This window comes from Lytechinus variegatus, chromosome 3 (assembly GCF_018143015.1).
Source record: "Lytechinus variegatus isolate NC3 chromosome 3, Lvar_3.0, whole genome shotgun sequence".
NCBI lineage: Eukaryota > Metazoa > Echinodermata > Echinoidea > Temnopleuroida > Toxopneustidae > Lytechinus > Lytechinus variegatus.
The window spans coordinates 59625608-59697696 of NC_054742.1; the positions used below are offsets into that span (position 1 = coordinate 59625608).

General features: G+C 34.9%; 3 protein-coding genes across 8 annotated transcripts; all 3 read left to right on the forward strand.

Moving 5' to 3' along the window:
• Positions 1 to 10146: 10146 nt before the first annotated feature.
• On the forward strand, positions 10147 to 18311 carry LOC121411524. 4 transcript variants are annotated; one of them, XM_041604291.1, is made up of 15 exons: positions 10147 to 10241; positions 10556 to 10705; positions 11033 to 11111; positions 11527 to 11696; positions 12224 to 12380; positions 12708 to 12828; positions 13220 to 13372; positions 13675 to 14016; positions 14244 to 14294; positions 14708 to 14779; positions 15186 to 15236; positions 15452 to 15526; positions 15864 to 16907; positions 17124 to 17222; positions 17598 to 18311. In XM_041604291.1, the coding sequence occupies exons 1-15, from the start codon at positions 10172 to 10174 to the stop codon at positions 17685 to 17687; spliced, it is 2724 nt and encodes a 907-aa protein (XP_041460225.1). In that variant the 5' UTR covers positions 10147 to 10171; the 3' UTR covers positions 17688 to 18311. The 4 variants fall into 4 exon arrangements, with proteins under 4 accessions (XP_041460225.1, XP_041460228.1, XP_041460226.1 ...); XM_041604294.1 differs by lacking the exon at positions 15452 to 15526; XM_041604292.1 differs by lacking the exon at positions 14708 to 14779.
• A 4104-nt stretch (positions 18312 to 22415) lies between these two features.
• Positions 22416 to 44923, forward strand: LOC121411525 (GDP-fucose protein O-fucosyltransferase 2-like). 2 transcript variants are annotated; one of them, XM_041604297.1, is made up of 8 exons: positions 22416 to 22619; positions 28970 to 29220; positions 31482 to 31737; positions 32193 to 32259; positions 36720 to 36845; positions 37220 to 37400; positions 39546 to 39675; positions 42730 to 44923. In XM_041604297.1, the coding sequence occupies exons 1-8, from the start codon at positions 22453 to 22455 to the stop codon at positions 42884 to 42886; spliced, it is 1335 nt and encodes a 444-aa protein (XP_041460231.1). In that variant the 5' UTR covers positions 22416 to 22452; the 3' UTR covers positions 42887 to 44923. The 2 variants fall into 2 exon arrangements, with proteins under 2 accessions (XP_041460231.1, XP_041460230.1); XM_041604296.1 differs by lacking the exon at positions 32193 to 32259 and adding an exon at positions 34032 to 34098.
• Positions 44924 to 51928: 7005 nt separating this feature from the next.
• Positions 51929 to 60406, forward strand: LOC121412245. 2 transcript variants are annotated; one of them, XM_041605150.1, is made up of 3 exons: positions 51931 to 52178; positions 53908 to 54017; positions 59855 to 60406. In XM_041605150.1, exons 2-3 carry the CDS (start codon positions 53994 to 53996, stop codon positions 60059 to 60061), a joined length of 231 nt encoding a protein of 76 aa, XP_041461084.1. In that variant the 5' UTR covers positions 51931 to 52178; positions 53908 to 53993; the 3' UTR covers positions 60062 to 60406. The 2 variants fall into 2 exon arrangements, with proteins under 2 accessions (XP_041461083.1, XP_041461084.1); XM_041605149.1 differs by lacking the exon at positions 53908 to 54017 and having other exon boundaries at positions 51929 to 52178.
• Positions 60407 to 72089: the final 11683 nt, after the last annotated feature.

Below are 72089 nucleotides of genomic sequence, written 5' to 3' on the forward strand. Positions count from 1 at the left end.
TTAAAAGTTTCCCAGCGTTTCCTTCAATGTATTTAAGCTGATGTACCAAGATTATGTTTTGTCTGCACAGTTTTCAATTTTCGTTTAGTTTTGTAAATGAAGAGTAGCAGTACATGTATCTCCTCCGTTATTGAACATTTTTCAATCATTATTTAAGAGCTTTTGCATGTTTGAGTTCAATTGCTTTTCCAGAAATGACATTTTGCATAAACGGAACAGGATATTCAAAACAACTATGAGAGACATGAATTTAACATTGAAAACTTATGATAATCTATTGATTTCTTGTAGGAACAGCCCAGTCGTGGCAATGACTACAGCTTCTTGCCAAAAGATCACACCATCCCTCGAATCCACTGTGTCATCTTCTCCGAAAACTTCCAAAGGATCCGGATCTGATGTCCAACTGACCCATCTTCCTCTGGAGATCCTGCCAGCGGCATGCAAACCCAATCAAGAGCCTTTGAAGACCAAGGTTCCTTGGGACTCTGGATCTGATGAGAAGGTGCAAGAAACCAGAGTTGCTGAGAATCTGAAACAGATCGTTATCAAACCAGTAGATGACTTTAACATGGATAAAGACATTGATGAATCCCGATTTTACACAGAGACCAAAAGCCAGGTCAACGGCGTCGATTCTAAAGCGAGGATCAAAAATGTTTCTACCAGTTCAAATGCCTACCTTGCAGATAATGAACCCCTGAGGAAACCAAATCCGATACTGCTTTGTCTGACATCCAAAGCCAGAATAACGGCGGCATCCAAACGTAAGGTCATCAATGTTAAACCACTGAATGAGCCTTGTCTGAAGATCACTTCTACAGGGAATCCAGGGCCAATGTGGTTACTGCTGCTCGAATCCAGAAAGTCCTTGATGCTACAAACGAGCTCGGGCAAGAAATCACATCTTTTTCTGATGACATCATGGTCGCTGCACGAAAGCCATCTTCTTTGGCAACAGAGGACGTACTCGGGTCAAGAATACTGGACCTCTGTAGATCCATTGATGAGGGAGTTCCCGGTTCCTCGTCCAAAGATCCAGAACTGGACCACCGAGCCCCTAAAGCAGCCAAATTATCTCACCAACGTCGGACAAGGAGAAGTGTTTGAGAATAATCTCTTCGATCCAGATCATGGAAGTCCATCTCGTCCAAAAGAGCCGGATAATGATGCTTCCAGATCTGAAGACATCGTCACTGCTCCTGCTGCCAACGGAGGAGATTTTGTAAAGGTGATTCACAATAACAATATTTTTAAAACAACCTTTCAACCTTTCTTCCAAGCTTACTTTTAATAGTGCCGTTAACTAAGAAATAAATTCTTACTACTTTAAACGATGATACATTTATTTTGTTTCATTAACTTTAAAATTATGATATTGGTTTTTAAGTTCTCAGAAAGTATTGGAACTAAACTTCATATTTTTTTCTTATAACCTCTATCTAGCCTTCTAAAAAGACCCGGAAGGAGCCTTCACAGAGACGATTCCCTAAATCAACCAACCAGGGAATGACTACGGATATCTCTATTGATAACAAACAAATGGTAATTGAACAGTCTGACTCAGTTTGTGTGATTTTATGTGATGACTCTAAACTTAACACATCAGTACCTGTTTTATATATTTTGTTTACAATCGAAAAACAATAACGGAAATATATTAATGTATAGATCATCAAAATGTTAAAATGTTTACAATGGTTTTAAAACGCTAAGGTAAAATGCTAATGTCAACCAGATAACCTAATGTCGATACTTAATTTACAAAATGCATGCACTACTCAAATCATATTTCTTGCCCCCCCCCCCACAAGTTATACTTTTAATGTTTTTTAAATCGTTTATCATCTTCTTTTCAGCAGTACACAATGCCTTTTCTTCTCTCATTCTGTTTTATTCCTTCTATCTTTCCCTTTCTTTAGGCAATGGATCCAAAGACAAAGAAGAAGAAGCTCAAACGATTCCTAAAGCTCACACGCAGGCACATGAACAAGCCTGCGGAGGAAGAATAGGAACAATTCGCTTTAACTAATAACGACTAAAAAAACAAACCGGATACTTTTGGGCCATAAACAAACCTTCAACTGACTTGAAATATTCTTCAATAAGAAACAACGGGATATTTGGATCATGAAACAAACCTGCAAAATAGAATATTGACTGGAACTAATGATATCAAGCTGTATTCGAAAATTGAAAGCAATATTGACTTCCGAGTACGTCATAGTAACGAAATGCGAAATCCAAGAAAAATTCTGAATATGCAACAAATGGTAGGTATATTAACCATTAACTTTAGCAAATCAAAGAAATTGAATTTGGAAAATCTACAGCTTTAGAAATACTACGCTTATTCTAAAATGCCATGCACTGTATCGAACTACATGACAATGAAACTGCGCTATGTAATGTTGCAAGTCTAGTTCTCAATAAAAAAAAAATATCAAAATAACCCACACTACAATGTTTTTTTGTCTATAGATACTCGCAGTGAGCGCGAAATTTATGTGTTTATGTGTGCTGGGGTGAGGGAGTGTGATGTGTGGGTTTATGTGTATGCACACCTATACACAGGCGCTGATTCAGGATTTCGTAGGGAGGGGCAAAAATTTGATCTGATTTTGGCGCCCCTGTGTACTTTTCGAAAAATGGCGCCCACCTCTCTGCCAGGTCAATAAAGTGCCTAAAATGCATGTTTAAACATCTTATTTCATAGTCATATGAATAAAAAAATTGAAGGCCACTTTTTTAATGCTTAGTTCGTAAAGGAAAAAAGTCAATGAATTCATGTTATATCCGTTAAAAAAAGAATTCATGCGACGCGAAGCCAATTTCTGTTTTCTGTTTAAGGCATTTGTTGGTTTCAATTTCGTTTAACTTCTCATCAGAGTAGGTGCTATTGTATGAGCAGTAGCTGTAATTTCTTTACCAGTCGTTTTAGAATATCCTTCAATAATGTTATTGATAACCTCTTGGAAATAATGGAATCTCGAAGGCAACCAATCTCCTCATCAGTGGCACAACTGGGATTTATTCAGCAGTAGTGCACGTGAGGGGGGGGGCTTGAACTTTTGTAGGGGCACCAAAATATATTTTGGGGTATACAGATCGAAGTTAAATAAAATATGAGATAAACAATGTGGTATCTCTCAAGGCCTCGTGAAGTGGGAACTGAAAATTATTGATTTTCTGACTTTAAACTGCGAGTTTTTATCCTTTTGTAACAATGAAAAGAATAGGTATCTCAATAAGCAATTGATGCGAGGCGCGAGCTAATAATTTTGGCTTTTTTCTATTTTTAAACCCAATTTCTTTAGAGCTTTTTGTAAATATGAATAATATAGGGATCCCACTAGACAATCGATGCAAGCGCAATGCACGAACTGACTTTTGAATCCAATAATTTTACCACGTTTTAAAACCATGTTCAGAATAGTAGATTAAGTTTCGAACTAAGAAACTGATGCGACTAAAAAACTTGGAAATGCACTGTTTGTTATAATTAAGAGGATAGGTATCTAACTAAAGCAGAGTGTGAGCTGATTTTTTTTATTTTCAGAATATAAGATTGCAATATTTTAGCAATTTTTCACCATGAAAAGAATAGTTATCTAACTAAACAACTGATGCGAGCGTTCAGCGCGAAGCGCAAGCTGAAAATATTCAGTTTCGTACTAGAAAAATGAACTTTCTATGAGAGTAGGTCTACATTTTTGTAACTCGAAGACAATGGGTATTTTATAAAACGATTGAAATGATTTATATTTTTAATTTTATGACCTGAAAAACGGACATTCCGAGCACTTTTGGCAGGAATGATACCTAATTAACAGTTTGTGCTAGCGCTAAGCACGAGGTAATTCTTTATTTTTTTGTTTTATTTATAGATTTTTACCCCATAGAACATTCTATGTACTTCTTCTAACAATGGAAATGATGGTTATCTCTACTAAATAAATGAGTCGAGCGCAAAGAGTGAGCAATTATTTTTTTTTATTTTCGATATTTCGATCTACAAAAAAAAAATTTAATCGTATTTTAGATACAGAACACACTGCGTAACCCGAAAAGAACAATTGATAAATGCGAGCGCGAAACGCAAGCAGATTTTTTATTCAAATACTGACTTAAAAGGGACCCTTTTAAGCTATGATTCCTCTTATTGTTTTTCTTTTTTCCTTCTTTTTTTTTTTTCTTTCCTCTTTGCTTAGCGAGACATCGGATACCTATCTTGCTAAACAGACTTGAAACGCGAGCACTTTTTTTTTATATTATCGTAAAAAAATTGTAATTCAACGCATTTAATCTTTTCGGACAGAACATGTATCTTCTCTAACCAGGCAATACGAGGAATTTTGCGCCCCCGCTAAGTTTAATGTCAATTTGGCACCCTCGGTTGAAAATGAATTTGGCGCCCCCATATGAAATATGAGTTTGACTCCCCCTCTGAAATATGAATTTGTCGCCTCCGGTCACCTACTGTATCAAATTTGGCGCACCACCCCCTATTTCGGACATCAATTTCGGCACTCCCCGAGATCGAACATTAATTCGGCGCCCACCCCTCTAGTTCGAATATCAATTTGACGCCCTCCTAGTTCGAAAATCAATTTGGCTCTCCCTAGATCCAACATCAATTCAGCTCCCGCCCCCACCTCCCTAGTTTGAGCAACAGTTCGGCGACCTCTTGATCGAACATCAATTTCGGCGCTACTCTAGTTCGAAAATCAGATCGGCTCCCCCTGATTCGAACATTTATTCGGCGCCCCCTAGTTGGCTCTCACGACATGGACCAATCCTACTACTCCTCTACAACCAGCTCGTTTTCTAACTGTTTTGCCTAACATTATTTAGTTGTTTTTTTATTTCCACTATATGCAGTTTATTGCAAATTCGTGATTGATTGCTAATCTGCTCCTTGAATCAAGAAGTTTAATCTGATTTGCTATAATTAATGTTGATTTATCATTTGTAAAACTGCAACAGAATATTTGCAATTGATCACAAATATTTTCTTGCAACACCCCCTAAGTCTTCTTTGTGTATAGACGAAGTTCTTATTAAACAGATTTCCATTTCACAAAGTGCTATATAACGATAGACGAATGAGTAGGCAATCCGTGTATTATACTAGTAGTTAAATCAATGGTTGGGCAATGTGGTAATCACCTCGTTTTGGAATCCTGTTCCTATTTGATACCGTTTACAGCTTGATCCTTTATTATATGATGATGTGTCTTCTTCTCCATTCGGTATAGGCCATGATATACCTTACTCCACTCTATCCCTCTTCCTTCATCTTCGCTCTCTCATATTTGTCTTTCCTCCATCTTTTTTTCTTATCTTATCTGGGTGCATGGTCGTACGGAGGGTGTGGTGTGTGTGTGTGGTGGTGTTTTATAGTCACTCGGAATTTGTCTATCCCCCCAGAAATTTTCTGCGTACGCCATGTTGGGGTGCAGTTATTTTCTTTAAATTTCATCGGTGAGTAAAGTTTTGTTCTTTCAAACTTTTAGGAATATGGAAGAAAGAATATTGATTGATTTTGCTTGCCATGAAAAAATCAAATAATAACATTAAAAAAAATGTGGAACGAATTATTTAAATCAAGAATGGTCATCCCTTTCGAATGACTATTCGAATCAAGCATTACCATTGCTAAAAGGCCTTGACTTTTTGAAGAGAGCCGATGCCAAATACACATTAATATTCTTAAGAACAGATACAAATAGCGAATAGGCATGAGTGCGATGGTGCGAGATTTCGCATGAGTGAAAGAAAGATGCTCTATTCAAACGAGGCGTTAGCCGAGATGAATAGAGCGTTTCTTTCTTTAACCGAATGCGAAATCTCACACCATTGCATGAATAAGAATATTCGCTATTTGTGTAGTACAACGCCTCGAAACTAGCGAAAATATGAAAAAACCAAGAGTTTTTCCCCTGCAGTAATCTAATGAAAAGGGAGCAAAAATATTGAAAGCGAAAAGCAAAATCCCACAAGCCGGGCCCACAAAGCGCACATGAATCTTGGACAGCATTGCGCATTTAGCCAGCGGGTTGTACGCGCATTGTCATCTTATTCAATGAAATCGCATTGTGACGTCACCTCCAAAAGCCGTGCAATGTACATTTTTGGACGGTACATTTTGGATGGTACGTCTTGTGTGCAACGGTACGAATGTGTGACATTCAGCCTCCCATTTGATCGCGTACAACAAGCTAAGTAGGCGTTGTACAATATAGCTTATACGTGTTACCTCTACACGCCGTCCCAATTTCCACCGCCAAGCGCGTGCATTGATACGTCACTCCCCTCTGCGCGCATACGTCATCAGCTCACTGTTTAATGATTGCCAACCGCGTTGCTATCAACTTATCACAAATTTTCTAAGCTTCTCATCGATCGGAACAAACGTTGAGTTCAGCATGTAAATTCGCTAGAAAATCGAGTGAATAAAGCTGATTTACCGAAGATCGACTATGGAACTTGAAAAATTCTTCGTGCTGGTTTTGGCCCTGCATTTTGCTCGTTTCGGCAATGCAGATGCCAAATTCAAACGCGGGGAAATCTCTACGGAACAGGTGTGCGTTGTAAGAGAAAGAGATTGTAATTTGGGAAGAAGGGAGGGGGCATAGAGATCGTGGTTGGAAGAATGCTGGCCCCTGAATAATTAAATGAGGTTTAAGTTTGGGACAAAAATAAAATCCTTCACTTGTTGAATTCATCAAAATCATCAAAAAGGCATATGGTAATCATTTCCTTGTGTTGCTTAACATTGACTGTAAACAGATAGGAAAATAAAAGTTGTTTGTAAGAATCAATACTGAAAATTGCCCATTTGTCAAAATCTATCCGATTTACAACCTGTCCCGATTTGCAACGACTGGATGGACTCATAATATAAGTCGATGTAATGCCTTATGTTTTCCAGAGAGTAAAAAAAAAGCCGTAAGAAAAAAAGCATACTGATAATTTACAGATAGTTTCGTTTCCTAATTAAAAAAAGGTTTTTTTCCTTCTTATTTCATATGCATTTCATTTTTGAAACACCACAATATTCTTAGTCAATGATCTGAACTGAGTATTTTCTCATGAAAAAATGCCACCAGGAGTACCTGGCCATAAATAGCAAAGACCCAGGAATGCACAATTCGTTTTTACGTATTATTATTAGTTACTATTCTCTAATGATTTCCAGCAAAGTATTGAAAACTTATAGACCATATTTAAGAATTTGATTATGTACAAACTGATAAGTTAAAGACCCTACTTCGTATTTATGTTTTGCAAAAAAAAAACGCAAGAAAAAGGGCAATTCATACTTGGATTTCTTTCGAAACATATATTTAGTTCCACCAAATACTTCACGTGTATAATTAAAAACAGTGTTGAAAATCAGGCATACATCGAAATGAATAACAATCCAGAATAAACCCTCGCAACAATTTCAATTAATAAATTATATTTCATTTACCTTCATTGTAATAATGCTATTTGAAATGTTGAACACGTTGTTGAAGCCCGCCACTCTGATAATTGTTTTAAATTTGAAAATGTTGTTTAAAAGAAAAAAAATAATTTTAAACAATAATGTGATGCATGGTCTAAAAAACCCTGCTTGAAATTTTTGCACATCGTTTTTACATGTATTCTTTACACATGTTGAAATTAGTTTATTTTGTAATCTTTCCTGAAGAATTTTCTTTTCTGCACCAATGCGCTCTAATATTAAATCTCTCTCTCTCTCTCTCTCTCTGTCTTCTCCAGGATATTGCCTTTTTGGATCAGTTTTACTTCCAAAACACCGAAGACAATATTCTGAACTATACTATAACCTACCCAGCTGTAAGTAACACCCTTTAGATAGAGTATACTGGATTGAAACAAATCTTAATTTTAGATTTAGCACATTAAGATTGGCCAGGTTTCAAAGTTTAATAGATCGAATAAATCTTGTTGGACACTGTATTTGAAGTTCGAACTTAAATACAACTTCCGTTTTGATAGGAAATGCAATATCTGCAAATTTCAACACACGGCTTTGAGTTGATAATTGATTTAAAAAGATTTTTTTCAATTATTGTGGTCATTTGACTTTTGTTACAAATGTTACATGTGTGTTCTATACAGGTTAATCAACAATTTGAGATCGGCCGAGGAATGGTAAAATTGCATGCATGCTTAATCTAATGTATATCCGTATTTATTATTCATTGTGTTCACATTTTATATGAAAATAAAAAACCTTGTTTTAATAGGACCAATGCTGCTATCGACTTGTCATATTCGATGAAAGCTATGGACAGTGGGGAAGCATAAGACCGAACGAAAATAGACTGGTAAACAAACATTTTTTTTAATAAAAAGTAGAATTCTTGTCACTTCTATTGATTTTATGTTCAACCTTAGTTCAATATAAAAAGTTACTAATGCAGTTATGATCCAAAGTTATTAGTTTGCATTTATTATTTGTATCTTTTTTTTTCTTTTCTTGCCTCTATAAGATGATTAATTAGAGTCAGCAATGATCTGCTATTTTTATAAATCAATATAATGGCATTTTAATAACATGCTTATTATCCTGAAAACAATCACTGACTAAGCTGTAAAGAAAAAAATATAGAATTTTAAAAATGGAGAAACCATGAAAAAAATCATGGTTTTTACACTTAATTTTTGAAAATTTTTAAACTCTCCTAAAAAAATATTTAGAAAATAAGCGTGTCACATTAAACCGATTAAGTTGAAGCAAAAATGTCTTCTAGCATCTTCAACGTAACATTGGCGAATATTTTGTTTTCTTTTCCGATAGACCTGTCGGGGAAAGATTGATCGGGTTAAAGATCTTGATTTTAAAATCAAATTGACTGGTCTTGATCCTGCTTGTCACGTGATCACTGATGACAATGGTTTCAAAGTGAGTTAAGCGTTATACTGTTGAAATTTGAGTAAAATCACAGGGCAACATAATCTTCAGTAAATTGCCTATCGTGGTCAAGATCATATCTGATGAATTTGTGGAAATGCTGCCGAACTGTTGGTTATGAACTTTAGCAGTTCTGGAATTGATGTTTGGCAAAATTGATATTTACATTAAACATTATAAATTCTCTTTAGGGTCGGCCTATTAACCTTTGCCATTCTGTAATTGTATTATTACACTATAATTTTATCATCATTATTGTTTTTGTTATTATTATTGTTGTTGTTTTAATTATTATTATTATTATTATTGTTAAATCATCATCATCATCATCATTTTCATTAGTAGTTATAGTGGTAATAAATATTAGGGTGGTGGTATAGTACTAACTCATTATTCAGTTTTCAAATCAATTTATATAGAGACATAAACTTAAGTAAACATTGGCTTCTAAATTTTTGTTAGATTGTTAATTTTTTATTCCGTAATTTTTTAAACTTTCTTTATCCAGTGGCTGGTTTGTCAAGGTACCATCAACTTCGAATCCCGACAGCGCCCACAGTACTATTTTGTTCACCTGACTAATTGCCGATCCAACCGGAAAGGGTTAAGGAATGTCTCGTTTTCTTTGCACATGACAAATAGAAACAATCGTCTAAAAGAATTCGCTGAAAATCAGAAATGTAAGATTTTGCATAATTTTGCATCCGATTAAAAATATCAAAAAGATGTTAGTAAATTCAGTAATCATGACATTTCAAACAATAGTTCTAATTTGGATAGATTCAAGAAATTTTCTTTCTTCATAGGATACAGAATGTAACATAAAAACATTATATATTAACAAATAAACTTATTGATAACTTGTGTGTATAATATTGATGGATGGATAGATTGAACTAATTGAAAGAGTAAGAATGAATGGATGAGTGAGGGGAAGACGGTAATTGAGTGAGTGAAAAAAGTATGGATTAAATTGAGTTTGCAATTGACTGATTGACTATGTCAGCAAACAATCATTTAATCGCCTAATTTTTAGTGATTGAATAAAATTAATGAACGAATGTGTAACTAGTGATTTATTGGATGTGATCAGTCGATTCATCGTTGATTGATTGCTTGCGATTCATTTGCGTGTGAGCCATATATACCATTACATGTTTTTTAATGAAGTAAGAATTGCAATGATGTTCTCTTTATTTTCAAAGAAAATGTATGAAAATTTATTTTACCATCCTTTTAGTCATGATGGAGACTGACTTGGCCTTCTTTCTTGGATACGTGGTGATGACTATCGTGGCTACTCGATTTAGATGTAAGTTTAACTGATTTTCAATTCGTTATTAAATATAATTGGTCTTTCGAAAAATAAATTTATTTGTATAAGTCTTAATTGCTTTTTTTAACCATGAGGGTTTGGTGGACATCCTTTTTTTCAAAGTTGTTTGAAGGTATTTTGTTCTTTTGCCTTCATTCTATTTTCTTTTTCTCCCTTTTTTCTCTTTTACATGTTTCTTATTCTTTTCTCAAATGCCATTTAATTTTGGTCATATTATTCTTTATAGCTATCACATCGCTTTATATTTAACATTTTATTTATGAATAAATGTGACTTTATTCTTATTCTAGACGTCTTGTCGCTGAAGAAACTGCTGCATCTAACCTATCGGTTATTCTATAGCAGTCTGTTCTTCAAGACAGTGTGTCTTCTACTCCTAAACATCGATTTATCGAGGTTTGCCCGGACCGGACTTGAAATGACTAAGATGCAAGACGCTGGTAAATTAAAGTTCATTTCAATTATGAAAATATTATGAATGTTAAACTTAAATTTTATTTAAATGATTATAACAAGTGTACTTTTTTAAATAAACAATTATATACACATAAAACATAAAGATAAAGAGTGTAATGTACTACTGTATCAGTATTTAATCATCATTTATACAGCGCACTTTCCATCTTGACAAAATGAGATTAGTGTTTTGACTCTGTGACGAGGTCGATAAGCAGACTGAAAAGTGTCGGGTAAATCAGGTTCTACTAAATACAGCAGTGTAGTCTGAAATGATAAGTATATATATTTTATTTTTCTTATTTTTTCAGCTGAGGTTTTCTCGTGGCTGTCTACGGTTTTCTTTGTGTGTGTTCTGCTGCTTGTGTCAAAGGGGTTCTCTATTACCAGGTAATTACTACTAATAGTAATAATAATAATAACTTAGTCTTATATAGCGCTTTTCATGAAATCATATCAAAGCGCTTTACAATGTAGAACATACGAAATATACAAACAAAAGTGAAACTAGAAATCATATAACTAAAAAAAAAAAAACTACCTCACACATTGCTGAAACAAATAGACATGAATTAAGGTTATATTATAAGGTGATGATGATGTATCAATATGATTTATTCTTACTTTGGGGGCCAATTTACAAGCAGTTGTGCTTTATTTGACCCCTCCACGTGTAATATATCTTTTAATGTCAATGATTTGTATATACGTATATTTTTAATTGTGGAAATAAATTTTAATTTTAATTTGAATGATGATTACGCGACGATGAACGAGGACATTAATTTCACTTTTGCTTTCACAGAGCTCAGATCAGCCTACCTGGAACAGTGAAGACGATATGTTTTGGTTTCATCTACTTGACCTTCTACACCATCGTCTTCTTTGACCAACGTGTGCTCCTAGACCCCCAAGACATCATTGTTAGTATGACGTCACTATCAGCAAGCGGTTTGATTGGCCTTAAGTTTACTGGTAAGAATTCTAAAGTCTCAAGTGTACTAGGAATTCTTCTTTAATAGTAAGGTTGATAAAGACTTGAAGGATTGTGAGACAGATCCATGAAAAATTGTTATTACTGACCAAATCAGCTCTTTATTTTAATGACGTCCTTAATAGAATTCGCTGAAAAGCACTGCTCTCTGCCATTCTGTAATCTTAGAAAACGACAACCTGTGACATGTGTTATCTCATTATCATCTGACAAACTTTAAAGGCCTATTGATATATGTTTCTATTCTACAATTTAATTCAAGTGAATAAAGCTTACCTAAAGTACCAATGAGAGTGTATGAAGGTCAAATATGTTTTTTTTTTATATGAGATATCTGATCGATATTTTGCCATGAAAAAAGGAAGTCCGGAGACTTTATTATCATCTCATTCATTCTATTGCAATTTTGAAATTACATGTTGTGCTTCTCTCCCCCCCCCCCCCTCTCTCTCTCCCGCCCTCTCTCTCTCTCTCTCTCTTTTCTTTATCACTCGTTCTGTATTATCAGGTGCTATCATTTTCGTACACGGCTGTATCGTGACGATCAAGAACCACCCAAGAAAGGTGCCCTTCTATTTACCATTCACTATCTTCTTTAGTGTTTGGTTTGTAGCTGAGCCTACCTATCGACTTCTATACTTGTACGTCTACCCAGTTCTGAAAAGGTACTTCATTTTTTTTTAGTTTTTGTTAATCCCATGAAAATATAAATGTGCTTTATTTAAATACAAGAAAAAAGCTAATCTGCTTAAAACACACTTTAAATAACTTCTCTTTTCATTGGATGGAAACAAATCAAAACCCCTACTCTTCTTTTAGAATAGGCCTACTCAAAATCTCTTTTTTGAATGCGATTTTCTGCAGAAAATATATATTGACTTAATGGAAGAAGTATATAGTATACCATGTTTGTATACGCACATTTGGATTTACAATTATGAATATTAGCACCATTTTATTCATAATTACACCTCAATTCTTTTCCCCTACAGTCCTAATATCTGGAATGGGATCGACCTGGCTTTGTGTTTTACTGGACATGCCTATTTCCTGTACATAACGCGACCAGACCGTCTTAATAAACGGTTCCCTTTCCATCTGCGAGCAGGAAAGGTATATAAAGACTAAAACATATTTTTTTCTGGTATTCTTATAACATTATGTATCTACCATGTCTACGATTCTTCAAGTGTTATATTGTGTGAACATGAATTACTCTTGTCACGAAAGATATAATGACTATCTTAAATAATAATATATTTTGAAGACTTGAAGAGAAATCTGGAAAAAAATTAATATCACTTTTTTCTGTTAAAATAAAAGAAGAAAAAAAAAGAACCATTGTTAAAGAGTGTAATGATAGAATATACAAGAGAAATCTGGAAAAAAATTAATATTACTTTTTTCTGTTAAAATAAAAGAAGAAAAAAAAAGAACCATTGTTAAAGAGTGTAATGATAGAATATACAGTATATCAAGATTATTGTGATTTTTTTTTATTTAGGTTTCATTCCGTGATAACGATGAAGACGTAGAAGATCTCTATATTCCATCGAAGGACTTCTATTCCATTTTCCAAACTGGAAAGAAATCGGATAGCGGATCTGGAACGACATTGACTATTCCCGAAGGACCCCAGCACTACCAAACTCCTGTGGTGGGCCATTCTTTGATTTAGATTTTAATTTACTTTAATCATAAATCAACAAGGTCAATAGAATGAATGACAACAACAACATCAAATAAGTTCAAATTGCCCTTTTTTCATGATCATGTAGACAAAATCTCAAAAGTAACAAATAATCCTTGTATTGGAAAATGATATGCCGTTTAACGATAAACCGAATTGATTATATTATGTACATATTAAGATAAAGACGAGTAGTCAGATCTTCATTAAAGGCAAATGAAAGAGATTTTCCTGAGTGTAATATGAAATTCGTTTTCTTCTTAATTTAGTTGCCTTTCAACACACCATCGGAAGAGTGCCTGGCTGTCCTTCTTCGACCATCCTTACCGGAGATACCAACCGTGTCTGCTACTGTTGACCTATCATACCGAATACCCTCACCGGAGATACCAACCGTGTCTGCTAATGTTGACCCAGCATACCGAATACCATCACCGGTTATACCAACGGTATCGGGTACTTTCCAGAAACAGACACCTGCAACGTCCTCGGTATTTGTTTCCATGCCTTCTGTAGTGGCTAGGCAGTCGAAGAAGATCACTCCTACTGGGTCATCAACCGGTCAGAAACAATTTCCGAACGAAGACGGCGCGGCAGATGAGATCTCCACGGTAAGTTGTAAGAGATTGTGGAAGAAAGAAGAACTACTTGTGTGCAAACAATCTTTCATACGTGTATTGTTTTATTGTTAATAACTTAATACCCCAATCATCATCATTAGTTGCAAATGGGTTCAAGTCTTTCAGCCGAAGGTGAAGTCGTTGTATGATCAATCGAATAGTTATTACATGCCTGGATGAATTAATAATTATTCATTTTCCTTCTCACTTTTTAATAGGCTTCTGTTCCCAAGGGAGGGTTCTCTATATTCTCCGTCCAGAAACAACCGGTGAGTACCCTTAGATGTATAGATAAGAATGTTACACATAATTTAAAAAAAGATTAATGTTTTTTTTGCAATTAACACTTTTTATTTTTATTTTATTTTATTTCATATATATTTTTATATCTATTTTGATTTTATTTATGTATTTATTTATCTCATTTTTTTTGTTGGGGGGGGGTGTGCGATTTTTGCTAGAAAAATAGTTTAGTCCTACATAGAAATGGTTCACCTGTGTCAAATAAAACATATATATTATATGAAATAACAAGTTTATCTCCAAAAACGGTACATGCATTGTGAATTCAGAATTCATGAGATTATTACTGATGAATTCAAATTATTCACTACGCCCTTACATCAGCAATTAAACTTCAGAGCTATCTAATAAAGATGTTAATCTCGTGTACTTCTTACAGGACACCGGAACGTCTCCTGTATCTGAGTACATCAAGACAGAAGACAAAGACACATTGGATCGTGAAAACAAGGTATTGATCATAAATAGTATTTTACTTTAATCATCGTATTCAATGCCAAAATTCAAAGTGATAATGGCCGGCGTAGTGAATAATATGACTTCATCCGTAATAATCTCAATACTACTGGATCATTACACCTTACATATCTGTCAGATATGATACTGTCATGGCGTTCAAAAAATTGAATCAGTTTACCTCGCCTGGGTAGAGTGTGGCTTGCAAGATGACAACTAATTCTTCGTAGGAAACTGAAATAAATCGTTAAATTCGTTGAGATGTGATAAACCATTTGCGAATTACTGCAAAACACCGTTTTAGATCGAGGAATACTGTCGTCAATCTTTACACTTCTAAAGTTATATAAGTTTTGTGAGGTTAAAATTTAACCTTTTCCTTTATTTTATTCATCTCGAAGCTTGCTGCTCCAAAAGGAGGATATTCTATCTTCTCTGTGAACAAGCAACCGGTATGTATCTCAAAAGTTAGTATGAGAAGATTTGGAATCTCGATAATGAAAACTACTATTATCACAGTTTAAAAGAAGTTTATTTAGCTCGTTTGTAGCTTGTACTAAACGTTATGTGATTTCTACCTAAACAGAAAATACTTCCCATAAATAATTTTTTTTCTTTTAGATTTTTGTTGTAATGTAATATTCTTTACTTGGTTTCATATAATCAGGACACCCTGACTTCGTCAAGGAATTCTGGCACGGATGTGACAGATCAGACAGAGATGTACACCTCTGTGAATAAGGTACGCAACCAATGTTGCAAATTAAATACGACATCAATATAATTATTATCTTAAGTTTCCTCGCGTTTTCTTCAATCTATTTGAGCTGATGTACCAAGATTATGTTTTGTCTGCACAGTTTTCAATTTTCGTTTAAGTTTTGTAAATGATTAGTAGCAGTATCTCCTCCGTTACTGAACTTTTTTCAATCATTATTTAGGAGATTTTGCATGGTTGAGTTCAATTGCTTTTCCACGAATTATCATTTTGCATAAACGTGCAGGATATTCAAAACAATTATTAGAGATATGAATTTAACATTAAAAACTTCTGATAATTAATTGGTTTCTTGTAATAGGAACAACCCAGTCGTAACAATGACTATAGCTTCCTGCCAAAGATCGCACCATCCATCGAATCAACTGTGTCATCTTCTCCGAAAACTTCCAAAGAATCCGGATCTGATGTCCAACTGACCGACCTTCCTCTTGAGATCCTGCCAGCGGCATGCAAACCCAATCAAGAGCCTTTGAAGACCAAGGTTCCTTGGGAATCCGTATCTGAAGAGAAGGTGCTTGAGACTAGAGTTGCTGAGAATCTGAAACAGATCGCCATCAAACCATCGGATGACTCTAACCTGGACAAAGACATTGATGAATCCCGATGTTTTACAGAGAGCATAAGCCAGGTCAACGGCGTAGCTTCTAAAGCGAGGATAATTAATGTTCTACCAGCTCAAGAGCCTACCTTGCAGATAATGACCCTTGAGGAAACCAAATCTGATTCTGCTTTGCCTGACATCCAAAGCCAGAATAACGGCGACCATCCCAACGTAAGGGTTATCAATGTTAAACCACTGAATGAGCCTTACCTGAACATCACTTCTACCAGGGAATCCAGATCTATCAACCAGACTGTCAGAAATGGCAGTTCGACTGATGCATCGACCAATGCATGCTTGATTACCGTGAGACCAGCCAGTGAGCCTCTTAACAGCAGGGCCAATGTGGTTTCTGTTGCTCGAATCCAGAAAGTCTTTGATGCTACAACCGAGGCCGTTCCAGATATTAAATCTCTTTCTGATGACATCACGGTCGCCGCACCAAAGCCATCTTCTTTGGAAACAAATGACATGCTCGAGATCAAGATCACTGGACCTCTTATAGATCCATTGAAGCATCAGTTCCCGGTCCCTCGTCCTAAGATCCAGAACTGGACCACCGAGCCCCTAAAGCAGCCAAATGACCTACTCACTAACGTCGGCCAAGGAGAAGTATTTGAGAATAACCTCTTCGATCCAGACAATGGACGACCATCTTGTCAAAAACAGCCAGATAATGATGAATCCAGATCTGAGAACATCGTCACTGCTCCTGCTATTAATGGAGGGGATTTTGCAAAGGTGATTCATAATAACATTTTTAAAAAACATCCTTTCATTACGTGGTTTCTTCCAATCTTACTCTTAATAGTACCGTTTACTAAGAAATAAATTCTTACTAGTTTAAATGATAATACATTTATTTTGTTCCATTAACTTTAAAATGATATTGGTTTTTAATTTCTCAAAGAGTCTTGGAACCAAACTTCATATTTTTTTCTTATTACCTCTATCTAGCCTTGTAAAAAGACCCGGAAGGAGCCTTCACAGAGACGATTCCCTAAATCAACCAATCTGGGAATGACTTCAGATATCTCTTCTAATAACCAACCAATGGTAATTAAGCAATCTAACTCAATTTATGATTTCGTATCTGAACTTAAGTTACTAATCATCTCATTACCTGTTTCATAATTCTATTTACAATTGAAAACAACGGAAATATTTTAATGAATTTACTAGGTTATCAAAAACTTTGACTTTGTTTTACAATGGTTTTAAATACTAAGGTTCAATACTAATGCCGACTAGATAACATATGTCGATATTTAATTTACAAAATGCATGCAGTATTACTCAGATCATATTTCTTGCTGTCCACCACAAGTTATACTTTTAATGCTTTTTAATAGTTTATCATCTTCTTTTCAGCAATGCAAATTTTGACATTTCTCTCATTCTGTTTTATTCCTTCTCTTTCCCTTTCTTTAGGCAATGGATCCAAAGACAAAGAAGAAGAAGCTCAAACGATTCCTAAAGCTCGCACGCAGGCACAATAACAAGCCTGCGAAGGCGGAATAGGAAGAAATTGCTTCAACATTACTATGCAATAACTACTGAAAAACAAACCGGATACTTTTGGGCCATAAACAAACCTTCAACTGACTTGAAATATTCTTCAATAAGAAACAACAGGATATTTGGATCATGAAACAAACCTGCAAAAAATAGAGTATCGACTGGAACTAATATACGAATATTGAATGCAATATTGACTTTCGAATACGTATTGAAACGGAATGCAAAATGCAGTTTACTTTGTTCAAGAAATATTCTAAATATGCAACAGATGGTAGATATAGTCACCATTGCCTTCAACAGATAAGAATTAACAATAATGGCAAGTTGGGTATTCTTGCTACTGTGCCTTACAAAATTTGATAATCGTTGTGTAAATTCTGCTTAAACTGATTAGAATAACGAGAGATGAAGTTCTCTACTATATATCTACTCAGCAAATCGATTCAATACTGAAATATTTGAATAAAGAAACGTGAATATACTTCAAAATCAATTCGATTAACATACTGGAATTAGGACGTATTAAACGAAATTCAATTTTGAAAAACTACGCGGCTTTCAATACGCATCGAACTACATAACCATGAAACTAATGTTGTAAGTCTAGTTCTCAATAAAAATATATAGCACACGTTACAATGGTTCTTTTTTTGTTATATTTGCAGTGAGCGCGAAATTTGTGTGTTCGTGTGCGCTAGGGTGACTGAGGGTGTGTGTGCATACACTGTAAAAACTGTGGTGTTCAAGCTGACACCAATTGGTGTTAATAGAGGACCACACCCTGAGGTGTTAAAATAACACCCTAGAGATTGAACATGACACCAAAGAGTGTAAATGTAACAACCAAAGGTGTTGTAATAACACCTAGGTGTAAAACTAACACCACCAATTTAACACCAGTGTAAAAGAACTGGTGTGGTCCTCTATTTACACTGGTTAACACTACAGTTTTTGCTGTGTACATACACGGAAGAGAGAATGATAACATTTTGAGAAAGGAGATAGAGTACTCCATCTCCATTTTTCTTCATACCCCATCTGGGCCCCATTGCATGAGTTACGATTAACATAACTTTGCCATCCAATGGTATCTTCCATGGAATCTTTGATTTTGATTGGATGATGATCATTGTTGCTATGGTAGTTACCACTGGATGACTGTTACGTATACAATGGTACCCTTGGGAGCACTTTATGAAAGGACCGACAAGTCCTACAGTTACCATGGGAACCGTGCTCTTTGGCCAATCAAAACCAAGGAAAGTTGACAAATCTGATAACTTAATATTGTCAGACTAAAAATGTTGATGAAAGGTTCCCAATACCCACACGGCCATTCCGCGTATAGTGGCCCATGTTAGTTACCAATTCTTATTTATGGTTATTTGTTCTCACCTTGGTCTACTATCATTTAGTAATTTTAGTTTATCCATTTTTTGTTTTATTTCATTCTATTTTAAACAAAAATACAATAAAGTGAAATACGGTTTCAGTTTGGCCAGAGGGGGGTCCTGGGTTCTGCGGAACCACGCCATTTGCCAACAGTGAAAAAAAAATAAATAAAGGAGAAAAAGGTAGAGAGGAGGAAAGGAATAGAAAAAAAGTATATCCCGTTTTCTAGTCAATTTAAACAGATTATTATGCTCACGATTCATATTTTGTAGCTTTGTTTCAGCGATGTACACGATTATGCATCCTGTTCATGATTACACGAGTGCTGAATATAGAAAAACATGTTCGGCTCGCGCTACGCGCTTGCATCATTTCAATATTTTATATCCCATTCCTGAACTCAACCTATCTCTTAAATATCCACTTTTTATGCCACTAGGCCTATATATATATATATATATATATATATATATACACAACAAAAAAGTAAGTCCCTTTAAATCAAATTGCTGTAACTTTTGAACGGATTAATTTTGAAATATGATATTTCGTAGATGGTTTTCAATTATCATTGAGCAACCGCTTGCATCATTTCAATATTTTATATTCCATTCCTGAACTCAAACTAACTTTCTTTGAAATATCCACTTTTTATGCCACTAGGCCTATATATATATCCACACACAACAAAAAAGTAAGTCCCTTTATATCAAATTGCTGTAACTTTTGAACGGAGTAATTTTGAAATATGATATTTCGTAGATGGTTTTCAATTATCATTGAGCAACCTCTGGGGAAAATGAGAGTGATCGGTTAGGTCATGCATGAGAAATCAAAGATTGAATTAAAAATGCCATTTTTTTTAAAGTCACAAGGGTCGTTTTTCAGATTGTTCAAATACAAAGTTTGGCAAATTTAGTTTTTAGATGAATTTTATGGTGTTAATGCTGTTTTACTATCCATCATTTAGCCACCTCACAAAATTTTGATATAGTATGTTTATGGTTGAGTGAGCACAATGTTTTGTGACGTAACTTTCATCATAGGGGTTTATGGCAGTATCCCCTATAACTTGTTAAAACATGGAAAAATTGGAAAATGTTGGTGCCCCCCCCCCATTACTTAACCCCTCCCATTTTAAAACTCTGGATCCACCACTGATTTGTCCATAGATTTAACCATAGAGCTATAATTCAAGTGATCCTGAGAATTTATTAGGAAAAGAATACGTTTATACAGTATAAAGAGTATTAATTTTCAAGTTTTTAATGTGCTCGCTCAACCATGAAATTGTGAAAGTTCGGAAAGTTTGTGGTGGGAAAACTGATGGATGATAAAAACAACAACAATTAAGTCACATTTGAAACTGAATTTGCCCCCATTATTCACTTTATTACCCCCCTCAAAATGAGTCTTTGACATTGAAAATGCCCCTTTTCCCAATTTTCAGCATGCTCACCCATCCATAAATAAATATATCGATTTCATTTTTCCACAGAATTCTGCCCGTATAGGTTTGATAAACATAACTGCCAAATGACATTGCTAAATACAGCCTTGAAAAAAAGTTCCACCATAATTAATAAGGGGTCACCTATTCTTGCACCCGTGCTGTACACAATGTCAATAAGAGAGGAAGCCAAGATTTTAGCAAAATTGAAATGAGGGTTTGTTTCATGGACGGTTTTTGCTACTTCTGCCAACATTTTTTTCATGAAAATTCGCACATGGCTTCAGATTCATACTATCCAAAAGGCGCGCGCACACCAAAATAATCATTTTGATTCGGCACAGAGTGGGGCCAAGGCCTTAAACTTTCTTCTCATTTGCATAATTTTTTAATACTGTGTGCTCACTGAAGCATACATCGGGATTTTTACAAAAATCAAATCAAATGAACTATGCACGGAGGTTTGTGATATATATTTAGTTAGCAATTGCATTTTCAATTAAACGTATTTGAATCATGAAGCATGTTAATTGGTCATGAACATAACGAAAAAAAGTTGAGAAAATATCATTTCAGTTCCCAAAATGAAACAATACTGCTGCCTATGATATTTGACATTCGTATTTTTTTGCTTTCATTAAATGTTCAGTGATCCTTGAAACGATGAATATTGTTGAAGATCCCGTGAAGATCCTCTTCCCCAAAATTTAATTTTTATCGATATAGATGTGTAAGAAATCAAATTATAGCAAATTTCAACTTGTGTTTATTCAACGGTGAAATTTAGCCCCAAAATGGTATCGACTTTTAGAAAGTACCTTTTACAAGCCTTCTGACTATTTTTCATGATGAGAATGTAAAATTCGTTCCAATAAAGTGGAATCAAAATCATGATATTTGTCTTGTGATCGATTGACCGTTGAAAATTGGCAATTTTTATTTTGCCTTCGGGTGGTGCTCACTGAAGCATGACATAAAATACGTCCATAACATTTACTCAGAGGGTAGCTTACAAAATTACCTACACGCTCATGTAAAGATATATTAAACACTCGCTTCGGATCAGAAATTATGGATGTTTGTTCAAGGGGGACTTACTTTTTTTTTGTTGCGTGTATATATATATATATACACATATTTCAATGCTTTGCATTCGCATTGAAGGTCTAGTTAGATATCCTGTTCATGATGACAAAAGGAGTTTAGAATGTCAAGTTGATAGAGCTAAATCCCCCACCAAAAATTCCCCGTACGAAAAATTAGCTTTAATTTGATACCAAACATGACTTGTTTTATTCGTAAAATATGAAAGTCATATTCAAGAGGCATGTAAAAAAGTGGGCGTGGCCTATGACGTCAATTAAAAAAAATGCCCAAGGGTGCCCAAGTGGCACCCGTCAGGTTCTTGAAGTAGACACCCTACACTACAACTTTCAGCAAAAAAAAATGCATATATACCCAACATGATGGTCATGCGGTGGTCATGCAATAATTTTGTTCATTATCTACCCGACTAACAGTACTATTTCGAAAATGAAGTAAAACAAAACATTTTTTTGATTGATAAAGAGCATAGAGATGTATACATCTCTATGCTTTTTAATAATATTTATTAATCATTCAGTTCAAAATCAAAGTGATGGTACGGTGCATTATAAAATATTACCGTAATTCTATATTAATAAAACACTGTTCACAAAAGACAAATAATTATTTATAATACAAATAATCGTACAAAATGTCATGGTATTAACATAATCATATACAGTGGATTAATTCAGTAACAAACTTTATATAACCAATATAAATTCACAAAATCGTACAATTTAGTTATGTAGAATTTCTTTTATTTATTTATTTTTTTTTGATAAAGAGATATCGATACTAGTAACGTTAGACGATAGCTAAGTTAATGTTCGAAAGATGGCTGTTTCTGCTTCGTGGACGTGGACATGTAAAAGCGTTCGTATAGTTTGCCTGGTTCTTCTCATTATCACCATTCAAGTCCATTGTGAAACTGTACAAGATGAACTCCTTTTCGCACCTGGAGGACAACTAAATATGAAAATGGGACAAGCAAAACCGCAAAGGTAATGCGCTCGATAATTTGTTTAGTCCCACATATCGATAATTGTGTGTCTCAGTCTGAATCCTTAGTGAAGGTGTTGTATACCTTACTGCGGCAGCCCGAACACGTACTGTGTTCGGGCTGCGAATAGCTTCACCCAAGTTCACCGGATCCGGACCGGATCGGCCAAAAGAGATTCGGGAATTTAATGATTATTAATAATATGGTAAGAAATTGAAATGAAGGAATCAATACATACTTACAACTTAAGCCGGAATATTCACAATCCTCAAAACGAAGAAGTAATGTCCCAAAACTAGGCAAAAATGGAGGGATGTTTTTCCGACGTGCATTAAAAGTCGTTTGTACAGGAACCAATGGAGGATCGATATAGCCTTTTGACGAGGCAACGGGATAAATTTGATTTTTGTCAGCAAACAGGCGAAAAAACAAAAACAAACAATAAAAGAAAAATATACTTAAAAAATAAAATAATAATTGAATATGCGTAATATGTGTGAATTTCAGTAAGTTCGTATGTTCATCAGATTTGCCAATAGCACTAAAGTCCATATAGAAAATATAACTTAAGGCCCCGACAAAAGGCTATCATTCGATGCGTCGGAGAAAGATTAACATGAATATTCATGAGTCTAGTTCCGTAAATTCTTGCTTTTCCCTTTGCCTGATAACCAGTCAACATACGGCTTTGGTTTTTTCTTTGAAAGAAATAACATATTTTCTTTTGAATTATTTGTTTTTTCTTTCTTTCTCCTTCATTTTTTTCTTTTCTTCTGTTCTATTTTATTTTGCTTCGCCCTTTTTTTTATTCTCGTTATTTTGTTCCCCTACCTTCTCTTCATTTTTGGGTCGTTTTTTTTCTTCCTTTTTTTTTAGTTTTTGCCTTTTGTTTTTCTTTTTTATTCTTCATTTTTTTTTCTTCGCTTTTTTGTCTCTAATTTTCTTCTTGTCTTCTTTGTTTTCGAGAGATAATACTCATGGTGTCGTACTACAATTTTTTTATCATTATTATTATTATAGAAATCTACAGATAGAGGTAAATAAACAAGCGAAGAAATAAATTATTTAAGAAATATTTTCAGGGGCGTACCCAGAATTTTCCGTGGGGGGGCAAATTCGTCTGCCCAAAAATTTGACAAGCAAAAAAAAGAAAACTTGTCTCAACCAGAAATAAATGATTTCGTACCAGAAAAAAAATTGACAAGCAAATAAGAAAAAAAAAGGTCTACAAGTTCAAAAGAGGGGGCACTTGTGGCTCGTCGGGATCAGTTGTGATTCGTCATGGGGGCAGGGGTACGTCCATTGCATGAGTTATGACTCGTCAGAGGGGGGGGGGCTGTCTACCCCCCCCCCCCCTCTTAGGTACGCTTGTGAAAATATTCGTTGATCAAAATTATTGAGTGATCAGCAAATCATCTCTTTAAGATATTGATGCCCATTTTCTGGAACCCAGCAACTGAAAGGTCTGCGCTGACTTAGCCTAGAATCTAGAGGACTCCGTGATGTGAAATGATTTTAAAGACATCACGGAATCCAATGCTGGCTCTCACATATTTTAATTTTGTTCTTTCTCTCTTGTTTTTCATTTTATTTATTTTGTATACTGTGCATGCATGAATCGTTCTGTTAGTTTGAATTGTATGTTGCATGTTTTAAATAGAATTTAAAATAAATAAATGAAATGAAAATATATGCTAATCTCATTATCATCCAACAATTTTCATATACTATTGATGCTTATATCAATATCGATTTGTAATTTGTTTGAAAGGAGAATATAAGATGATCATGAAATATGATTAAAATTCATGTTTGTTTCTAGATTACTATGTAATCTTTCATCTTGATGGCATTCTTTAAGCCTCAATCATTGAGTATATAAAGCTCTGAGGGATATAGGCCTGTAATTGCAAAGAATTGAATTTGGTCATTACATATAGGATGCATAAATTCGCCGGGAATCTTGCTTATCTGATTGTTTTCCTGGCATCCAAGAGGCGCTTTTCTCGAATACGTCCCGTTCTTTATCTTAATTGTTTTGCTTATAAGAATTAATGAATAATAATGATGACACTAAATCAGCTTATCTATATTTCTACTGCAGTACCACTGAAGTATTGATGCAGAAATCAAATTTTGTGATAGATTTTGTCATAACATCCCAATAAAAGTCAGGCCTTTGTCATGTTCCTTTTCCATTTTTCTATAACAAGTGCGTCGCAAGGAGGCGGTGGGGTGGCCTTCCCCATCCTAACGCCCCCCCCCCCAAAAAAAAGAACATGAGAAATGGTGAGAGCGAAGGGGAAAGCAATGGCGAAAAAGATAGCTTTGCGGGATTTTCTTTCTCTATAAATATTTGCTTCCGCGCAAGTTTGCGAGGAAATCATGAAAATATAGTTTTCTCCTTTGTTTACCTTTCCCCGTTTTCCCATCTCGGCTTAATGCTATTTTGTTTCGTTGCGGCATCAAGTTTTTAAATATAATATTTGGGAACGGAACTTGTATTAAGATTACAGGTCAAAGTAATATATTTCTTCAAATTGATCAATACCAACTTTTCCGATCCCTAGGTAAGGGCGGTAAACTATATAACAATGATGTCAATTACCCACAAAGGCTACTTCTTCCGCTTTTCAGCTCTTTACTATAGTGCATTTATTTGGGGCCGCAGACGGCCTTATCATGAGCATGTAAAGGGGCAGTTATAAAAATTGTGAAAAAAATACAATATTACTAGATGATGGAAGTTCATATGTCATCAATCTCCTGTCGCCTATTTTGCGCCATTAATTTGATATTTTGCTTGTCACTTTTTGTTCCTAATCATTCAAATACACTGTTAAAAATGATTGAAAAAACGCTGTTTACGACACGAATCACACAATTGTTTAAACAAGTATTTAAAATCTTAAACAACACAGTTAAATTCAAAATTTGATTATCAATAATTAAATTCAAATATCAAATCAATAATTAAAGATTGATTGTTTAAGATTTTAAACACTTATTTAAAATGTTTAAACAACTACTGCACAATTCACACAATAAATAATTTTCTTTAAATTATTTTTTGACAGTGTAAGCACTTCATATAAATGAGCTCAATTAGGGGCGGAACCATGATTTTCAAAAGGGGGCAAATTTTTCCAATGAAAAAATTTGACGAGCAAAAAAAAAAAAAGAAGAAAGGTTTTCCAACCAAAATTAAGGAAATTTCGTCCAGGAAAAAAAATTGCTAAGCCAAATAAAACAAAATGAAAGAAATCTTTTTAACAAAAAAAAAAATTATTTGGCCCGAAAAAAATTTGACAAGAAAAAAAGGGGGGAGGGGGCACAGTACGGTTTTAACACCATTTTCACAAATTTTCATTATGCTTCTCAAGGGGGGAGGACGAGCCGGCTTTGCCCCCCCCCCCGGATCCGGCAGTGAGTTGGATGTTTTTAATGTGAATTTGACAAGCACAAAAGGGTCTTCAACATAAAATTGGAGATTGTTTCGTATCAATTTTCTTTAGAAGGGGGGTGATTAAAAAAACCTATGCTACTGCCATGGTGATTAGAGATTATCAAAGCGGCAGAATTTTTTTTTTAATCATAATTATTTATTCTTTACAATATCTTGATATTTATTTTAAAAGGAGGCAAAGTTGTTTTTCAGTATGTCCTTTCATTTAAAATCATATTCATTCCTTCCTAATTGCTATTACAAGTGAAAAAGACGAATAACATCAATAAAATCAGGATTCATATTTAAGAAAATCGTTATTCTAAATGTAAAATTAGAATCTGTAACTATTTCTTTAATATCTCATAATCACAAAGGGAATAATCATAATACAGACTAAAAGTTTCTACATGATCTAGATATCTCTTAATATAATTATAAAAAAAATCATGCTATTCGTAAATTTTATTTGTTCAGTATATAAAACACACACACACCAAGAGAACAGTCATGCTCCCCCCCCCCCCCTTCCCATAAACAAAGCATAAAAAGAATGAAAAGGAGAAAGAAATATAAGTTTATAACAAATGACAAATAAAAAAATATATATTATAAAAACACAGAATGTAACAAAATAGCAATATATATGAAATAAATTATTTTTTTCATTAATACAGATTTTTTTTTTCAAATTAAAATGAAAAAATGGTATTGAATTACATGCCTAAATCACGAGGCGACTTGCCGAAAGTTTTGACTTACATGCATATTCATTAAACTGTTTTGTAAAGGTAGAGACGTCATCTTATGAATATTTATATACGCATGCGCAGAAACTATTTTCACTTTCTTCAAACATGGCGATCTCGCGATTGGAACAAAAGTCCGAAAATTGACGTTCTTTCGAAGGATTTCTTGGAATTGTATACATCAGTTTTAATTGAAAGTTAAGCTGATTTAGGAACAGTTTGTTTAGGTAAGATTGATATTCATCGTTAGATTTTTAATTCATTATTATCACCGGTTTTCTAATGCCAAACATCGCGAAGTTTTGTACTCCGGTGAGAATACATGGTGGAACTCAGGACCCCGACACTGTCTGAAGACGTGTCGGGGTCCCCGGGGCAATGGTATACCCAGTTGTTGTGTATCCGGACGGGTTGTGTGTCCGGACGATCAATTTTAGAATGTCATTTGGAAAAATTTACAAGCGAAGTTTCATCAATTTTTTGTACAAAACGTTCGGAAATATTATAAAGAACAAAATAGATAATGATTACAAGTAATGAATTCATATTTTTAGTGTAAATCCACAGACAAAAAAGAAGGCTTCAAAAAGATAAGTGTCCGGACACCCGACCCCCCATCCTACGAAATTGTCATTGCTTATAAACTTAGCCTTAACCTTAGAGTCCTCTGTTGGATCTGAAAATTAGAAGAAAGCTGTTGTTCGAACTTAGTTTAGTATGTTCTTTTCATGAAAACTTGTATTAAGGTTGGTTATGGACAGCTGGCAGCCGTCTGTTTCGAGGAGTTTATTTTTAACAATAAATTTTTTTTTAATTTAGAATTTCTCCAAGTCTCGTACACAGACGGCTCGCTATCATGCAGTCACCATTAGGGGACTTGCAATGCGAAATCCCCCCGTTGGGGCTCTTCAAATTTTGTCTTTAATGAATAAAAATTTTGAAAATTAACGTGACCAAAATGCAAATTAATATTCCAACTTGGCATTAATTGCCAAAAAAACAGAAAAATCAAGTTAAAAGGAACAAAAACTGTGACTTACCTCGGCTTTCGCGAAAGATCACTTCCCTGTTTTATCCGATCTTAAGTACATAAACATATGGCCATTGAGTCCCCTGTACAGATCGTGCTAGAACTTTAGTCTCTGTATTTGGTGAGTGAAGCCAACGGAGTTCAGCTGAACACCAACATAACATAGAGACCAAAGATTTTGGTCTAGGTTGGTTAATGTAATTCTTATTATTCCATGGATGTCATTGTCAAATTCTTTCTTTGCCAAAATGAGTTTGCTTCTACTCTCTCTAAGACTCTAGTTCTACTTATTTTTGGTGAATTGTCAAGAGAACAGACCAGGGATAGGGTCCACTTCTGGGAGTATGTTTTTTAATTCTGAGGCCGTGTGAGGGGGCAATAAAAAGCTCTCCTGACTTACTTTTCATGAGAGCAGTAGCACTACAAAAGTTTCTTCTTTGACACATAAAATAAGGCATGTAAGGAGGTGTTTAAGGGAAATAGGGGGGGGGGATGAAAGAAAGAAACAAATGATGAGAGAAGGAAGAAGGGATGAAAGTGAGAAATTAAGAAATGAAATAAAGCCAAAGAAAGAAAGAAAGTAAAGGGAAGTTACAAAGAAAGAAAGAAAGAAAGAAAGAAAGAAAGAAAAGGGGGACAAGGAGAATGAATGGAAGAAAATGGAAAATATGAAATAAAGAATGAAAGGTAAAATGAAGAAAGAACAAAGGACACATATAATCTGGAAGAAAGAGAAAAAGTGCTAAAGAAAAAAAAGAAGGAGAGCAAAAAAGAAAAGAAAAGAAGAGGAAGAAAGAAAAAGCTGAAAAAAAAATCACTCGCTCTATAATTTAAACTTGCAGCTAGAGGTCATGGTCCTGACATAGAAAACAAAATTTGCCAAGCTAGAGTTATTGAATCAATAAAATACAATAAAATATAAGTACATACACCCTCTTGTACACACTCCTTACCATCTAATCATGATTCATAGCTCTTTTCCGTAAAAAAAGGTGAGTGTAGTGGAAGGTACTCTCTTGAGTCTCCCCTCAACTTCTCTTTAGTTTTTTTTTTAGAAAAATAATAAATTATAATCATTTGTTCACAATCATTTCCGTATTTTCACTTTTGTCTCTAAATTGATACAGGTTTCTATTGTACGATGTGAATCCAGGAGAAGGCTTCAATCTGAGAAGAGATGTTTACATGAGAATAGCAAACCTGGTCAAGAGGCTTCTAGAGAAAGACAACTGGGTTCTTGTTCTTCCACCCTGGGGCAGGCTCTACCATTGGAAGTCAAGGAACATGCAGCAAATAAGGATACCGTGGTCTACCTTCTTTGATGTGGAGAGTTTGAATCGCCATGTTCCGGTCATTGAGTTTGAAGATTATATAAAGAGTAAGATCTGCAGATCATTTGAGGCTTCATTCTTCATGTATTAAATTTTTATATCTGGGGCAAGGTCACTTTTCAAATGGATATATTTTCATATTACAGCATAAATGGGGAAAAAAATTATCTGGTAAAGAAGTATCCAAGGCAAGTATTAAAGTCAATAGGACATCTAAGTGGTTGGCTTTGGGTTCCTGGCTCTATACCTGTATGTGTATTTATGTTTGAGATTTTTTTTTATGTCTATCAAAAATGAATTGCAATTTTTGGCTCACATGCATAGCAGAGTGAGACTATAGGCGCCGCTTTTCCGACGGCGGCGGCGTCAACATCAAATCTTAACCTGAGGTTAAGTTTTTGAAATGACATCATAACTTAGAAAGTATATGGACCTAGTTCATGAAACTTAGCCATAAGGTTAATCAAGTATTACTGAACATCCTGCTTGATTTTTATGTCACATGACCAAGGTCAAAGGTCATTTAGGGTCAATTAACTTAGACCATGTTGGAGGAATCAACATCAAAATCTTAACCTGAAGTTAAGTTTTTGAAATGTCATCATAACTTAGAAAATATATGGACCTAGTTTATGAAACTTGGACATAAGGTTAATCAAGTATCACTGAACATCCTGCATGATTTTTATGTCACATGACCAAGGTCAAAGGTCATTTAGGGTCAATGAACTTTGGCCGAATTGGGGTTTTCTATTGGTCACATGATCAAGGTCAAAGGTCATGTTAGGTCAATGAACTTTGGCCATGTTGGGGTTTTTGTCTCACCTGCGAAGCAAAGTGAGACTATAGGCGCCGCTTTTCCGACGGCGGCGGCGACGGCGGCGGCGGCGGCGGCGGCGGCGTCAACATCAAATCTTAACCTGAGGTTAAGTTTTTTAAATAACATCATAACTTAGAAAGTATATGGACCTAGTTCATGAAACTTGGCCATAAGGTTAATCAAGTATTACTGAACATCCTATTAGAGTTTCATGTCACATGACCAAGGTCAAAGGTCATTTAGGGTCAATGAACTTAGACCATGTTGGAGGAATCAACATCGAAATCTTAACCTGTGGTTAAGTTTTTGAAATGTCATCATAACTTAGAAAATATATGGACCTAGTTCATGAAACTTGGACATAAGGTTAATCAAGTATCACTGAACATCCTGCATGAGTTTCACGTCACATGACCAAGGTCAAAGGTCATTTAGGGTCAATGAACTTTGGCCGAATTGGAGATATCTGTTGAATTCCCATCATAACTTTGAAAATTTATGGATCTGATTCATGAAACTTGGACATAATAGTAATCAAGCATCACTGAAAATTTTGTGCAAGTTTCAGGTCTCATGATTAAGGTCAAAGGTCATTAGGGTCAATGAACTTTGGCCGAATCGGGGGTATCTGTTGAATTACCATCATAACTTTGGAAGTTTATTGGGCTAGTTCATTAAACTTGGACATTAGAGTAATCAAGTATCACTGAACATCCTGTGCACATTTCAGGTCACATGACCAAGGTCAAAGGTCAATGAACTTTGGCCGAATTGGGTGTATCTGTTGAATTACCATCATAACTTTGAAAGTTTATGGATCTGATTCATGAAACTTGTACATAAGAGTAATCAAGTATCACTGAATATCCTGTTTGAGTTTCAGGTCACATGATCATGGTCAAAGGTCATGTAAGGTCAATGAACTTTGGCCATGTTGGGGTTTTTTGGTGAATAACCATCATATCTCTGTAAGTTTATTGGTCTAGTTCATAAAAAGTGGACATAAGAGTAACCATATATCACTGAACATCTTGTGCGAGTTAGAGTAGTATTCAAAGTCAGCACTGCTGCTATATTGAACCGCGTGATGCAGGTGAGACGGCCAGAGGCATTCCACTTGTTTGTTGAATAACCATCATATCTCTGTAAGTTTATTGGTCTAGTTCATAAAAAGTGGACATAAGAGTAACCATGTATCACTGAACATCTTGTGCGAGTTAGAGTAGTTTTCAAAGTCAGCACTGCTGCTATATTGAACCGTGTGATGCAGGTGAGACAGCCAGAGGCATTCCACTTGTTACAATTCATTCATAAATCTAAGTGCTTGGAGGTATGATTGCATACATTTTGAGATTTTGTAACCTGCCTCACCTTTTATGCTTAAACTTGCCTAACATTTAGATTCTGCCTAAACTTTTAGTTATCCAATCGTCCTAACTTTTTTTTTAATATGTGTCCAATGTTTTTTTGCTTTGAATTCCATCACAGTTACTGGGGAAGCAGCTATTGATGAGCATGTGTACCTTCAGAGTTACAAGGAAGGTTGGACCGATGGTAAATGGGAAGAGAGGATGCATGAAAGAGAGTGCAATGATCAACCCACCTACCAAAAGAATGGCGAAGGGAAATACAGGGGCTGGTACTGGGGGTACTCGGAAGCCTATGCAAGAAACTTCAGGTGTCTTTCAATTCAGGGTGTTGCTGGCACCCTCGTCCCCTACCTCACAAAGAATATTACTGCTAGGTGAGTCATTCTTGTGATCAATGTCTCCCTTGTTTCATTTAGATCGATTTAAGTTACCTTAATTATTACTTTAATTAGTGCTGTGTGTTTTTTTTTATCAGAGTATGAGTCTGAAGCTATCATAAAATCTAATGTTAGATTTTATGATAGGGATAATATACATTTGTTGTGGAGATTATGGACTCTATCCACACGCACACCACCAAATCTCTTTGACCACAGAAGTGTGTTCGACATAGGCAAACTATTGTTTTGCATATTCTGGAATTAAATAATGCTTCAAACAAGTAATGGAGATTCACTGATGCAAGGATGTTTGACTGTTGCAGAAAGAATTTAACTCATTCACATGAATTTGAATACATTTGCTGCCTAGCCTACCAGGAATTTAAGCTATAAAATAAGAGATTAGTTAAGGAAACATTTCATTCTTTTACATGTGCTTTGATCTTCAGATCAGTTATGATCGACAGAGCAGAAACTGCCCTGCATGACACATTTGGGAGGTCTCTATATTGGGAAGTAAGTTGTTTGTAGCAAAAAATATTCAATCGTTTTTGCCTGCAGTGGGTTTTGCGGTCACTTATATTTCTTGCACAAGTTTGTTTGTCTTGTGAAACTGTTTTGCATTCAAAGGCACCTTTGCTCACTTCTTTCACTTTCAATGGCTTGTTTCCTTTCTTATCAGTGGATGCTTACTTTATATGCAATCATTGTCATATATTATCTTCTCTCTACGTTCCAGTCTAAAATCACCATTCTTAATATGTACATTACAGAAGTATGTAGACATGAAATTGTAGCATGTTATTTGTTGTGTATTACTATAAGTAGTAGAAACCAGTTTCGGATCATATTTGTAGTGTTTCACTGTAATGGTGGTGGTAGCCTTAGCATAATGAGATAAATTATAACATTGTTTTCAACAAAGTGAGTGAAAAAAATATGCCTCGAAAATTGCCAACTATATTTCCTGAAAGAGTTTCATCTCTCAAATATTTTGTACTTTTTTCCATATGATATGTTAAGTGCTTTTACCAGAATGTATTGTTTGAGTTCTTGTGATGTGAAATTTGATTTAAGATGCAAAGATGGTATAAAGATTTGAATGCAGTGAAGAATGAAGAAAATCCTACAAGAATTACAGTAAAATTGATTGCAAGATACCTACATGTATTTGAACATGAGCATTGGTTGATAAAAACAAAATTGCAATGAAGTTTACTGGAACTGAGATCTCATGGATTTCTGCATTCATTCATTGCATTCATGCTTTACTTTGACACAAATCTAATGGTACATTACATCAAAAAACAACTCCTGATTTTCCAGATATGAATGATATCAAATAATTAGGGAAAATATACTCTTTCAGGATATTTGCAATATGTGCTCATGACAAAGACATTCAGCAAATTGTCAATTTTAGAGGTGTTGTTTTTTTCTACCCACATGTTAGAGTGAACACATATTCATGTACATGTTGTAACAAAATGTCCTACTTTTGTACAGTCTTTTTGGTCAAACTGAGGTGACTAACCCTTCTATTTCTCTCTTTTCTTTTTACTGAGCCACTTTGGATCAAACAAATTATTTTATTTTACATTGTCATTATGCAATTTACTTTTATTTTCTTTGGAATGGTCAACAACACATAGTAAACACAATTGTGATAAAATGATATAACTTTTAAAATCTGTATTTGTATTATTTAAGCCAAAACTATTTTTAAAGATTGTCCTTATGTTGCCTCATTCCTTTTTAACACAGAGGTAGTCTTGTGGGTTCTTTATCCCGAATGCTAGCAATCACACGTGAAATGGGTATTAATAAGTAACTCAAAATTTTCTGATACAAATCAATAGGATCTGCTGTATGTGAGTAAAATCTGTTTGATGTCAAATTGGCAGTGCAAGGAAAATGATGCAATCAATATTTATGCATTTATCCATGTTGGTATTTTTTATTTTCATATTAAAAAAATAATAATTCAAACTGGATACCATAAAAGATATTGAAAATAATTCAATTGTTGGCAATCTTCAGTGTGGTCGCATTATGCCACTTAGATTTCAAGATTTCGCAAAATTAGGTCAATGTGAATTACCCAGGTTTAGATCTATATGGTGACGGGTAACCTTAGTAACAAACTGTATATTTTAAACATTCTTATGAAACCATTGCATTCCGCAATTACATTAGTTTTATTAGTGTAATCTATTTCTATAACATTTTCCATCACATTGTTATCCTTTCCTCCCTGTATCCTTCATTATTGGTGAAATCCTTTGTAGATCTGTTGTTTTATCCCGCTGTGAAGAAGTTCTTCATGATCACTACGGACAAACCCAATACTGGAATGTAAGTTCACAGTGGATAGCATCACTTTGGATTATTGTTTTGATATTTCAAGTTTCACTCGGGTTCTCAAAACTTGACGTTGTGTGGAGGTGTATCCTTATTCCCAAGCACCTTCATTAATTCCATCATATCAAATACAACATATTCATGAAATTCATCAAACTTCAAACATACATAAAATACCTGCAGAAAATAGAGATGTAAAATTTTTGCCAAGATCTTTTTCAAAATATAAGCTTAATCGTGACCACTTTCTTTGCATGTGCAACATTTTAGTGACTTGAAAATGATACTGCATTTCCAGTATTTTCTGTGAGAAAATTTTCTGTTGGCCATTTTGTTTTTTAAGAAAATGAAGGCATTGAAATTGTGTATTTCCCTTTTTTATATATATTTATTCCCTATAGGAAAATGTTTTGAAGTTCTAGGCATATTATTTGAAGTTATTCCTGAACATTGCATAATTGTGTGCAATTTGGTAATTATTATGCTGGTCGGCAGTGGCATAATAAGCCAAAAAGGGGGCTCTATACATCTATGGCGAATCAAATAAAATTGATAAAAAGTCGCAAGCGAAGCAAGCAAGCAAAAATAATGACATTTTATTACAAATTCCAAGTGTGTGATAGATTTTGACATAATATTAAGAAAAAGATATATTTTACCCTTATCCCTTTCCTTTTCTTTTTTTTTCTTGGTCCTGATTTTTTTTTGGGGGGAGGGGCAAGAACACCCCCCCCCCATTTGTACGCCAGTGCTGGTGTGTAATACAAAAGCTTTCTACACCTCCATGTATACTCACTTTGTGGGCTATAATATAAGGGAAAATAAAAGGAGCAGAAAGATACAAGGAGTATTATGATACATGTATATCTGAGCATTGTTAGGAATAAGTAAAAAGAGGAATTACAAAAAAAATTACATTATGAATTATTCATAATTGAATGCATGATGACTACTAAGTCACAATATTTTAATTACATTTTTGCATTGTGATAATATTGTTATGATTGATGGGCTATATTTTCTGATTATTGAAAGCACATTCTGATGGAAAAAATATTTCTTTGAAAGAGATATGGCGATGCTACATCATGTCTGATACTGCATCTCTTATTTATTTCTGTACTTATGGCTGTTTAACATTTGTTGTGTTTGTGGCAAAACTATGTGTACATACCACAATCCCTCTTTTAGCTCACTAAAAATGTCTGAATGTTTACCCCCTTAAGTTCATGTGTGCCCAACAGTTTTTATTTTCCAGTTTATAACAACTACCGCACCGGTGTTAACACAGGAAGCTGTGTGGATTCATTTCAGGGAATTTTTTTAATTTGATCTTTCTGATTGCGTGTAAGATCCATCTTCAGCTCATATCTAGGGCCTATTGCACAAAATCTGTGCTAAATTATATGAAGCAAAAAATGTCAAAACTTTGTTTACTCTCTATGTTTCTTCATGTGGACAATCTTCTTTTTACATGATTTATTGGTAAAGAAAAAAAATATCTTACCATTCCCAATCAAATGATATAGATTATAATCTTTTTATTTTTAGTGCTTAATGTGGTGATAAATTTAAATCCTACTGTAAAATATTGTTTTTTTCAATAAATACTTGGATAAACCCATACTAATACTGCAGTGTTAAGTTACACAGGAGTGCTGAATACAGGCACAAATGTAATATTGTCTTGTAATGTTTCCCTGAGTTTGCTAACCAATTTTCGTTTACTAACTTTTCCTTCAGCTCACTTAACTGTGTAATTGTTCAATTTTCCAAATAACCACGCTATGCTTTCTTGCATTTATCAAAGCCATGTCTGTGAATGTGTCTTTTACTAAAGTTCAATCATTTTTTTTTTCAAATCTTTTGAATGTTCTATTGATAGTTCTTATACTGTGTGGTGTTGAATGCTGTAGAGCCACTCTCTGTTGCATCTTTGTCTTATTCATTCTGTCACAAATATGCATTCGCTTTGCTGCTTAAAATGGTGAAATTTATTGTAACGTGCTTGTAATAATGCTTGTATCCATATTTCATCCACAAAACATTTAAATCATATGTGTATTCATAGTACAACAAAGTTCCATAAAAGTAGACAAAATATTCCAGAAAGCATTTTGATGTTTTTATTTGATCTAATTGCATGTTTTGCTTTTTAAACCCATATATTTCATCTACTATGAATTTGATCTACATGTAATTGACATTAGGTTTATAATACACTACATGTAAGTCTAATACACACTTACATGTAGTTTTAGTTTACTCTAGTAAACATTTGGTATAATTTCCCCTTTCTCTAAAATTACTTTTGACATTGTTTAATATTTTTTTGTTTATGAAGTAACCGTATTAAGACTGAGTGGTATTAGACCAAATGTGTGTTAAGACAAAATAGGTATAGCCTAACTGGAAATGAAACAAATTGGTTAATGTGCTAAATGGTCCCAATGGCATTTAGAGCAAATGGTTAGTGTGGTATTTGAACAGGTTTTATATGAAGTAAGATTAGACCATGTGGGATGAGTCAAAATAATCCATATTGAATTACTTTGAATTGAAATTGATTCAGAATTGTAATGGATTTACTCAATTATGATATTTTTTTGTTAAAGGCAAGGCGAAGCTTGCGGTTTGCCAAGCATCTTAGAGACATCGGTGATGAGTTCCGTAAAACATACTTGGATTCCACTGATGCTAAAGATAAAACACCCGTTTTAGAAGACTGGAGAGAAATGAAGGTAAGATAAAAAAAAATGAAAAGAAATTGGCCAAAATGAATGAAATTGTGCTTTTTTATTTTTTTTCCTTTGTAAGAACAATCATTTTTGTGATAGTTTTTCAGCTTAGATTTAAAAAATTTTAGTTTGTAAAACTAGACCAGATCTAGGTCCATGATGTTATAGTGACAACTAATGTTGGTTTTACAGACTAAACTTTTTGAAATCTAAGCTGAAAAACTATCACCGAAATTTATTTCGATTATCTTTAAGGCAACATACTCAGCATAAAAACTTGGTATTGCCAGTAAGTTGCAGTCACCACCCAGAAGTCCCTAGTTTGAAAACTGCTTGACTCTTTTAAGAACAGCCCCTTTTGTCTTTATTTGTCCCAGCCAACTCCAGGAAGCGCTGTAGGTGGTCCATATATCGCCGTTCATCTTCGGAGGCAAGATTATGCAAGGAGTAACAGGAAAGAAGTAGCATCCTTACCTAAAGCAGCTACACATATTAAAAAGAAGTTGAAGGAACTAAAACTCAAGAAGGTCTTTATAGCAACAGATGCACCTGTTAGCGGTATGTCATGTTTACCTCTGGCAATAATGTGTACAAGTCCTTTACTGTTTACAGGGCGGCATTTAGTGAAAAAACCAAGGGAGAAATAAATAGAAATAGAGAGAGAAAAGTAAGACAAGAGAAGAAAAGTTATAAAAAGAGGCATATAGGTCATGTCACTTCATTTATACCTCTATTTATCAAGTAAGAATTTAAAAAATGTATCTTAGCTCACCACCCCCACCCCCATCAAAATACCCTTGTGCCATCCCTGAATGTATGTAGCTTTTCTTTTGGGGGAGGTCATTATGAATTTGGTACTGATCAAACAGAAAAATCAGGGGAACATGAACTGCCAGAAGTTTGAAGGAAAAAGTACATTGACCGGTTACACTTCGTAATTCCGAAACACGTAAATTGCCTATACCTCGATGTTCATTAATCCGAAAACATTAAAGGGTTCGTTAATCCAAACATTTGTGGCGTTATTCCGAAGGTTCGATAATCTGAAAACAAAATAAGGTTCGATGTTCCGAAGGTTTGTTAATCCGAAAACGAAATAAGGTTCATTAATCATTACGTTTTCAGGCTAGTGAACCTTCGGAATTACGAACCTCACTTTGTTTTCGGATTAACGAACCTTCAGAATTACGAACCTCACTTTGTTTTCGGACTAACGAACCTTCGGAATTACAAACCTCATTTCGTTTTTTGACTTACGAACCTTCGGAATTATGAACCTGTGGAATATCCTATCCTTCGGAATTGCGAATGTATGCGCTTTGACCAAGGGGTGTTTTTCACTGTAACAAAGGGCCGAATTCACAAAGGTGGTTTTGAAAACCCACGGTTGAGTCCATGGTTTATGCAGATTTCTTAGGCTTATCCATGGTTAGTCCATGGTTTATGCAGATTACACGAATGCACACTGCTCCGGTCTGATCTTCAACCCGTTATCAGCTCATCTCATCAGTAAAACATCATGTCTGGAAGAGGAAAGAGTAAAACTAACTTAGGCTTATTTTACCGTGTATATTAAAAAATGCCCAATACTGATGCGCGCTTTTGTCACAGTGCGCCAAATTGACGCCTGTTGCCGAGGTTACCCATGCTAATTTATTCATGAGTCCACTGTTTTGAATTAATGAGTCCACTCTTCAAACAGTGGACTCGTGAATAAAATATCGTATCTAACTATGGTAACAGGCGTCAATTTGGCGTACTGTGACATAAGCGCCCAACAGCATTGGACATTTTTTATACATGCGCTTGATACGTGCTAAATTGAGCGTAATTTATACAGGAAATCTGCATAAACCATGGATTCAACCGTGGCTTTTCAAAACCACCTTTGTGAATTTGAGTCCCAGTTGCGTGCTGTATAAAAGGCATCAACACATTGGTCACACCATAGTAAGAGGACGTACACTACTGTATATTAATTATATCATGTGCACGTCAGCATTTATTAAGCATGACTCAATGCTAGTCAACCTTAAAACTTTTTGACCCCCTCCTCCCTCCCTGTACATGCTCTTCTAGATACATGTATATGCTGTGAAAGAACCAAATATGTATTTGGTGTAGACTCGAGCCGCAAACATACATGCATTATCTTGGAAGGGGGATGTATTTTACCTTTTCTCCACATGATTACCACGTGATTAATGCCAATGTACTCATTCCAAACAGAGCTACCAAGTCTCGCGCATTATGCGTGAGACTCAAGCATTTTGGCCTCTTGTTCATCCCCTCAAATCTCTGTCTCACGCAAATTTCACAGCCTATCCCCATATACATTGTACACAATGTCTGTGATCTCACTCAGATTCACAGAAAATCTCACGCATAGCTGGTCTTTGAACTTGGCATCTCTGTCCAAATGATATCTCTGTCACCATTTAACAATATACACGTAGAGAGTGTTTTATATGGCTGCAAATTCAGTTCATACATGCCCAAACATTCGAAACAGATAGAGAGATATGTCAACATTAGATAAGACTTGAAATTAGCTGAGGAAAAAATTTCAAAAGTTGAATAAAATGAACTAATTCATTTTTTCAGGTGGTACTATTAAATGGCAGTATATGAAAGGGCCTTCAAGCTTTGGAAAGTATCCACCCACACTTCAACTATGATTCATTTTATCTCTATCTTACACAGAAATTGACCAGTTAAAAGTTCATCTGAAGGGGTTTGAAGTATATAACTATATACCTCCCAGGACTGTTCATGATAAATTCATGGATGGTGGTGTCGCTATTATAGACCAGTGGATCTGTGCTCATGCAAGGTAGGTGCTCTTTGATTGCACAATGCAAGAATTATATTCCCCAGGAAGTGGAGACTGCACACATTGCATGTGATGTGGTTAAGCTCGGTTAAACTATTTACATGTACTTCCATATACGGTTCTTGATAAATACTTGAAGAGCTGCCAGCTAGTACTGATTTTCAGTATTTAGTACTGAAAAATGAGAATACTTGTGGTTTCATACAAAATACTAATTTTCAGCTTGTGTGTTTTCCTATGGTATTTCTTCGAAAATATTGATTTCCTCACCAAAATACTGATTTTCAGTTTTTAGAATACTCAACAGTTCTTGTTCTGGTTGGCAGCTCTTCATGAATGATGGTATTGCTATTACAAACCAATGGATAGTTTTTCTTATTGCACATTGCTTAAATACTCCCCAGGAAGTGGAGATTGTGCGTACATTATATGTGGTAAAGCGAGGTTAAACTATCGGCTCGGTGTAAAAATGGCAGAGGTAAAAATGGCAGAGGTAAAAATGGCAGAGGTAAAAATGGCAAAGGTAAAAATGGCAGAGGTAATAATGGCAGAGGTAAAAATGGCCGAGGTAAAAATGGCAGAGGTAATAATGGCTGAGGTAAAAATGGCAGAGGTAAAAATGGCAGAGGTAATAATGGCAGAGGTAAAAATGGCAGAGGTAAAAATGGCAGAGGTAATAATGGCAGAGGTAAAAATGGCAGAGGTAAAAATGGCAAAGGTAAAAATGGCAGAGGTAAAAATGGCAGAGGTAATAATGGCAGAGGTAAAAATGGCAGAGGTAATAATGGCAGAGGTAAAAATGGCAGAGGTAATAATGGCAGAGGTAAAAATGGCAGAGGTCATAATGGTATAGGTAAAAAGAGTCTTCAACCCCCATGAAAAAAAAAATCAAAAGGCCCCCGCATGTAAGCCCTACATAGATTAACTAAGAAAGGTTCTAAGAAAATAAAAATAATGGAAAGGGTGACATTCTTAAAATCATAGATAGATCGTCTGCACCAAATTTATAATCTTTTGGCTAGAATATCTTATTTTTTCTGGACTCTCATGGACGGCCTTCTCATGTCAAATCGCTGTATTAGTATTCAAATTTGAAGCACACTCTTGATCGCAATTGTATTTAATTCATTACAGGGGAAGTTCAACCTCGGTTAAAAGTCATTGTAGAATAGCAGAAAAAGATAAAATGATAATGGTGAGGGTTTTAGGAAATCAATCAAAGATTTAAAAAGCTATACTTTTATATTTCAATGGTGACGTCATTTGCGAGCAGCTTTCCCATATTTGGTGTATAGAAAATGTTAATGAAATGTAATTTTCTAAAATCCAAAGGTTTTTTTTATCTTCAGTATATATCAAGAGACAAATCATTTCACTGACGCTCCTGAAATATTTTTAAAAGCAATTATGAACCATTTTTAGTGCATAAAATGTCATGGGGCAGCTTCCCATATATGACGTCAAACCCTTTGGGAACCTGGCATCCACTTGGACTAGCTGCATTGAGGTATTGCTCTATAAAGACTGAACAATAATTGTATCATTTACATTTAACGTATCACATTAATCAGGGGCAGATCCAGGATTTCCAGGGGGGCACTTTTTCCTGAAAAATGACATGCAAAAATGTTTTCCGCCTACTAACTCGTAAACAAAATAAATAGCAAGCAGAAAAGGGTCTCGCTTTAAAAAGGGGGCACACTTGAGTTAGCATATCGTCGGCCTTTTGCCAAAAGGGCCTTAACCCGATTTTAGGGGTTCTGAATATTTTATAATAAATTTAACACATTTCATGTAAAACTTAATAACTTAACACGTTTATCGAAATTGGCTTCAAAAGCAAAAAAACGACCACAAACTTTTGATTATTTGAGAGGCCAAAACCTTTAAACGCCATTATCTCGAAATGGCCAAAAGCAGTTAAGGCCCTTTTGGCATAAGGCCGACGATATTTGCTAAGATTTTAATTGTACCTCTCAAGGGGGGGGGGGGCACGGGTCAGCTGTGCCCCATGGATCCGCCAGTGACATCACTGGCGGATCTATTCATCATGATCCATCATGATATGGAAATTTAAAAAAATATTTTTATTACAGAATGTTCAGTTATTTTTTTCATCCAGTTTAAATTATGAAAGTAGTTCGACGTAGACCCGAACTTGTTCGTTTCAGAGGGTTAGTGGCTGCACACATTGGTGTTTACATTTTAAAAATCGTTGGGTTTGTATGTAAAGCGTTGTTCTGCTTACGAGCTTAAGATCCTTTCATCATGCAGTCACTAATAGAAATCATTTTGGCAAGAAAATGCTTGAGTTTAGTCATAAATGACAGAGTGTAGATCTTAAATGACGAAAAATAACATAATATTTAATCAGTTTTTATAGCCCATTTCGTCGACAAGAGTCCGGTCATGGATGATAATCATAATGTAGCCTATCTTTATCATCTTTACCTCTGCCATTTTTACCTCTGTCAATTTTACCTCTGCCATTTTTACCTCTGCCATTTTTACCTCTGCCATTTTTACCTCTGCCATTTTTACCTCTGCCATTTTTACCTCTGCCATTTTTACCTCTGCCATTATTACCTCTGCCATTATTACCTCTGCCATTTTTACCTTTGCCATTATTACCTCTGCCATTATTACCTCTGCCATTTTTACCTGGCATCAAACTATCATGCTGTTACTCTGTGAATGAGTTTCTTAGTAGATGAGGAAAATAAGTTACTGCTGTGTGTGGAATGATATAGAGTTACTTGCTTTTAAAATTTCAAAATAAGAGGCTTTATTACTCCAGTTCATTTGGCATCACGTTTTTTTTTTTTTTCTAAGTGACTTCTGGCTGGTACGGAATGAAATTGTTTTATGTGAATAATTACAGATTATGAAACTGCTCCACCCCCTTCCTACATGATAGGATATCTGTCATTTCTTTGAGAAAACTAATTCTATTACATGTACAGTGTAATGTCATTTAAAATTATCCGCATAATGTGTCTTCTTTTAGTCTACTCTCTTCTCTTCTTTTCTCCTTTATTCATTTTTGTACTTCAGATATTTCATAGGCACTGGTCAATCCACTTTTTCATTCCGTATCTACGAAGAGCGGCAGCTACTTGGGTTTGACACCAAGATGACGTATAATAGATTCTGTGGTGATGGGGAACCAAAAGATTGTGAACCCCCATCGGTATGGCCAGTCGTCTACTAATCCATCCACGATGTACATTATTTATTTGGCTGAAGAAATTTTCATCTTTAGATTGGCAATAATAATATTTGTATTTAATGCTTATTTAATCTAATGAGATGCAGAATGTTTGAAAGGAACCCTTGCCAGTATAATTGAAAATTAGTAGTTTTGGACCTTTTATTATACTGCCAAAATGAGCCTGTGCTTGGGTTGACAACAAGATAATTGATTCTGTGTTGAGGCCTTTAAAAAATGTTTGTTTTCCATAACAGAGGGGGAAAAAATAAGGGTTCGCCATTTTTGTCTTGCCTGCATAGCAGAGCAAGACTGTTGGTGCTGCTTTTCCAGTGGTGGTGGTGGCGTCGTCAACAATGAAATCTTAATAACGATTAAGTTTTTGAAATATGAGCATAACTTACAAAGCATATGGACCTTTTGTTTTGAGAATCAACATTGAAACCTTAACTAACATAAGTTTTAGAAATGTCATAACTTAAAAAATATATACCTATTTCATGAAACTTGGACATCTGGGTAATGAGTAACACTTATCATCTTGCATGACTTTCTGACCACATGATCTAGGTTAAAGGTTATTTAGGGTCAATGAAATTTGACAATGTCGTGGTATTGAAAACATACAAAGGTTAAGATTTTGAATTATTAAGTTAATTTTGCAAGTGTAAAACCTTCAAATTAAGTACTGGCAAATGTATGAATGTTCAAACGAACACAAACTCATACAATAACAAAAGTTCGAAGAAACATTGTTAGAGGACCTTGCCAGTTGATAGAAAATGATTTGAAATTTTGAAATTTTCAATATTTTGTAAATTATTATGGATGATAATTTCTGATTTGAGTATTCTGACACAATGGATATTCATCAAAATGTTAACACATTGTTTTTAAAAAATTGCTGTTTTTACTTCAAAATCTTGAGTATTTTTAATGGCTTAAGTGAAGTATTAAAGCGACTTTTCAGTGACAAATCATGGGGAAATCAAGGCTTATCTCAGAACAGATTCAAGTCTTCCACTCGGCTGCATGCCTGGGGGTGTTATGAATAGACGCCTGCATGTCTTGGAGGTCTGTAGGAGAGCAATAGTTAGTAGACTAACCAACCAGAAGTAAACTTCCTGGTTTTACTTGAAACATGTAACTTCTCAGAGGTTATTTATTTTGCTTAAGCAATCAAGAGATGTGCTATGAGTCTATGAATTGGGATTGTTGGAAACTGGAACTGTGATGATCCAAAGCAAATAACCATCACGAGTTCTGTCAAATTCGTGCTGTCCGAACTTGATTGCATTAGTCCGACGGGCGCTCATGACGGACGGATATATTATGCAAGTCAATTGGCCAAATTTCATGTTGATTCAATTTCCCCATGATTTGTCAGTGGCTGGGCCCTTTAAACCAAAATTTATTGTGAAATTATAGATTTTTGAGAAATGAGTGTGCCTTATGTGTGCTATTATCACATCTCAGTATTGTCTTCCAAGTGGAGGGATAGTTTTATAAAACTCCATGTTCTATCTAATTCTCAATGCTAACATTACAAAGGTCTTATTAAAATCCTGATTTTGATGTCTGTTGTCTATAATATTGTCTGTAATGGATGAAAAACACCCAGGAAGAAAAAAAAATATATTTGTACCAGCAGTTTCAAGATATCTTGGACTGACAAATCATTTCATTGACCTCCCAGGGAGATTAATTTTAACACATGTAGAATATTGAAGAAAATTGGGAAGGTGTTATAACCAATGCCTTTAAATGAAGATAATGATAATTATCTTCATTGATAATTATCTTCATTTAAAGGCAGAGAAACATATCTTTCATATGTGAATAAACAAAACAAAATAGAGATTTCAATCTGGCACAAATGTGAGATATGTCTGAAGTCATTCATTGTGGCACTGCAGGAGAAAGGGGAATCTCTAAATTTTTATTGAAAAAAATAATTCTTTTCACCTGTAACCTATCAATAAATTTCAAACATATATTTGTACAACTCTGGTAAAGGAAACCCTAATACTGTATAAAATTGTGAAAAAAACTTTGGAATATCTTGATTAGTTTGCAAGTTATATCCACAGATTTATTAGATTACAATATTATTTCATACATTCTTTAATAGTTTAATCATCATTCTATTGGACTTTTATTACTTTTTCCTATAAATTCTTTCTTCTACATTTACATAATCCAAATCAAAGTCAGGAGGATATTTCCCTGAAAAAAATGTGTTTGTTTACTATATATTTGTCCATATTGTTATCTGTGTTAGCATATTGGCTTTATCAGGGAATCAATAATATATTTATTACTAATGAATGTCAGTTTATGCTCATGTATTTCCCCATGATTGAAGACATTATTAACTTAATGACAATATTTGCTGCATTTGTATCTATTTGAAAAGATGTACTTACTGTCATGATTTAGAGTATATTCACATTTGCTGTTGGTCTAATCATTTGGTCTATTTCTAAGATAATCATATACCAAATTGGCTTCACCCATTTGGTATACTATCTATTTGGTATAAATGCTTTTGGGTTTCACTACATCTAGTTCCATAACACAATGGTTAACGATTGATTATACGCATGATTGTCGCGATTGACTATACAGTGTAGTCAATGGAATCAAACATAGAAAAATGTTTAACGATCATTTCTAAGTTTAGTGTTACGGGCCCCTGGTTTAAAATACCCATTTAGTCTAATTCTCAATTGCTCTAATATTTTCCCATTTGTATTAACATCGTCAAATCAAATTTTAGCGTAATAGCAGTTCATCTAACCATATAGATGAAGTTGTGCTATGCCAAGTGGATGTTTTATGAAATGGGTATTGCCTATTACTGGAAAATAAACAAAATTGCAATTGAGCTAAATGACAATTAGACCAATTGATTAGTTGATGAGTTGGTAAGATATGACTATGTGAAATGGGACCATATGGAGAGTGGACAAATCGGATGTAAGCCAATCAGCAGTATATGCAAGTTGAATAGTATTGTAATTTTTTTTTACTATGGGATATGCAAAAACAGAGATATGTTATTTATTACTCATTGTCAGAGTTATTTCATGATTAATGAAGAAATTATATGGAATATCAAACCTGGACAGAATCAATTAGCAATGCATTAACATTGTTTGGATATCTTTCTTTCAAGAGACTGTTTATGATGTGATGTGAAATAATTGACATTGACTATCAATTGAATATTCTTCTTATTGTCACTGTTGCCAATATTCCTGAAAATGAACAAAGAATATATGAATTAAGGCCAAGTTGACCAACATATCCTTTCTAATATCAGTACTTTCTGATATCTTTGCATATATTTAGTGGTGATTGAAGGAAGCTTCTACCAACAAGTTGGTATTGATAAAAGCTGAAAAACAATCAATTTACTGATGAAGGTTTGGCAAAAAAAGTCAATGAGAAAATGGCAGATTATTCCTGAATTTTTAGCTCTATCCCACACATTTTTTTAATTACAAAATCATTTATTTGACATCAATTCACTGTTTCCAATCAGTTTAATTTCATTCAATTCAATTCTATGAGAATTGCAGTAAACTTCATTCTGAAATACTTATTTCATTTATATCAACATGAAAATTCACAAAAAGATATTAAGTATAAGAAAAACCCTTTTTAATCTGGAAAAGTAGTGGCCTTTTCTTTCCATCACTATTCTTATCTTTAAGACTAAAACATATCATACTCTAGATATTTCACCAAAATTATAGTAGCAATTATCAATATGCAAATACATGTTCTTATTTTTTTTTTGCAATCATAACCATCACATCACATAACACATATCTCATGTGTCTTATGTTCTGTTTGTAGATATGTGATATCAAACTATCTACAAGTTAGTTTGTGTTATTTGGGTATATTATCTAATGTAACAGTGAATAGTGTTTGTCTAGAATTTGTACTAATTCAATATTCCTTGTTTTTATTATTATTTTCTTCTTGTCAAGGAAGATGAAATCCATTAAATACTATTAAATTACACCAATTGTACTTCAAAAGTTGCAGTCCTATTCATATCTCTGTCATTGAGCTAGGTAAATGGGATGTTTGTAGTTTGCACATTGCAAATATTGATTGTGAATTATCAACTTATAGATGAATTTGAACCATCTGCATATCAAGTTGAATTATATGTAGTATCCATTATAAGTAGACCTGGGCCCCGTCTTACAAACAGTTGCGATTGATCCGATCAATTACAAGTATGGATGGCCAGCAACATCAACATCTAAAATGCAAATGTGTTCAAAATAATTTCTAGATATGATGTATATTCATTGTTCTCTTAAAGATTCAGTGTAATTCTCTTTGTTTAAAAAGGAGATGCAAATGTGCAAATTTCCTGCAGAAAAAATTATGACATTGATTGCTTTCCACACAGTTTAGATGGATTGGTTCAATCGTAACTCTTTTTGAGACGGGGCCCAGTAATCAAATGCAAATTTGACTTATGACTATTTTTTTCACATTAGTTGCAAATGACCTGTAATTGATTGCAATTTTCTTGTAATGTCCCCTTCAAAAGTTTTTCAGGGCTGTAGCTGATACTGATACAACAGGGAAATAACTAAAGAATGACAAACAAAAATGAAAATGATACATAATGGTATTTGAAAAATACATGAATCGTTCAATTTCCTACATTTAAAAGTTTGGAGGGGCGTCCAACGCATAATGTCGCAGTCAACGCATAATGTCGTAACTTTTTAACGCATAATGTCGCATGTGACAACGCATAATGTCACAGCGATATTTGCTTCAGGATTCGAGTTACAGATATGAAATATGGTTTTCACTCAGTATTTTGTTCAAGTTCTTTCATCTGAACGTTTTTTAAGTGTGTGTGGGGGCGTGTTAGGGTGTATGATTGTGTGTGTGTTTAGGGAAGAGAAATAAGGGGGGGGTTGGGAGTGTGGGTGTGGAAATATTCTACTTCAACATATTTTACAACCATTCTTTCACCATTATGATATTTTGTTTTACTCTTATTTTTATTCAATTGAGAAAAAGTGAGTACCTTAGTTTCACTCCTCCCGTGAGACAACCAATTGTACCTGATACATATTTTATTCTCTGTTTCAGGCTTTGAATGGTTAAATAATTAATGGTCTGAAATGCCAATATAATTCATATTCTCAACCCGAGCCTATTAGTGATAATGATGTATTCTGTGTATTTCAACGAAATTTCTCCATTCTAATCTCGTCTTTGACCATGCGTGCGCGAGTTTTGATTTCACTGGCGTAAATCCAGAGGATTCGGATCGAATTATCTCCCTTCTCTTTTTGGAAAAGGGGATGGCATGTGTAATCATCCCACAGATAAATTCAGCGTCGATCATCATAATATATATGATTAATCATAATGATTAATAATAATAACAATAATATCATTATTAAAATTGATATTGTATATTATTACTTTTAGTAATAATGATCATAAAATAATAGTAGGTAATTGTAATAACAATAACAATACTAGGACATAGTCGGATCCAGCGGGACCGAAGGGGCTGCCCCCCCCCCTTATTGGTGGCGCAAAAAATGAAGAGGAAGAAAAGGGAAAGAAGCCGAGACAAAGAAGATTAAAAGGAGGAGAGACAAAGAAGAGGTAAAATGAGAAGGAAGGCAAGTGAATAAAACATGGCGAGGGAAAGAAGTGGAAAATATAGATTCTTCCATATTCAATAACATTTTCGGCTCGCGTTCCGCGCTTGTATAATTTAATTAGGAAGATATCCATCATTTTCATGATGATGAGTTCAGAATGCCCCGTTTCTAGGTCTTAAAAATCTTAAAATCTTTAAAAAGAAAGAAAACAGCTCGCGCTTCGCGTTCGTATTGTTTGTTGAGTAACACAAATTGTTCTATATTGAAAATGTGCTTAAATTCTGCAGTTTCAAATCGGAATAGTAATATAAATTTTTAGCTTTACACACCCCTAGTTCATTTAGGAAAAAACCCTTTATTTTCATTGTTACAAAATACGAATGGAGTGTTCCATTTGTAAAAAAAAATCAGATTAATCATCTGGCTTATAAGAATAAAACCAAGAAATTAGGATTACCCCTCAGGGAAACCAACAAAAAACAGTTCATAGCGGCCGATCGAGTTAGAAGTAGATGAAAACGTTTTTTCCAGCCTATCCCTTATCGTCGAAAGCTGGATCCGTCCCTGACAGTATTGCTACTTCTACTATTACTACTATTATTATTATTATTATTATTAATGATGATAATAACACTAATAATAAAAATGATAAAAGTATAGTTATAATAATAGAAAATAAGACGCGGATCGTAGATTTCGTAAGCGGCGGAATTTGAAAACCCAAGAGCACATTTTTGGTGGCGAGTAGCGCATCAAGTATAGGCCTATAGACCCTACCAATTTGATCTAGCTTTTGCGTATCAGGGGGGGGGGTCGAGAAATGTTCATTCATTTATATATACCCCTGTCGGCGGATGGAATGGGTTAGAGTACGCGCGCGAGCTGATCTGAACCACAAATCAGGAGTATTACTTTGGCAAGTCGGCACTGATACATATAGTCACCGTAGAGGGCTAGTGTCTGCAGTAGCCCATTATGGTTATAAGACGAAATGATGATTGGACGAGATGGTAATTGGACATACATGATTGGACCCAGGCGATTGGACCACTTGGGAATGATTCCAAAGGATTATTAGACGAAATGGGTTTAGGCAAAGTGATAGTGGACCAACTGCAGACCAAATGGAACATGGACGAAATGAAATTAGACCAAGTTATTAGACCAGTTTGCTATTAGACCAAAGGTAATAGCTCTAATGATATCGGACAAAGTGGCTTTTGGACCAATTGGCAAAAATAAATCAATTGGACCAAATGATAATAAAATTGCTATAAGACCAACTGGCTATTAGACTAAATGGTAATTGGACTACTAGTATGTTGCCATTTGACTAAACGATGGTAGATGAAATGATATTAGACCATGTGATGGTGGACAAAATGGCAGTAAACGAAATGACAAATAAGGCGATAAATATCCATACAAATAGTAATCCTGATTTCCAAATCACTTAATTCTCTTTCGCGTGTCTCAACCTAAAGAGAGAGACCCCATGGAAGAACAGTGGTATCTTATTGATACCGCTGAAATGGGCCATCTGTATATGTAGACATGGTAGAGAGAGAGATAAGGTAAACAAATATGAAAACGAAATAGATGTGTTATGTTGGAAGGGAAATGGAAAGAATTTTAGAGAAAACGAATCATATGGAGAGAGAACAAAATAAATATAGGGTCAAGGAGATCGGTTTCGATGAAAGCTATCGATTAAAGAGGAAAGGGGGTGAAGGGCCAGTGCCCCTAAGAAGGATAGACAAAAAAAAATGTTCAAGGAAATCTGGAATTAGCTTGAACCATGAATTCCATGTACATTGTTCAGTAATATCCTATTGTCAGACAGGAATTTCCATTGTGCCCCCCACCAGCTAAGTAGGGCAATGTAATTATTTTTATGTGCTTCCCCACCCCGGGAAATTTGCGGTTTAAACACTATTGTTCCTACGATACATATTCCGATTATCGATATGAAATATAATTTCTTTATTAAAACGTCGTGAACAGCGATGAAATAGAGTTAAATTTGATATTGTCTTTGACTTCACTCTCTCGCAAAATAAGTAAAAATACACGTTCACACCCTCTTCCTCCAGATAATAAATTCGATATTGGGCCCTCTTCCTGCTCCCGCGCTTGCCCCAAACACACACTTTTAAAAACGTTAGCTTGAACAAAACACTGAGTGAAAACAATTATTTTCTTATCTGTAACTGGAGTCCTGAAGCAAATACCACTGTGACATTATGCGTTAGAAATTTGCTGCGACATTATGCATTGCGACATGTGACGTTATGCTTTAGAAGAGTTACGACATTATGCGTTGCTGCGACATTTTCGGTTGTAACAGGGCCTACTATTTGTCATTCACCAGATAAAAAGAATTGTTATCCTGCTACAAAAATAGTTGTCACACAATTATTACAAATGCCATCAATATTGAAGAAATATTATGAAGCCCAGCTTTCCATAGAAATGTGGTTTAAAATTCTATTTCAGACTAGGTTAATTATCAGAAAACCACCCAACATGTCTATAAGACTGACTGACAGACTTCGTTGATCGATTGAATGGCAGACTGGCTGACAGACAAAATGTCTGACAGAAAAAAGTCTGACAGACAAAAAGTCTGACAGACAAAAAGTCTGACAGACAAAATGTCTGACAGACAAAAAATCTGACGTACAAAATGTCTGACAGACAAAATGACTGACTGAGAGATAAAATGACTTTCTTACAGACTGACCAATTCACTGATATGATGATTGCTTTGTTCATTTGATCATCAATTTATAGATCAATTGACGGACAGGCAGAAGTCTGATAAACAATACGACTGATAGACAAAATAGCCCGACAGACAAAAAATCTGACATAAAAAATCTGACAGACAAAATGTCTGACAGACAAAAAATGTCTGACAGACAAAAAAAATCTGACAGACAAAATGTCTGACAGACAAAAAAATCTGACAGACAAAATGTCTGACAGACAAAAAATCTGACAGACAAAATGTCTGACAGACTGACTTACAGATAGACAGGTGTGATCGCTTTGTTGATTCGTATGAATTTTTTGTTTGTCCCACCCCTTCTCTAATCCAGTGAGACCCTTTAGATTCTCGTAATATTGATGTTTTTTCAACCTGAACATGAAAAAAATATTATAGAGGCCTATGCAAACTACAACTCGATTTTACATTATTACATAGATGCATTGCCTTCTGCTCATAAATATTAAACTGAAGCCCATACAAGAAGCATGGAGTTTCTTTAAAACGATGCGGACAATAACTGCTAACCCATTAACAGTACGCTGAGTGTTCATTCATAAAGGTCCATTGTGGTATATGCACTGAGGCGAATGAGCACACAATGGCGGGAAATTTCGAAAAGCTGATGGGCAGGCGAGAGTGAATGTCTTTTGTCGACAGGAATGCAAGCCATTTGACAACAGTAATGGCGTATATGAGAAGGCGCCACAACGACCATGAGGACAGCAAATCTATTAACAGCGGAATTGTGCTCTCAAATAACTGGACATCAGACAAATTTTCTTTTCCTGATATTACTGCGTACATGGGAGAAATAGATGGAAACTGCAGTGATTTTAAACAAGAGTTTGGTGATGACAAGGTAAGTGAAAAAATTTCTAAATATTAATCTCCAAGGAGCAAGTGCCATTTCAAGTTGGACACCTTGCTTGTTCTGTTGAGTAACAGTAAAACGAGTATCAAAATCGCACAAATCACGAGGAAATTTGATACTTTTTACCAGCCCAGTCTGCGTAGTGAATGAAAATAGGGTTTATATTCACCCTATCATGAAAAATATATTTGTAGCAATATTTAGGGCTGTGAAACGACAAAATGCTTTGTTTCAGTAGTGTAATTTGAAGTCGAAGCGAGATTTCTTGTTTGGTCCTTTTTTATAGTGCCCACCACTCATTCAATGAACAAGGTTATGATCACTCATTCAATGAACAAGGTTATAATATAACCTTGTTCTCAGTTATATCTCCATGTGTGGCAAAATAAGGGTGGCAATGTTTGGCTTATTTTCTCTTTTTCTTTGGGGCAAATGCATGATTTTTTTTATACAACTTGGTTCTTATTTAAATTTTATTCTTTAAATCATTTTTTTCTTAATTAAATATAGAGATAAAAAAATGAAAATTTTCTTGCCATATTACTTTCCACCAATAGAGGGCGTACACAAATATATGCCCAAAATTCAAGTTTTTGAGCGCTCTGGTGAATGAAAAAATTATTCCCAAGTTACTAATGGAAAGTAAATTGCAACTGTATGGAAATCAGTAATTTTGGTCACAAAAGTGATATTTTAATGATTTTTCAAAGTGTGTGCTATGTACAGCATTGGATACCATAGTCCTACCTGTAGATTCCCACAGGCGATCCCCTGGGAAATGTTGAACTTTTGCGACTTTTGGTTCAAAGCATTACACTTGTTCCAACTATTTGACCAATGACGAGAAAATCTACAATGTGTTGGTGTTTGTCTTATGTCAGTTAATAAAATATAGGTGTCGTTCCGGGGGGTGGGGCGGGGATATATCGCCCAATATGTTAGGTGTGGGATGGCCTGTGTAAGCATCCATCAATAATTTAAGGTCCAAGATCATAATTTTAATATGATGAATCATAAAGTATGATCATGATGATACTAATAAATATATTATTATTATCATCATAACTATCTTAATGATAATGATGATTATTATTTGGGTGTCCATTATACAAGGGACAAAATGGGTATCAGTCACGCACGGGGGGGGGGATAAATCCTCCTTTCAAGTGGGGGGGGGGTGGCGTGTGTTATCACCTCCATCCAATAATTCCAACATCATAATATTAATTACGAATCATATGACAAGTATCATCACGAAGAGTACATGCTCACGGTTCGTAATGGTGAGATTGTATATATGCATTTTTCTCTCTGAATTTACGTATTTAATAATAAAACCACTCCTTACAGATATTGTTAGAAACAGATAGATAGAAAAATAGAAGAAAAAATCTAGGATAAAATAAAATAACATTTTCGTACATAAAATTATCTTTTTTGGAATTTAACCCTCCCCGCAACCAAACGCTTATGTTGTGCCCGCGCACCCTTTTGTACGTCACCTATTTTTTGTTAGTAACTTCTTTATCCCGGTTTGTGATGCAAAATAATTGGAGAACATATACATTTGTACATTGTAAAAGAAATGAGAATTGAAATTTTAAAGAGTGTATGAAAGGTTAGTAACCCCGAAAACCGATAAAATTTCTCAAAATGACTAATTTTCAGATCATTAAAAAAAGCTAGAGATTCGCGCTCACATTGTTCTTTTACATAGTCTTGGAGAAATACAGCGGACTTGTACTTGAAACTGTAGTGTTAAGGACTACCCCCGGTGACGTACAGATATTGGACTTGGGGACCATGGAAGAAGACGGGTGTCTTTTGGTAAGTGAAATGCTTCATAAATAGGTTACAGTAACTGCCAATAGTGTATTGCAGGACTTGGTTTGTAATAATTGCAAACTTACTAAATTGTAAGTCTTTGTGAAACGAGTCCAGGAGGATATAGGAAGATTATGCAAAGTTCTTATAAAAGCTAAGTCCGCCACATTAAAACAAACATCGATTTTTAATAAATTGAAGAAACAAAAGAAATTTAACTCAGACATGACCTTTGGAAAATTTTGACATTTTCATTTTCAGTAAACAGTTTAGTGCATAACATGGTTAGTATGCAAATGAGGGAACTGACTTCACCCATTCGCTATTTCTCTGCGGCGTAACAGGGGTCGGTGACCAGGGGGGGGGGCAAGAGCCAACAATTTCCCGGTCATATAATGGTATGAACGGGCGTAATGGTGTAATGAGGCGACGATTTTGAGAGGGCCAGACATTGCATATCGGGCAGAATTTTTTTTTTTAGTTGCGAGCGAAGCGAACGAGCAAAAATTTTGACATTTTTAATACAAAAATCCAATTTTGTGATAGATTTCGACATGATATCCACAGAATAATATATTTCACTCTTTTCTCTTTCCATTTCTTTTTTGTGGTCTGCATGCCACTTTGAACATGATTCTTTGCGGCAGTAGCGTGAAGAGTTAAAAAACGAGAGGCGCAGAATGGCGCATGTGCTAAAAAGCTGCTTAATATAAGTCCCGAGAGAGCTTAGCGAGCGAGAAGAAAAATCACATTTTCATGAGAATGTAACTTTAATTGAGATATTTTTTACATTATATTCTGTAAATAAAATCATATCCTTTTCCTTTGCTTTTCTTTCCTCCTTTCTTTTTCTTGGTTGTAAAACTTTTGGAGACCATGGCCCAACCCTTTCATCCTCATGTACGGCAGTGCTATGCGCCGCTATGCGGTTGGGGTCCGTCTGGAGCCCCCGGAACTTCTTGATATCGAAGCCATTTAGACCTCGCAGATTGCCGCTATTTTAATCAAATCGCAGGTATATACAGATTATAGCTTTTACACAACACATCTATTAAACCCAGTTGAACCAAATATTTTGAGGGGGCAAAACATAGCAATGTGGGAAAATTTGTCGCCAGCGAGCAAAGCGAGCTGGAAAAATGCCTATTGCAATTAAATTTTAATTATGTGATAGATATATATTCGGCAAATAATACATTTCATTGTTTCCATTCATTTCATATACGTTGTCTCCTATTTCCTCTTGGGTGTGGAACCAAGACCCCCCCCCCCCGCGCCTGTACGGTATAGCTTATTTGCATAAAATTTAGCAAGCCTAAAGCACAACGTTGTATGCAGTCCATCTTTCTTCCCCCTCTTTGTTTTCTATTTTATATTTTTCCCGATGAAATCCGCCAGGGGGCAGCATGCTCCCCTGCCGCCCCCGCCTGTTACGCCACTGCTATTTCTTTGTAATATTGTAATGCATAATATAAAAATCTTTTCTTTTTCTTTGAGCATCGGCAAATGATAAATCCAATGTCAGCGGCGAAAGTCACAGACCATTAGGGGGTCAGTAACCTGGAAAACACTCCAAGTGATACTCCGGGCTGAAAATGATTTTAAGTATAACGATCAAATTTACCGAGCAAATCGCTGAATACTACATCAGAATCTTTAGCAACATTTTGTGAAAACATTTACTTGTATATGCACACTGTTATGAATATCCATTATAGATGGGCTAATTATGTCATGTCCCCACTTTTCTCTTTCGTGTGTTAATGCATTAAATCAGAATTATTTCATATTTTCACACTTTCCCCTTGTTAAGAATAAAAGGTTAGAGAAAATGAGTACCTTATGGGCGATTCCACACTAGAACATCAAAAATATCATAAATTTCAACATGCTTTCAATAAGTCATAAGTAGTGTAATATTTTACTATGATACCTAAATTTTATGAAAATTATGAGTTTTAACCAAAAGTGAAGACAGATATAGTTTTTTGGGGGAGAACAATGGAATTTTAAATTTTCAATAATTTTGCTCATTGAATAGTCAAGTACAAATTCTGCCTGAAACAATTATTTGCAAAGCAAGAGAAGATTGAAAATATCGCAGGTCAATAGAATAATATATCATTGATGGTTCCAAATAATATCTACAACATTTTCATGATCCATAATAGGGGCAGCCCTTATTTTTCCGAACCTATTTTTGGCAATGTCCCGTACGACACATGACAATGCAAAAGTTTTTCCTACAATTTTATTTTTGATGATGCAATTTCATAAAATCAGTTTCTCTTTGTTTGACCCGTGGGTGATCGATTTATTCCATAAGGATCTAATTACTGCCCTTCATTTTTCAATTATTGTCCTATTAAAAGTTGTCCCGTACGACACACGCTGTGTCGTACGGGACATGTCCCGTACGACACACAGTATAATACTGCATTTAATTGCAGGATTTGGATTCAGAAACCATAAATAGTAGGCATATTTGAATTCATTTAATTGATTTAACATAAAGTGAACTGAAAAAGTACTTTGTTTATCTCCATAGAACATGAAATAGGTGATTCTAAACATTTTAATTGATTTCATGTAGGCTTATTCTTTTGTGAATCCCTTCAGCTTAACTGGTGATTTTCACTGATCAGAGCAGGTTAATTTCTTTTCATTGAGCATGAAAAGAAAACTTTTATAATTATTTCAACCTAGCCTGGAAGATGACTTCCTCTTGCATGCTAATGTGGAATTATTATAAGATGTAAAAAAATACATATCAATCATCATGACCATCTATTTGGTCTTCCCTTGATGATCACTATTTTTTAAATACAGTATTGAAACTCCTTACTTTTTTCAAGTTGTAAAAAAATCTGGAAAATAAGACAAACCATATGGTTTCATGAAATGCAGATGGGTTTGAAAAAGTAGAACCGCATTTCTTTAGAAAAAAAATTGTGACCAAAAAAAGCAAAAAAAGTGACAGTTGTGACATATATCATGTAGATATACATTTTATTAAAAAATTATAACATTTTAGCCCCATAATTTACACAAAGTTTCATTCATTCATTGTTTGTGTTTGGAAATCATCAATTAATTCCCTAAAATATAACTTCACACAAAACCTGAAGTTTTTCAGCTCGTAAAAATGCTGTGAACACTTGTCATGAAAAAATTATAACATATTGCTCCCAATTGTATATATTGAGGTTACTTAATTGTATTGTCCTGAATGACTACTTATTAAAAGATTTTTCATAAATAAGCAAGAATTTAGGGGCAATGCTCCTTCTGATTGATAAAAAGTTCATGTTTATTTATTCTGGCTGCCCAGTACAACACGCAAGTGCCTGTACAACACACAAGTGTCCCGTACGACACACAAGTGTCCCGTACGACACAGAAGTGTCCTGTACGACACACAATTGTCCCGTACGACACATTATTTTGTTTATGATATATTGACAGAAATATTCACCTAATAGCGGTTTCTAACCTAATGTATGTCTTAGTTTGATAGGATTATCATTATCATCAGCCAAATAATGTGATTGAAGAAGTCAGAGTGACATAAAGTAAGAAAGTTTGGCTTCAATTTAGAGATGTCCCGTACGACACATTTTGAATGTCCCGTACGCCACAATGTTCTCGAAAAATATAATTTGCTTTATTTAGTCATGAATGTTTATTTTGCTTTCTTTTATAAATGTGTTTGTTCTTAGGTAATTGAGTGTCAATTTGAGTTCAGTTTCTATGAAATTTATCTGCCCAACTCACAGACTTTTGAGTACAAACTTGAGGTTTCTAAAAAAGCCACTTTTTCTGCGTCCGTACGACACATTACTATTTTTAATCTGTATTATACAGGATGTGAATTCAAGTCATGTTAAGTCTTGGTTTTTCTAACACTCTGGTAGTAGTTGATGACCACCTATAGTTACTGGAATATTTTTTGTTTTTTCTTGTCAAAAACTGTAAAATGTTCTCTAAATGTCCCGTACGACACGTATGGAATCACCCTTAAATGCATTAATTCAATTTTAATCCAATTGTTTTCATTCTTGGTGTGATAAATATGAATGAACACGATATCATATACATGTATAAACAGTGCATCCCACAAAAAAAACGAAACCGAGATTTATAGATGATTTGTCATACCTTAATCGCAAATACAACAGACAAATGACCTACCATTTATAAGGCTTACGGTCTCCTCTTTCATTTAAAATAACTTAAATTATTCTTCATTCATGCATGAGTGAGCAAAAACAATTTGAAGAAAGGTAACCAAAAGTCACTTGGCGGGCGGTATCTGAGTTTCAAAAAGAAAATAAAGTTTAAAAGTTCAATATTTGCTCTTTAATTTGATACCTCAATTACAGAAAACGGTCGAGAAATAAAAAAGTTCTGTTTATTTGAAATAAGGCTTGAATTCCAAAAAAATTTCATAAAGCGAAGATGTTTTACAGGATAGCGTTTAGACTTACTCGACACTCCGTTCTTTTTGTTAACGGTGGGAAACCGATGAAAACACGTATGTTTCACGAAATTATGGAAATACAAGCATTGTTTCAAAAACATAACTGTTATTCCTTGACCATTTTCTGCGATTTAGCTATCAAATTAAAGAGCCGATATTGAACTTTTTATGTATGTGATTTTCTTTTTTGAAATTTTGATACACCCCGCCAAATGACTTCTGTTATCCTTTCTTCAAATTGTTTTTACTCGCTCATGCGTGGATGAAAAATCTTGTATATTATATCAGCTAAAAGAAGATATTCTAAGCTACAATGATAGGTCATTTGTCTATTGTATTTAGGCTTAAGTTATGATAAATCATCTCTAAACCTCGGTTTCGTTTTTTTTTTGTGGCCGGGACGCACTGTAAGTGGGGGATGTGTAATCATCAGCTTGCTCAATGCATAATCATGAGGACATGGACAGAGCTGTAGTTTTAAAATGTCATATCTTTGTTATTCCTTTTCCGATTTGATGAGATTTTCAGTGTTTTGTGCGTCTGATTTCTTTCATCTGTTCAAATCATTATATTTACAGCCTGGAATACCCCTTCAACCATAGGTCAAGATTTGAATTTCCAAGATAATTATGAAATTTTTCGAATAGTATCATGTTAAACATAAAAGGAATAATAAATCTGGTAATGCTGAATACCATTCGATTTTTGCCAGTACACAGTGGCATGACTGAGCCAAAAGTAAAATTAAACTCTGTGAGAATGGTTATTGTATATCACACAAAATATGAAAGGAAAACAAGTTTCTTAGTTAAGGTCAAACATTATTTGACGTCGGCAAACTTACGATTTATCAATGTGTTTGTTATTATTATTCATCTTACATTGTAATTGTTTTCGAAGTTGGAACTGCTGCTATATTGCATTTCCTAATCATGGTAAACGCAGGCGAGGCTCCCAGATGCGTTCCACTCGTTCAATTTTCTACCTCAACGTACAAATGAGAACCTCATAATATTCTATTTTATCTTAAGTAATGAGTATATTTGACGTTGTGACATTGACATTGTGCCACTTTTTCCCCCGATTAAAAACTTTTGAACAATTTGAATTGTAGACAGTGAGGCTGTGCATGTAGAAAGCTAAATGGTTGATCTAGTAGATACAAATTTCAAGATTTGCGGATTCTCGTACTTTTATCAACTAGGGGCAAATGAATTGCTTATAATCACATATTAAAAAACAACAACAAACCTATTTAATTTACATGGAATTCATGCGTTTTATTTCTGGAAGAGAATTAGATATCAATATATGTAGATCCCTGATGGCTGTATCCGTTTTAATTGTTTAATGAATGCAGGATTGCATCGCGTATGCTTCGGCCTTCTTTGATGAAGAGATAGATGAACTCCCTCATGAATCATCAAAGACTGTACCCACCAAGCAACCAGACAACATCCATACAACATTTAGACAGCATCTAAGCACGATAACAAGCATCCAGACTTCATCCAGGCACATCACCAAGCAACCAGAGAGCATACAAGCACCACACCAAGCAACCTGACAGCATCCAAGCAACCAGACATCATCCAGGCACCACACCTAGCAACCAGACATCATCCAGGTATCACACCTAGCAACCAGACATCATCCAGGCACCACACCTAGCAACCAGACATCATCCAGGTATCACACCTAGCAACCAGACATCATCCAGGTACCACACCAAGCAACCAAACATCATCCAGGCACCACACCTAGCAACCAGACATCATCCAGGCACCACACCTAGCAACCAGACATCATCCAGGTACCACACCAAGCAACCAAACATCATCCAGGCACCACACCTAGCAACCAGACATCATCCAGGCACCACACCTAGCAACCAGACATCATCCAGGCACCACACCAAGCAACCAGACATCATCCAGGCACCACACCTAGCAACCAAACATCATCCAGGCACCACACCTAGCAACCAATATCATCCAGGCACCACACCTAGCAACCAAACATCATCCAGGTACCACACCAAGCAACCGGACATCATCCAGGCACCCTCCAGGCACCCGGACATCATCCAGGCCCCACACCAAGCAACCAGACATAATCCAGGCACCGCATCAAATTAATGAAGGTTCTGATGATCCTTGATGTAATCAGTGGAGGTCTAACCAATCTATTCCCTTATGACCCTGAAGCATGAAAGACTGGGTAGGAAGAGGAACAAAAAGGAGGAAATGGTAAAGTAGACGAGAGAAAGAAGGAAAGGGTAGATGTTACCTAATCACGCTGATGTTCCTTGAGATAAAGAGAGGAATTCCTCGTCCAGTAACTAAAATGCCTTTTTCTATCAGGGTATGTTATCTTTGAAATATGTCTGTTAACTTCCTTATTTTCTGATTTGTTAAGATTTGTGTTTAGAAAGCTTTTTTTCAAATCAGGGTCTCATAATATAATCGCTTATGCTTCATTGGAGGTCCCGAGAGATAAGTTTAGTTCAGATGAAATTATTGTATGCACTTATTTGTTATTTCAGAAACACAAAAATCAACTTCTAGTACATTTCTTATAATTACCCTTTTAATTTTAGACGATCAGAGCAGCAAGGGTGATGGCACCAGATCCTATCATGATGGGATCTGGGATATTTCAGCCACATTTTCCCCGATCGGCCGCTCGAAGCTGATTTTTGTTTGTTTCTTTGAAGGGGTAATTTATAAGCTTTATTTTTATAAATCAACATATATATGTAATAATCTCATCAGCCTTATTCAAATAGTGCGAGCTATTTTATTCACTTATTTTTATTTCATGTATTTTGTCCTAAAATTTAAACACTCTGGGCAATGTTTGTTATCCTAAACGAGATGTGTATCCAAATAATTACTGCGAAGGCGAAGCGCGAGGAGAAATTTTTAATATACGTTTTGATCTACATGATTAAAAAAATCTGTTAACGGCTGCTTGCAGTTAGCCATGAAGACGTTACATTTTTCAAATATCAGAACAATGCGAAGCGCGACCTGAAAATTTTGACATTTCTACCTGAAGAATGGAAATTCTAAGCACTTTTTGTAATCGTGAAAAGGATTAAGTATATAATAAACTGCGAGCAGAAAAATTCGAGATTTACACCTAAAAATGGGACACTCTATTCATGTCTTGTAAACCATGAAAGGGATGAGTAATTGAAAATCTTCATACTTTAATAATGCGAGCAGAAAATGTTTGATATTGTCATATGAAACTTGATAACGATTTAAATAGAGAACAAGCTGCATATCTGAATAAACCCCGGAATAAACATGAACGCTCGTGTTTCAGATTTCGACCTAGAATCTGGGCTCTCTAAATACCCTTTTTTATCATAAAAATCAAAAAAGCGATTGCGAAGCTCGAGCTTAAAATATTTGATATTCCGGTCGGAAAAAGGGTCAATTTAAGCTCTGTATTTCAAGCACTTTGTAGGAAAATTTTGAGATGTTTCATTATTATTACTTTGAGTTTTGACATAGGACCGGGACATTCTAAGAACATAATCATCATATGAAACGGTATGCGAGCGTGCAGCACTAGCTGATACGTTTTGACAATCTGATCTGAATAGGGATATTTTGAGAACTTTATAGAAAACAGGAAAATAATAGGTACCAGACAAATCAAATTTTGCGAGCAGAAATTATTAATATTCAGACCATCAATGGCGTACCGTGGGTCACGCCATTTAGTCACTCACTGATGCGAGCGCGAAGCGCGAGCTGAAAATTTTTATATTCAGACCTAAAAAGGGACATTATAAGATATTTTTTGTAATCATGATACGTACCTGTCTCACTAAACAAACAATGCGAGCGCAAAGCGCGAGCTGCATTTATATATTGGCCCCAAACAGGGTTATTTTAAGGGCTATATTTTAGGAATCCATTAAGAGTATTCATATCTCACCATTATCATCTAATGCGAGTGCCAAGCGCTAGCTGATTTTGTATACATCTAAACACATGAATCAAATGTAGTCATTATAATTATGATTTAATAACATACGCATCTCACTAATCAAATATTGCGAGCTCGAAGCGCGAGCTGAATGAATAGATAAATGAATAAATAAATAGATCGATAGCTATTTAATGAAAATTAATAAATAATTAAAATAAGAATGAGTGGATTTGATAAATAAATAGATTAAGTAATTAATCAATAGCCGAATAATTAAATGAGCAGATGAATAGAATTAATAAATACATGAAATCATGTATAGATAAATGCCTTCATACAGGCAAATCGGTTGCTCTTTGTACCAGTAATGTATACGATTCTTGGTGCTTGAATCTGTTTGGGGTAGTTATCTTCATCGTAGTATAGTTCACAAGATAAATGTAGAAATATAGGACATACTGCCCCAATGAAAATTCAGATAGAAAATGAAAACTGCGTTGGAGACAAAAATTGATATAGATCCGGGATCGGTTTCATGAAACTTGTTATTATAACAAAGTTGCATCAACAGTTAAAAGCTACTGAAATCATTCAATCTGATAGTAAAGTGTTATAGAAATTGTGCATTTGTTATTATAACATTTTTTATGAAATGGAATCCTGATCGTTAAGTGAGTAAATTACATTTTCTGGCAAAGACATGGATATTCCTATTTTTTCTTAGGAACTCTGAAATAATGTATTTCTGGAATGTTTAAGAATATACATAGGCTATCTTCTGAATGGTAATGGTATAGGTATCAGCTTTAAAGGGCAGCAAATTGACAGACTCCATTGAATGCATGATGTAAATAAACCAGTTCGTAGTTACCTCAGGGACAATTTTGGTCAAATGACCTTTAATTTCTTTCATTATGATAGGCAGATTTCAAAGCAAGATCGATATTACGTAAGCATGCCTTACATAGCAGGATGAAGAAATTGAATGGACCAGGTGACTAGAAGAGCACAGCAATGAACACTTTATAAAGGTATTTGCTGCATTCCTATTTTGAATGCATATCATAGAATGTTGCACAATGTACTGTGAAATACCAGTTGTTCGTGGACGCATTGTTGTGTTTTGTGGATGTACATGAAAAAAACACAATTCAAAAGAATATATGCATAATCAAGACATCAAAGTTGGTGCTTATCTCATTAGATTTTAAACCACCATGTCACTTTAGTACAAATGACCTTCCTCTGATTATGCGCAGAATCTTTTGATCATGCGCAGAAAGGAACTGCGAACTGGCTTATAGTCTTCAAATACACATTTTGTTATTCATTACTGCTTGTATGGATCTATCCAAAATAAATTTTAGCATGTCATCATAATAAGTTGGCCTATGTGATGTATGGGTCCAATAAGGGTTTACTGAGCTGTCTCATTGACTATAAAAAAGTTGCCCTTTCCCCTCTCAATTGTAGTGTGTGTGTTGTAAACAAGTGATATGATAATCATTTCAAAATGTGTGGTATAATGTCAGTCACATTTTTTTTGTAGGGATTCAATCATTTCATTACATTTTCTGCCAATTGCTTCATCTTTAGGAGAGGACACTTTGGAACATTGGAACCTCTCATGTCTTGAAAATAAGTGGATGTGGGGTAAATGAACATTCTGTTTGTTGCATCCATACAAGTGTTCTTATACATAAACACCCCCTCACACAAAAAGAAATGTTAATCAAATAATGTATTATCTAATTATAATTATCATCCAATGTATTCTCTAATAGTGCGCAATAGCACCAAATTCGGAGAGGATATTTTTTGGACAGAATTGGCACCCCATTTTGTTTGTTTAATTCATAGATGATCAAGTTATCGGTAGCTTTTAGAGTTTTCAGTTTTTGAATATTTAATTTCAATAATCAATGCTGATTGGTAAACCAATGCCTATGCCTAATGATCACTAATGATAAAGATCTGAGGGCCCAAAATTGGGAAAAACAAAATTATAGACTAATTATGGCCCTAAAATTCCAGATAGTCACTTCTGAGAAATAAATGTGTATTTCAATAATGGACAAATTTCTCTTGCAGTGCTGCCAACCTGAACAAGAACATTTCAGTTATTTTAAAGCTGAAAATCAGTATTTGGCGAGGAAATCAGTATTTTCAAAGAAATACCATAGGACAACACATAAAGATGAAACTTGAGAAATCAGTATTTTGCATGAATTCATCAGTATTCTCATTTTTCAGTACTAAATACGGAAAATCCATACTATTTGGCAGTTCTGCTCTTGCAGGTTGTTCTAACAGCATTCTAACAAATTTGAGATTGCAATTAAATTATTTTTTCTGATGCACAGTAAGAATTTTGATTTCAAAGTATAGGCCTACTCTGACTGTAAAAAAAACCTTAACAAGAAAACAATGCTTATTATGGGTTTTGAACTTGGTCAAATTTGAGTAGTTGAAGACTCTAGGTGGTGCAATTAAGGCTGCTAATTCATATCTGCTTAAGGTTATCAAAAAGAAGCTTTGTTAATAAGTTATGTATATTATTTGAAAATTGATTTTGCTTATGTATTTCCCCAAATCGTCCAGGCAAAATAAATTTTAAAGTTAAGTAAATGTATCATTTTCAGAGGAATTCATCGGTAAATCGGTCTTCCGTATTCTGCCTCATTTCTTAAGTGCACTTGAAAAATCTGAACTGCAAGTATCTCTGCAAATTACATTATTGGCCTAAATTTTTAATTTATTTTGCCTGAATGATTATTAAATGATCATATTACACCCCCTTGTTGTAACTTGTATTTATTACCCCTCCACCTCTCTCTCTCTCCCATCTATCCCTCCCTCTCTCCTCTCCCTTCCCTCTCTGTCTTTCCTCATCTCCCCCCCCACCATCTACAGGGGCTTTCACACTTGGTTGTGCGAGCTTTTGATTCCACTATATCTTGCAGACAATAGTATTGCTCGTAAATGATAAAACAACCAATTGTGAAAGCCCTTTGTACATCCGGTGAACTTCATGAAATGTATGTTCTCATTTTTACAATCACTTCAGCAAAAAATGTAAATGATTTAAAACCTTTTTTGACAGATGCAAGAAAAATTTGAAAACTTAACGTTATCCAAAGAAAATTACTTCTCTTTAGCATTGTCAATTCTTGTCTTGTAACTGGTATTTTTTCACACCCTTTTAGAAAATTACCAAAAATACAAATCAAATACTTGATTAAAAATAGAATACAAATCAAATGTGTGTGACAAAATATGCAGCACATTGTCAGAAAATGCTCTTCAAACGAAAATAATTTACATTTTGTGAAATTCACCTTTGTAAACATACCTGTAATGTTGCAAAATGTCTTGTTGGCAATTAAGAACTTTTAATACTTCACACGTTAGGAATATGGAAAAAGAATGGGTTGATTGATCAAGCATTCATTTGAGTGGATATTGCAATATTTCAAAACAACATAATTCCACATGGTTGCTTGGGTAGAAAAACTTTGTTCATTGAAAAGTGGGGACAAAAATTTGCCATCAATATCAATCCATTTTGCAACATTCATCTCCTCATCCAAAAATAATCTGGAATCTGCAAGTCAAAATGTGGCATTGTCCTTGAAAGTGCGTTATAAGCTGAAATTAACACAGTAATTTCATTTCACTAATTTTGTGAGTGCACCATGAATTCCCCCCCCCCCTCGAAAATAAAAATAGGGGCTGAATAAATTAAATCACTCAACTTTGGATGAAATAGAAAGTGCAACTAAAATAATAAAAAAATCACAATGATGCAACCTTCTAAATCTACGCATTGTACAGTACCCATGATAAAATTACGAACTGGGCTTTCAAGAACAATGTCACATTTAGCTTGCAAAACAGGGTTCCTTGACATTTGCTCCTGAGACGATTGCTCTTATGGAGGAAGATCATTAAATGAAGGTAAACAACCCTGACCTCCAACCCAATGCTGTTCCTACCTTATCCTACACCCATGTTATAACACTAACCCTGATAAGGAAGGAGCAATTGACCCAGAAGCAAATGTTGCATTATTACAGAAGGGGGAGGGAGATCACAAAAGATAGAAAAGGCAGGGGGATGGGGGGGGGGTTGGGAGATCAAAAATGACAGAAGGGGGGGTCACAAATAATAGTAAAAGGGGAGATGACAATAGAAAAAGGGTAGGCAGGACACAGATAAGCATCACTAAAGCGCAAAAATTTATCATTTTCCAAGGGATTTATTTCTCAAACAAAAAAAAATGACCAGCAGCCAAGAAGATTCATTCAAGTAAGGAGGTTGCCATAGCATCTGACCTCTTTCAATGGAGCAAACCCCAAACTTCACAAAATGGCCAGCAGCCTGATCTGAGCTGGGGGCCTTCCTGACAGAATCACACAATATGTGACGCCACTACACAGAGTCTAATTTTCAAGTATGCAGGGCGGGGCACTGGAAACTGTCGTGCAAGATATACCCCATCCTTGATGTAGGTGCTTTATTCAATAATACCCTGCATAGCTAAGGGTATGGAAGACAATGCATTGATTTTCCAAGCAATTTTGTGTTGGGGGGGGGGTATTCAATCGCATCTACATTTTGCCCCATCCCCCACCTAATCTTCCCCCATCCCCCTACCCTTTCTCCTCCCTACCAAATGAATCAGTGTGTTAATCTCCTTTGTAGTCTCTCTATTCACCCTTGGACAATACAGTGCCTTTAATCTGCACCCTATCTCATTACCCCCTCCTCCCTTCTATTTTCCCCTCTTCCTACAAGGTTACCTATGAATCCACCAATTGTGTTCTCTCTTCATACCTCCCTGTACAATCCATCCAAGGGAGCATATAATGAATATTTATATCAGTGAATTTCACAGTCAGATGTTATAAGCTACTGTAAATCAATGCATCTGATTGGCTGAGAGCAGATTAGTGATAATCACTGACAAAAACTCTTCATGAAATGCTCTCCATATTCTGTCAATCTTTCTTCATTTCACATCCTTTCAACATTTTTTTTTTAATTCTCCATGACTGATATGTAATTCATTATAATTCTATTATATTATAAAAAAAAGAGTATTCGAGTATTGTGATTTATAATTTAAATAATTTATAATTATTCATTATTTATTTATTATTATTTTTTTTTGGGGGGGGGGTTCTTTTCAATTGAGCAAATTCGGAAGTTTTACAAATAACTACACACTTTTCTGTACATGATGCAATTGTGTTCCTATGAACTTCAATGAACACTGCATTTTGGTGAAAAGAAAGGAATCAAAAAGGGAGAACAATTTGATGTGTTTTTTTTTCTTTTTTTTTCTGTCAAGGGGACACCTAATGTTTGTACTTGCAGTATTCACCACGTATTTCACACAACTCTGAGAGATAAGGCAAGGGGCAGTTGGAAAGACATGGCTTGTGAAGCTAGACCTAATGGGTTAAATCCTCAACATAGGCTCATCCAGAGGATGTGCACTTTATAATCCTACAATGGTTTAATAATGGCCTATCAATCATAACAGTACAATGCATGTATTCTAGTTGTGAAGCACAATGTCAAATTTCAGAGATGCCACCAAATAAAATGTCTAAATCCTTTCCAATGCAGGAAATCATTCCTTCAGCCAAAGGGTCAATAAAAAGCAATGTCACATTTCAGAAATGAAAAGATAAAGTCTGAAATTCTTTCACACTGGGATGTAGGAAACCACTTCTTTGGCAAAAGGGTCATTGACAAGCAATATCAACTTTCAGAGACAGCACCCTATAAAATTTCCCAGACTGGATCTGAATGAATGTCAGGAAACAATTTCTCCTGCAAAAGGGACAATGACAGTTGGAACAATCTAACAGGAGAGGTCATCCAATCACACTCCTTATCACCAATAGGCTAAAATACCCATGCCACACTTTCAATCTATGTGAGGATACTGTTGACACTCAGAGAAACTTCCCACTCTGGCTCCTCGTAAGAAATGTCACCATCCTTTATTCACAGTGAGTGAATCCCCAACAAGAATCAATTTGTTTAGGTTTCTTCATAAAACAGTGCCAGTTTTGATGAATAAGTGTTCTAAGCCCAGTAGAGAACTTACGTACATTTGAAACTGAAAGATGCCTCGATCACCCAAATCAGACATGCCAAATTACATCAAATCCTTACCAAAAATAACCAAGTGAATAAATCCACATTCTCATTGACACAGGATATGACATTAAATGTTCCAAGAAAAAAGTACCAGTCGATTCAATGATTGAAAAACACATGGAAAACAAATAATGGAGAATTCAGAAGGCTTGACTATCAGGTTGATCACTGCCCTATCCACAACCAAAAGGCAAAAGAATAGCCAAACACCAACTCAAGTCAAGCCCCAGAACTTGGTTAAGAAACTCCAACTTCCCTGAGGTGAAAGACATGCAAGGTTCCCATGAAAGATTTTTAGATGAAGGGATACAGATGTCGTACTGGATCGTTTCAATGTGAGGTCAAAGCTAGGGATGAGACAAGAAATGATCAATGAGATTTTTTCTGATGACACAACAGATAGGCCAACACACTCGTACAAGAAGAATACAGAAGAAGTCAATTCCAGAAGACAAAAGTTTAGATTGCATGAGCCATATATATCAGAGAACCATCATGTCTCTCAATCATTATTCTGACCACCTGCAACGGCACCAGAAATAAGTATAACAAAGACACAGACGACTCATGAAATAGAAAATGTGTGATGTATGAGCTGGAAAAACTCCATTCCTTCAGTCAGTACTTGGGCATTTTCACAACATTACCAGACATCCTATTATATTTCACATGCGGCTGAAACACATTTCCAGAATTCAGGTATGCTCGTTTCAAGCACTCATCAAACATTTCCTTTCTGCCCTTCTTTGTGCAGACAGACACAAATGGTTGACTAGACTTGGGTCAATTCAAAGTGCAACCAGTCCTTGATCAATGCCTTCAAGCCCCAAAGTCCATTGATGAAATTTGACAAACATGCAAAAGGCCAATTGCAAATATCGATGAGAGTGAACACAAAATACTGAATAAGCAACACTCCTGTAAAATTCCTTGAAAAGCAACTGACAATTTGACATTGTGCTCCTGAAACTAGATTCAAGACTAACATGTATTGGTATGGTTGGTTTAGAATTTTGTCCCCCTTTTTACACATTGTGGAGCAACCATTGAAGTGCACAATCCTCATAACAATGAGTGAAAACTCAATACTTTACTTTTAATTTTGAGTGGATACATATTTTGGGCAGACGAACCGATATTGGGTCACAAATCACATCATTCCAAGCAGCAGTCCATTATCTCTACACATTGTGTGATAACCTGATGAATACATGCTTGCACAAACATAAGATTTATAGCAAACGGGGAGAGGATCAACAAAATTCATTCAAATTAGTCTGTCCCAAAAGATTAACATGTACAGAAAAGGGAATTATATTGTAAAATTATTAATACCACTTTCTCTTGTGGTTCTGCAATTAATTAAAAATAATATGATTGATATATGTATTCATAGCACATCATATCAGTCATGGTGAATATCGTGTTGAGAGGGTGTAAAAAAAAAGATGAATTCAGAGTGACATGTAGAATGGATAGTACAGGGAGGTAAAAGAGAGACTGCAATTCATGAACAAAGAGATAATGCTAGAATTTTCAAGGAAAAACCAAAGAGGAAAGTGAAGGAGGGTGGAGTAATGGTATTGTTTTGATGGATTTTCATGAAAAGAATTTCATTCCAAAAAGAAAATGTCATGAATTTAAAAGTGCAATTTAGATATTTCTGCCCAATATTTCCAGAATAGGTGTTGCCCCAGAATGCCATAATTGCTGGAAAACCTTTTGCATAGTCTCACATACTCTAGGCTGCACAAAATATCATTAAAATCATCAATAAAGCACTTACATTATGGAAGTGGTATCCCATGCACAGCAGTGTCTGGTGCCTTTCTCTGCACACTTAAAAATAGATCTCTTGGTAGTGACGTCACTGATTGTGTGATTCTGGCAGGAAGATCCCAGCTCAAACCAGACAGGAAGCCATGTTTGTGAGGTTCAGGGCCTACCACCATCAATGGGATGAGGTCAACTGCTATGGTCCTCCAACTTGAATTAATCTTCTTGGCTGCTGGTCTTACATTTTTCAGGATAAAAAAAATGAAATCATGAATACAAAACAAGTATATAGTATTGACAATCATACACTATCGGAGCTGCCAACCTGAACAAGAACATTTCGGTATTTTAAAAGCTGAAAATCATTATTTTGGTGAGGAAGTCGATGTTTCCAAAGAAACACCATAGGATAAAAAAAAAATATTTTTATATCAGTAATTTGCATGAAGCTATCGGTATCCTTCTCATTTTCAGAAATAATTACTGAAAATCAGAAATAGTTGGCAGCTCTGCGCTATAGGGCAGGTCCAAGCTACCTGACATTACAATATTATTTTTTATCACATATTTAAGAGACATATCATTGGAGTGTTTCACAAAGATTTTAAGAGTGACCAAAATTTACACTGGCTTGTAGAAAATAATGGATCATTGTATTGGTTGGATCATGTTCAGAGGACTTGCTCTACTGCACGAGTCAATGAGACTAGGCATTAAATATCATGTGCGTGCCAACAACTAACGTTGGATTTTACCTATTTGTGAAACACTTCCTATAATTGCTTTGCCAGACTTATAAACTTGAAAAATAGAAAACAATATGAAAGTATGATAACACTTTCAAGCACCTCCTAATATTAGGCCTATACACTGTGAATTTTTTTTTAATAAAATAATTAAAGAGAAACACATGACTGGCACCATACATTATTGGGAACAATGGAAAATTTGAAACAAACTAGAAGGGATTCTCAGATGCATAGAGTCAAAATTTATGCCTATGCCATTGCCAGACTAAGAATATATTACAGATCTAACTTCTAAAATGTCAAATTATGACCTTTGACCTTGTGACCAAAATAATCTGATCAGACCCTCACTCACATATACACATTGGAGCCAAGTTTAAAATCGATCTCTCAAACAAATACTATTATACTATTACAAATAAATTATTGTACATATTTTGAAGAACAAGATATTCAATTTTTTGACCTTTGACACCAAGACCTACAAATCTAATTAGATCTTTGTCACATACTTAAAAAAAGTTTGAAGTTGAATCATCAAATGATTTGTAGTGTGAGAACAAGATACATAAAAAATGACCTTTGTAACCTTTGAACTTGTGACCCCAACATCTAATCAAATTAATGGCCCTCTATAATACTAACATGATTTAAGTTTGAAGATGATCCCTTAAACATTTTTTTTTAGGAATATAATGACATCTGTGACCTTTGATCCCATGACCCAAAAAGCTACTCCAACCAATGTCATTTTCAAGTTGATCCATTTCAGTTATAGGCCAGAATGAAAACGAGATGGCCAAACAAATTTCGTGTTGCAGAAAAAATAGTTAATAAACCACATAAAACATTGAATGACAATTGAATCCCCCCAACATTTTACGAAAATAGTTGCAATGGAAAAGCAACCAGCATATCAATTCATTAATTTGTTAGTCTCCTGCAGAA

Coding starts and splice junctions, on each gene's coding strand:
- LOC121411524 (XM_041604291.1), top strand. CDS start 10,172: ATGATGGAGACTGACTTGGCCTTCTTTCTTGGATACGTGGTGATGACT. Junction 12,829..13,219: donor TCCATCTGCGAGCAGGAAAG/GTATATAAAGAC, acceptor TTTTTTATTTAG/GTTTCATTCCGTGATAACGA. Junction 14,780..15,185: donor CATTGGATCGTGAAAACAAG/GTATTGATCATA, acceptor TTCATCTCGAAG/CTTGCTGCTCCAAAAGGAGG.
- LOC121411525 (XM_041604297.1), top strand. CDS start 22,453: ATGGCTGTTTCTGCTTCGTGGACGTGGACATGTAAAAGCGTTCGTATA. Junction 31,738..32,192: donor ACAAAGAATATTACTGCTAG/GTGAGTCATTCT, acceptor TTTGATCTTCAG/ATCAGTTATGATCGACAGAG. Junction 37,401..39,545: donor AACAGATGCACCTGTTAGCG/GTATGTCATGTT, acceptor TATCTTACACAG/AAATTGACCAGTTAAAAGTT.
- LOC121412245 (XM_041605149.1), top strand. CDS start 51,960: ATGTCTTTTGTCGACAGGAATGCAAGCCATTTGACAACAGTAATGGCG. Junction 52,179..59,854: donor AAGAGTTTGGTGATGACAAG/GTAAGTGAAAAA, acceptor TAATGAATGCAG/GATTGCATCGCGTATGCTTC.